The sequence below is a fragment of the Carassius carassius genome, chromosome 7 (assembly GCF_963082965.1).
Source record: "Carassius carassius chromosome 7, fCarCar2.1, whole genome shotgun sequence".
Classification (NCBI taxonomy): Eukaryota; Metazoa; Chordata; class Actinopteri; order Cypriniformes; family Cyprinidae; genus Carassius; species Carassius carassius.
Genome location: NC_081761.1, coordinates 29924405 through 29996493, shown reverse-complemented (window position 1 = coordinate 29996493; position 72089 = coordinate 29924405). Strand labels below are relative to the sequence as shown.

Here is a 72089-nt window from a genome sequence, read left to right as displayed (position 1 = left end):
GCATGCAATGTTTCACTTTACTTCACGCTCCAGCCATCCCCAGTTATTTGATAAAGTATAGGTAGGAGTGTAAATAACATATAATATTTTTGTCCTATAAATGATTTATGGTAGAACGCATGTGAGTTATAAGAAGTTATAGGAAAGAATCAGAATGATAACGTGTATTGAAGGTTGAGCTACACCCATGATTAGTTAAACCACTCTGTAGTGTATGCTGCAACTACTTTCTTCCTTTTGAGATTTTCTTTTACGTTGTGGACTTTTTTGGAATGTACAGTTAAAATAATAATAATAATAATCTGAGGACAGACCATCAAAACCAGTCAATGCTTTTGAAAGCGGGGTGCTTTCACCTTATTGATTAATTTATTTATTACTGTGTATGTGTGTGCATAGCGATTTATTACTGCCTTTGGCACCTCTGAAAGACATTTAGTTCTTTTTCTCAGGACTCATCTGACATCTCATAATGGGGACCCACCCCTAACCTGTTACACAGGATCATGTGAATGTCCACATTCACTACAGCTTCTCGGAATATGTCTCTGTGGAACTTAAACACCTCTATATGTTCAACAGAAATTTCTATGAAAAGCTATTATGCTCAACGCTTTAAAACATGTTTGTATTATGTATTGACTGTAGGCTACTTTTGTCCATATTATATGAGGAAATGGATGTTATATATAGGCTGGCTTCAGTGACGTGTTCACAGGGGCTCAACAAGGTCCCCTTTTTGCTGTTAACTAAAGGCCTTTTGAAGTAAAGCCTTTATCACCAAGAAAAGTTTATTTTAAAGGTATTACGTTTATTGTCTGCTAGTGGGTTATTACCAAAATTATTCATTATATAATTTTTTTTTTACCAAATTGCAGGGTGAAATCAACCCCAGACTGAATTCACTTAAAAACTTTTACAGCAGGTTTACAATTAAAGAATTTCCTTTATAACATCACAAAAGCTTTTATTTTATTTAATTTTTTTTTTTTTTTTTCAAAACTCAAATCCTGGCTAGGCTAAAACTAAATAAATAGACTATGTAGTACAGGTTTATTGAAAGTTGCTTTTTTCACAATGACTCAGATTTGACGCATTGATGTGGGTTGGGCTGTGGCACAACTGGGTTTACCAGTTCTGCTCTGTGACAGTTCATCAGATATGTGCAACTTCAAAACAAACAAGATAAAAAAAAAAAAATTCATCATGTTTACAAAGCACAAATCTCAATTTCTAAACCACATTTCTGATTACTTGTTTATCTTATGTTGCTTCTTGTTCACCTGCTAGACCTCCTATAAACATTTTATGAAATACATATGTTTTTTTCTGTCTCGGATGCATTCATACCACTAAAAACAGTGAAAGGGTCTGCCAACTTTTATCTCTTGTCTTTCTGATGCTTTATGGTTCTCACAAACCATGATGCATGTTTATTTTAAGATAATCCCCTTTGTTCTAATTGATCTTTGCAGCTGGTTATTGTTTGGAGCATGGTGAAAGAGATGAAAGGAAAGTAATAAGATATTGACAGTAATAGGCAGTGTGGTTGCCATTGAATATAGGATTCATGCATTAAATGTTAAAGTGACAGCAACAACAAAATAAATAGTATTATACAAAGATAGCCTCTCTTTTAATTATTTTTTTCTTCATTCAGCTCTAAATGCACTAATCAGGTATGCTGACACATCATTATATACAGGTACTGGTCATCTGATGATGATGATGATAGAATATCATCAAAAGTGTATTTATTTAACTAATTCCATTCAAAAAGTGAAACTTGTATATTATATTCATTCATTACACACAGACTGATATATTTCAAATGTTTATTTTAATTTTGATGTTTATAACTGACAACTAAGGAAAATATCAAATTCAGTATCTCAGAAAATTAGAATATTGTGAAAAGGTTCAATATTGAAGACACCTGGTGCCACAGTCTAATCAGTTAATTATTATTTCTGTAGGCTACACAATCATGGGGAAGACTGCTGACTTGACAGTTCTTCAAAAGACGACCATTGACACCTTGCACAAGGAGGGCAAGACACAAAAGGTCATTGCAAAAGAGGCTGGCTGTTCACAGAGCTCTGTGTCCAAGCACATTAATAGAGACGCGAAGGGAAGGAAAAGATGTGATAGAAAAAAAGTGTACAAGCAATCGGGATAACCGTACCCTGGAGAGGATTGTGAAACAAAACCCGTTCAAAAATGTATACTCGCCAAGTGTTACAAATCAAATTAAACCTCTGCTCAAAGAAAAAATTGAGCAAAGTTATTTGTAACCGGTGATAGGAATCCGCTTAAAAGGAGTCCCAGCTCTTCCTCCCAAGGAGGTTTACAACCACAAAACACATTTAAAGTGCAAGAAAAAGATATTTATTAAATAAAAATAAATAAAAAGCAACATAAACTTCAGGAGGGGTAAACGCCAAAGCAAATTACAATAAACAAAACTACCTATCGATTACAAACTAACCTAGACAACAGATTACAAATAGGGTGCAACAGGGCTTAAGGCACACCCTAAGAAAAAAAGTGCTTTTTACTGTGCCCAAGGTGTATTATTGCAGAATATATATATATATATATACGTTTGTATTAAACGTTTATGGAGCAACAGATTTTGTGTAAAAATGTCCTCAAAACCACCCAGACAATCTTGTAAAGAAATTTACACCTCTGGTTAAATCATTTGTCATTGTCATTTAACCAAAATTGGCATATTGTCAATTTGTGAAGTAAAATAGGTTGCTGAGCCAACTAAATTGACTTAAACATAATGAATTCAGATAAAATTTGTACACTTAACCAGAATTCACCCTATAACTGTAAACAAATCAAACATTTTTATTTAGGAGTTTAATTAGACTTTATTGTTAGAGATCAACATTTTAGACTGATTAAAGTGGCTGTACCTGGAATTGTAGAAGACATTTTGTTGCATCACTTTCAAATTGCTTTCTACTTTTTCATCATAGCAGGAATCCTTGTACTTTACATATTTCAGCTTATCCATATTTAAATCTTTGTGAAGCCAACACCTTTTTGGCCTTTGTCTCCTTCTCATTACACAAATGATTGAAATTATTCAAATTATTCAAATTATTTTGTTTTGTTACACATTCTGATTTAAATCCTGTTTTAGATAAATCTTCCATGTAACACATTTAAGTGAAGCAGGACTAATGTCATATGTCAAAAGGAATTCAGCTAAACTGGAAAAAAAGAGCATTATTCAGTGAACAAATTATATAGACCTACTTTATATGAGATATTTGGAAAAATAAAACTGTGTTGAAATAATAGCCTTTACTCTATGAAACCAATTATAATAGAAATATAATATAAATCCATATTATAATACAAATTACCTTGTTGTTAACCCACAATTACCACATATCAATTTGTTTAATTGCTTTTTACATACTTTTTTACATACTTATTTCTGGGTGAAATATTCCATTAATGTATTACCTGTAAAAGCCTTGCATCTAAAATTTTCTTAAAAAAACTAATAATAATAGAAAAATACCTACTGTATATGTGATATTCTTGCCTATATTAGGAACAGCACATACTTCAGTAATGAATGACTGGAAACTATGTTGTTCAAAAAGGATCCCGCCTTTCCCCTATTCTTTATATAATTATTGCCTTTAAGTGATTTGCTTGCAATGGCATTTCTAGTGTGTCACCTCTACTATCTCTTTACACATATACAATTTATTTATAGCCTGAAAATCTCAAGGAAATGACAATAAGAGAAAAGGTGAATCATATTATATTTTACCAAAGAACACAAATGTATTTTGACTCTTCACCTCAGTTAATCTATATAACAATGTCAAATTCCAGAAAAAGACAAAAAAAAAATGAAAATTACAAACTACTTAAAGGAGCATTGCGTAGGTTCTGAAATTTCTAACCATTACTGACACCAGGGGCCGTTAGAGGAACTGCAGCCAGTCTCATGCTCGTTCTCAGTGCGCACGCTCTTTTTTTTTTTTACTTACGAGGAGTGTCCGTGGGTGTCTGAAATGTGCTGGAGGCTGGCCGCTGCTTTCCATCCGAAGAGTCCATTTGAGAACACTATTGCCCCTGCTTACTATAATGGCTGGCGTGCCGTACGGTTGTAAGCCCAAGTAGACGAGAACGCGCATGACGTCACATTTTGTGAATTTTCGCGCCAATTCGGGCCAATTTTTTTAAGTAAAAAACTCCTTTAATAAGAAAATAAATACAACATATGGTAAAAGTGCAGTGCACACATGTGATTTAAGATAACCATAGGTGACATATCAGGTTAAATTAGGTCATTAAAAATGTCAGTGAACAAACTATAAAAATAAAAGGTGGGGCTTTAGCAGATTTCAACCATAAAGCTTTTAGATCAGGTATCATCCAAACATTCAGATGAATAGATGTGGTTTGGCAGGCCAATTAAAATCTGTTGTAATAACTCATCCATTTGTCATGCTTTTCAATATTCATACGTATATTTTCTCATATGCGCAGTCTGTATTTGCGTATATGAGAGTCTGAGTCATGGATCTGTTAGTGTTCTATGTCACACTAGAAATTTCACATATAAATCTTTTTCAAAAGCAGTATTTTCCGTATAGGCCTACCTTCTTGCATTAATACATAATTAGCAGCGTCCTAAACTAATGGTTCACTTAGACATTTCTAGTCAATTTCAGCAGAAAGAGTGTAGTACACAGAAAGGGTGTGTGAATGTAACATCTGTCAGTTTGCACTTCTGTGTGTCTAGATACATATTTTAAAAGGTGTGTCTGTGTGTACGTCTGTGTCCATCAATGTGTCAGAGATGTTGATGTGATAAGAGTTTGTGCGTGTTTGTGCTTGATTGTAACATTCCACACCCAAGAGGAAATTATTAAAAAACAATATGATTTTAAACATATGAGCGACAATATGTTTGTTCGTTAGATAACTTTGTGTGTGAGCATAACAGGTTCTGAATGTGCTCACACCCTGAAACAAATTGACTGAAAGAATGACAGAGAATAAAGAAATATATTTTAAACCAAAATAACTGAAGAGAGATATTTTTAGGTTTGTTTTAATAATAATAATAATAATAATAATAATAATAATTACATAACAATTATTGAGTACCCTGTTAAAAGAACAATAACATAGAATCTGCACACCAAATCAAATTGCACTTTTATAAATAAGCTGGTTTTATCATTGTGTCAAAAAAAAATCCTGTCTTTGGGACACCAAACATTTATGAAATTTATTAAGCGATTATGACTTGTGGTTAAACAGGTCTTTGGAATAAATTATAATTTTTTTCACATGAACACATCAAATATTATGTGTCATTATACCTTAGTGGTGTGTTTTTTCCCTTGTTAAACATATTTGGGCCAAGGTGTGCCATCTGTGACGTGTCTATTGAGAAATCTCTTCCTCTTTCTTTCACATATACTTCCAATTTTTTTTATTTATAATGATTCACAATTTTATGCACAAATTATTAAGTACATTTTTCTCAATACAGTATTTTTTGTTTTTAAACCAAATGCCTTTTACATAGATTTGAGAGAATAGACAATCACATTTGTCCTACCTCATGGCAGCTGCAATCAAAAATATTAACCTTATAAATATTAAAGATTTGTCTTAAAACGTTTAGAAACTCTGTTAGAAGACAGAATTCGCTTGAGCTGTTACAGATAATTAGCCCATGCAAATATAACAAGTCAACAGAGCTCTCACAAAAGCTATAGAGAAAGCTATTGAAAAGTTGATCACAGTGATATATCACTGGAATGTCTGATCCAAAAAAAGGCAAAGCTAGTGAGCAGGACATCATGGATTATTTGACGTATCAGGCTCTTTTGAAATGTGATACTGTTGGTACAAAGACAGAAGATGATGATCCGTGGACTTTCCTGTATGGACAATCATCCCAAAGTATACATTCAAATCTGCTTATGATTCTAAGCACCCTCAAGCAGTGTTTGGTGGTTTTAAACAATAAAAGACACTGCACGACTTTTGGGAGTTGGATCATTTTGAACATGAATGTTTAGAGCCAACTTGAAATTCTTTACCTTTAGGATTACTTACCTTTAGAACTTTACCTTTTTTAGAATTACTCAAATATGAATTAATAAACTTTCTCTAATGCCTTTGCTAAATAGTTTTCATAACATTTTATTTTGCTCTGCAGGAATGTCTTGCAGGTCAAGGGGGATGAATAATTTTGATTGCAACTGTAACATTGCGAATGTCCTTCAAAAATAAAATTTTCCATTTGCTTAAGCAAGTATCCTGCGGGCAGGTTTTCAGTCATTAGCTGCATTTGCATACTCACTGGATCACTTTGTAGGTATGAAACCCTCAGAGCCGTACCTGTGGTATGCGGGGCCCAGATGCAGGTTGTACCTAAGGGCCATGGTGAAAATTTCGTTCCAAGGGTGAGTCCCACAGTCGAAATCACGTATCACGAAATCACGAAATCACATTACCAGTTACTAATAATGCAATGCTTAATTTTGTTCTTACTGTCTTGTGAAAAGGTTGCTTTAGCAATTCAGAAAAAAAAACACATAAGCAATACATGGTGCTTTATAAGGTGCTGAATAATTTTAGGTCCCAATTATATATATATATATATATATATATATATATATATATATATATATATATATATATATATATATATAGATTATTAAAAGATTATTTGGTAATTTAGATTCCTAGTAAAAAAAAAAAAATTTTTTTGGTTTGACTATTAAAACTACAAATTAATTCAGTCAAGGGCAGTGAGTGATTTTCTTTCATTTTCTTGGATTAACGTTACAGCAGTTAGTAGCTAAATAAGGCGCGGTCACTTTAAGAGACGATGAACGCATCCAATATAATACACATCCCATTTTTTTCCTCAACTCTGTTTACTCTCACTTAAGAAATATCTGACAGTTTTTTCGAGCATAATTTCCAAGGCGGATATTTTGACATATTTTGTATGTATTTGTCGGCACAAGAGCAAAAAGAAGCAAATTCGGTGTTTTGAGACACCTTTCTCTGCGTGAGATCTGAACACCAGAACACCGCAAGTACTGAATTTGGCTCTTTCACATCTTTTTGTTTGTTCAAACTGAGATTTGTATTTGTTTGTTCGCGTGCAGGAGGGACTTCGAGGTGAACTTCGCAGAAGAGTCCTCGGTTCAGTGTCGCTGTCCATGATATGCGACCCTCTCTCTCTGCATGCGCATTGAGCACAGCGCGCGAGTTCTGTGTGTTTGTATGCTTTAATGTTTAAATTGACAAGCGGTAAGGTGTAAAAACACGTAAAAAAAGATAAGCATTCGTGACAATGCGCAGCAGTGGCCCGTCAACTGTCCTGAGTATCTTTTTAGGCTGGCCTCAGCCAGTCGGTTGAGATCGTTGGGGGCCCCCCCTCAGCCGTGGGCCCCTATAATCGTCACCACCTTTCCCCCCAGCAACGGCCCTGGGGACCACTCTTCTTCACTGCAGCTATGGTGGATTTCATTCATTCATAGCCACCTACAGTAGTTTCCATGACACAAGTGGCTGCATAAATTGGATCAAATTATTTTTTAAATGAATGAATGAATGAATGAATGAATGAATGAATGAATGAATGAATGAACGGATGAATGAATGAATGAATGAGGGATTTTACAATAACACTTTTATTGTATATCGCTGTACACCCAAAGTTCATTACAATAATACGAGGGGGTCTGTCCTCATCCATCATCAGTGTGCATTTGCATGATGTGACGGCAGCCATCGTACTATGGTTCCAGTGCGCTCACCACAGACCAGCTACAGGTGGAGTGGAGAGAGAGTGATAGAACCAGCTCAGAGTTTACTGATATTATACTCTTATAATCTGTACACTTGTTGGATTTTAATCTATATGTCATGTCTTGCAGTTCCATTCAGATAATTTTCTTTATTTCTAAAAAAAATAAAAAAACAGGGTTTGAGTTATCCAGTTTAAGGGTTTCTGAAAACAGACTTAATTTTCCACCAGTTGAAATGCATAAAGATGTCTGAAATGGCAGCCACTGCCATATACTGCTTCAAATGGAGGAGAGGAAGGTGAAAAGAGATGTTCATTTGGGCTTCTTCTTTAATGTTGTCTTTGGCTTAGCTCTCAAAAAGGAAGTACATATGCCACTATACTGCTGTACAGGGCCGTGCAGAGACCTTTGGAGGGGCAGGTGCTCAAAGTATAAAAGGGGCATATGGAACAAGGCTTTAAATGGCACTGTTCAAAATATCAATCCAGCAATATATTGTGATGCATTCCTTGCTGATTCGCGTATCGATATGGATGATTATGTATTGATACGGCAGCAAATGCTCTGATGCAGTTTTGAAAAAGAAAAAATAGAAAAGACAATTTTAAGTTTAAAAGTTAAAAAAATATTTTCTTTCCACCTAATAATAGCTCTGGGATCAGAAACTGAAATGTCATAAATTGTCCCAAACTGATGGCTTTTTCTTCTCTGTTCTACAGAATAATTAAGAACAGCTGTTATAGTAAAAACTATAGAAAACGCTTGTGCCTCTACATTTTCCTCTTTCTCACCAGCCTCTGTCTCCTGGCTTGCTGTTCCCTGCTCCTTTTCTGTCACTTGTGCCTCTACATTTCCCTTTTTTTTCTTCCTCTGTCTCCATCTCCTCATCTGGGGCCCATTTCACAAAGGAGGTTAAGTGAAAAATCTGAGTATGTTTACCCTGAAATGAGGGAAACTCTAGGTTTTCTGTTTCAGAATGGGAGGTTTGTCAAACCTGAGAAAGCAGGGTAAGTCAAGCCCGTTTCTGAAAGAGAGGTAACATACACTCAGAGTTAGTTACCATGGTAACTTACACTATGACCCTAACCTGGTTGGGAGCAGGTTTTCTTCGATAAACCCAGAGTTTAATTCGGTCTCCTCCCCCTTTTTAAACACTTAATTAATGCACGCTGGATTCATCGACACATAAGGTTAAATATGACATGTGAATAACAGTTTCAGTGGTGTAGGCACTAGGCAGTAATGTTTTTGGCACGGAAACTAGCTTGTAATGCAATTGATTGAGTTAGAGTCAGGCTTTTGCCGAGCACATTCTTCTCACTTTTCCCATCACATGTCACATTAGAATTTATATTCAATAAAATGAACAAAATGTTCTAAAGGTGGAAGTAAAGTGCCTAACGAGTGTTTAATAATGATACAACTATTTATAATTGTAATAAAAATAATTATTTACAATGTAATTATTGCATCCTGTTAATGTATAACAATACTGAGGTGCAAATGTATCTGCCAGTATAAAGTATAAATAGCATCTAATTATTATTTACACTTAGCCTGTTGCAAAGAACTTCTACTTTTACATGGTAAATAGAATATATCACGATTTTCACTGTACATTTTTTTCTGTAAATAGCATCTAGAGCTACTTGCACTTAGCCTACTGTAAATAGGATCTATAGCTAAGAAAGTATGTTAATTCCACTTAGTGTAAATAGCCACTGCCGTATTTTTCTTACTCTATTGGCAGATTATTTTTAAAATAAGAAAAATACACTTAAAATATTATTATTAATATGATTATCTTATATATATTTTTTGTCCATGAGATACCATAAAATGATTAGCTATTAATTCATTAATCTAATGTTCTGCCAGTTTTCACCTGTGATATTATAACACTGATAAGAATTACATTTGTATCGAGTCTGAAGTATGCAGATGGATTTTTGGCGGGAGCTGTTGCCATGGTGAATCGTAATATCGGCGCTTCATTGATACTGGCTTTTTATAGTAGTGGTGCACGTGCTTAACTCAGAGTCAGTCAATTTAGAGTTGTTTAAACCAACTCATTTCAGCTGTTCTGTAACCGAAAACTCAGAGTTTCCCATCTCAGGGTAAGTCAACTCAGAGTTCAAGTTTAAACTCAGAGTTGGTAGAACCTCCTTAGTGAAACGGGCCCCAGCTCTATTACTTTCAACTCTCTGTCCATTTAGAAACAAGGCATACTTTACTATTTCAGCATTAATCTATTATTTTAACCATCACTACTGTTTACTCTTGCACCTGTTACTTCTACACTACAGGCTACACACAGCAATATAAACAATATATCTGCATGTTCTCACATCACGTCGTTCTTGTAAAATAATAATAAGTAAATAAACATCAAAATCACTTCGCTGAGAATGAAACACCACTTACCAACTGCCGCGGTGTTAATAATATCCTCTAGCAATTAAAAAATGCGCTTGCAGCTTGAAAGGAATCGTCTCGCTCGGAGGAGGTCGTCGTCGTCAGGTGAAAGGTCATAATGTGGGTCATTTTATTTAGAGCTAAATTAATATTAATAAATTTTACTAATATTTAGATTGGGCATGGGTATGCATTCACAAAAGGACATGTTATTACAAAAGAATTTAGGAAAATTTGCTTTGACAAAAGGGCACTTTGGGCACCAAGGGGCAAAGGGGCAGGTGCTCAAGCACCCAATGCCCCCCCCCCCCCCCCCCCCCCCCTGCACGTGCCTGCTGCTGTAGGCCTTTTCTGTAAAGGAGAAGGTGTGTAAGTTTTAATTACTGAGGTGTGCTAGTTATAATTACAAGATCTGTAAGTTGTTCCAACAACTGAGATTTTCCAGCTTGGTAAGTTTTGTGTCATAGTAAGAGTGCATATCTAGGCTGCCATCAGGCTTTGTCGAAGGTCATCTCAATTGAAGGATCCTTGGAAGGCAGTCTTTGTTTTGCTTGCTTTCTTAAGTCTGTTTTGAAGAATGCATTAGGTGCATCCCTTGCATCCTCCAGTCACCCACAACCCTTTGCACATATTTCAAATTACGAAAAAGAATTAGCTGAAAATTAATCAGCACTGAGCTAATTCAATATCGTTTTGTCACACAAGACAAAAAAAAAATATTATGGAGATGAATGCATCACGCTTTCTTTTGTTTTGTTGTAAATGAATCACATAATACTAAAATGTACGTAATGTAAACCACTGGGAGATCACTGTTTGTCATTGCCTATATGGCATTTATAGGAAGTAAGTTTTTAATATAAAGTATTCAACAAATTATAATTTTTATATTATTATTGTGGAAATGTGTATGAAGTATCCATATGTGCTCACTAGACCATCTTTAATACTGGGCAGGACTCAGAAAGACTGGGTGAGGAAGGAAATTAAGATGAAGCTTTCCGTTTGAGAAGCACCCCTTGATTAGCTGCAGCCATGTTTGATTCCGGCTGCAGCTGAAATCTGGGTTGCCTGTCGACTGGAGGCTTTTCGAGCACTTTAAGAACTTAGAAGTCAAAAGTTGAATGTTTAAACTTGTATTAGAGACATCATGATCAACAGATTCAAATATTGCTCCAACAACTTCAACCCTGTCTAGTTTAAGTCTAAAGCCAAACTTCTTGGGGTGTGTCTAAAAGTGTTACTGTTAGAAAGGGAGGTAAGCTGTTTGGTCACATGCCTTTGGCATAAGAGGTGGGATAATATCTGGCCTATAATTGTTCAGTTCTAATGGATAGAAGATATTCTAAAGATATTTTGATTTGCATTAGAGAAACACTAAATATTTTTGGTAACTCTGTGGAGTTCTCTTTTACTGAGTGTTTATCAGATCTGCAATATGTGAGATTACAAATATACAACTGATTGTAAATTATGAGTTAAGTTAAACTGACATCCTTTCATGATATAAATTTGCTTTATACTGCAATTATGTTTTATGCAATTATCTGTTCCTTCACTCCAACAAGATCCTCAACAGCATCTAAAGACATCTGATGATGTTTGCCTGAAGCAAACTAATCTAGTTTATAACCTGCTTCACAACAGGCTATGTTCTTTGAGAAAGCTGCTATCGTTGCTAACATATCGTTAGAATTAACCCTCTGCAGTCGATTAACGCGGATACGCGTTATGAGCATAGACTGTATAAACATGAGTCATTTTCTCCTGATAACCCCGAAAAAAACTTAAATTACACTTTCAGTTTTAATCGTAGGGGAGAGTGGGGTGATTTGTGCCAGGGGGGGAAATAGTTCCACCCTTGTTTCTGGAAAACCATAGAAGAAATTGGTCATGTGACCACATAATTTTGAAAAGCAATCACTTTTACTCGTCCTCCAAAGAAGAGAGACACATGGCATGAGAGTTCAGTTTTTTCCCTTTCAAAGTAAAATTTCTATGATTAAGTTTATTTGATTGTAGTGTCTAAACAATTATAGACAAGTTTCAAAACATTTCACACATGTTTTAGTGATTTACTAGGCTACACAATGAGTCTATACAGTTAGCATGATGTTAGCTCTTAACTGCTGGATCATACTAGTTTTTCAAACTTGTGGGTCCGGGGTGATTTGTGCCAAAGGGCCTGGGTTAAGTTGTGCCAGATCCAGACCACCTAGACCTACATACTCACAGGGGATAATCTTGAGAAGTGAGGAGATGGGCATGCCTCATCATTGTTTTACTTGGGCCTGCCTGTTATTTGTTTAATTTAGCTAACACTGATTTCAGTTTTGAGTTTGCACTATGTTATTAAAGAGAAGTTTTATTCCGTTGTTAAGTGGCCTATGTCACAATAGGATGTTTAGAAATTAGCCTAGTCACTTTATTCTTATACGTTACATAATTGACAGACAGCGCTATGTCAACAGGCATCTATTGCTAAAGCCATTTTGTCTGAAATGATTCACAAATATCATATATTGTGTTGCTATGGTGCACTAAATGGTTGCTAGGGCGTAGCTTGATAGCTTCACAATGATCCTGAGAGACTGATTGGTCGTCTGAGTAAAATGAGCCCGCCCCCTTGTCTCTATGACACTGTGATCCAGAGTTATGTTCAATACAAAATCCCTATGCAATTGACCATAGTAGGAAAAACGCATGCTATGGTATTCCAGGGTGAGAATATTTTATTATATATTTTTTGGATACAGACATAATAACAACACTTTGTGCACTTATAAAATAAAGATGACAAACAAGGTGTGCTGCCTGCAGCCTTTGTCCCTGATCTTTATTTACAAACACGTCATTAAAATGAACTGTAACTCCGTGAATATTCAACGAAGAGACATGAGAGAGATATCTATAGAAAGCTTGACATGTCTACTTTTAAACTAAACAAGTGCCGCCGAAAACAGATATTCTGTGATAAAGTAATCCATATGAAAACAACGCGATGTCCGTTTTTCACGTCTCCCTTCATTATATCTAATGTGACCACGCCCCCGCACTGAACGCGCTATTCAGATTCAAACTGAAGCGCGCAGCCTTGAATACGCCCACACAGAAGAAAACACAGCGAGACTGTTCAAGTTTTTATTTTACTATTACGATTTATTTTACACTACCATAATAAGCTCCATCATGCCCAAGGCAAAAGAAAAGAAAAGAAAGAATAAAGAGGAGGTTGAGACCAAGTCAAGCTATAAATTGTGTGTTCCTCCCTTTTCCCACTACATCACCACCGGGGATACACACAGTCTATGCGTGGCTTGTTTTGGAGCAGAGCATGCACAGTTGGCTCTCGAGGGGGCTGACTGCCCGCATTGCGAGCATCTCCCACTGCGGATGCTTCATTCCCGGAAGGCTCTTTGAGCCTTCACCAGCGTTCCTCGCGGTGCTGGTCCTGTTTCCGTCGAGGTGAAGTGGTGGCTGCATTCGTGGGGTTCAGTTATATCTGCTGGAGGCAATGGAGACGGGCACGTCCCTATCTCCTTCCTCACCCACCAGATCTGCCCGATCTCTGGGGTTAGAAGCCCGCACTGTGGCTACTTCCTCCTGGGGTGAAGACTCGATGCTTCACCTGTCTTTCTCTGAGGAGGTTGACATGGAGAGCGTTGATGAGGTCTTTCCCCCTCTATCGCCCCAGTACGAGGAGCTGTTGGAGGTGCCGTTTTTCTATGACCTACACACAGAGATTGTGGGTTAAGCCTTTCTAGACCCACCTCTTTATCCCTGCTTCTGATAACTATGGAAATGTGGCAGGGTTGAGTGAGCGTGGTTACAGGGCGATGTCCCAGGTTGAACAGACGCTAGGCAGCTATCTGTCCCCAGGCGCTGCATCATCCCTGAAGGCTCTCGCACTGCCCTTCAAGCCGCTGCATGCAACCTCAGCGCTGGTGGGCAAGGGGTACTCAGCATCAGGTCAGGGCAAAATATCTGTGTTACAGGCGTACCAGGCAAACCTGCTTTAGGAGCTAGATGAGGGCAAGGAGCTTAACTCTGATAACATCGCAGAGTTGAGGAGATCTCGCTCTCTGCACCACAAACGGCGGTGTTTTAGCTGTTCCTCCCTCACCGCTCTCTAGCTCTGGGGCAGAGTTAACAACAATACCGTGATACTGTGAATCCATGATATTTTTGCTTTAGGTTATCACTGACTACTACTGACTACTGCCGTTCTCCGCCACACAAAAGCAGACTAAGGCCATCAAACACATCCTGCCCCGGCATGCAGCTGTTGCCTCCAAACAGCCATCAGTGGCAGTACCTCAGGACCCCCTGCCACAGGCCCCACTCCCGCGCAGCAAGTGCAGCAAACTTGCCAAACCTGGTGGCAAGCGGAAGTGCAAAAGGCCTTAACATAACATATGATACATTCTAGAGTTGTTCCGATTCCGATACTAGTATCGGAAATATCACAGATACCACAACAAATTCTGGCATCGGCATCGGCGAGTACATGAACCCATATACCGATCCGATACCATTTTCTTAAACAAGACCTAGTTATGACCGCTAGCTTTGCCTAACTGCTGCACGGCGCTTATTCGCTGCTCAGAATGCATTGCAAACACACTGTGCTGTGTTGCCACAAGCAACCCCTGTTTAGAGCAGTGAAGAAGAAATTAAAACGCGTTAGCAGCACTGATGTATATATGACTGGATCGCTCATCGCGTTCTAAACTGCCAACAGACAGTGAAGCCACTTCTATATTATAGATAGAGGGGTTAGCAGTATGTCTGCTGTTTAGCAGTATTTCAGACTGGACCAACCAGACTGTAAAACGGAGACTAGGGATGCCACAAGTACTGGCACTTCACTACCAAGTCGGTGCTGAAAATTAAAAAAATGTGATGATACCGGCGTCTCTGTAGTACCAGTAGTAAGTTACTGACTCCGGAGTATATTCGTTACCCACAGCTGCGTTCAGTCGATTCAGTGTTAGTCTAAGCGCAGGGCTCCAGACTGTAGCCGAATATATACAAGTGTCTGTGAATATTAAACTGCAAAATACTATTTAAATATTACTCCTGCAAATTCTACATCTCTGTGGGTGACGGGCACAGATGTGCGGGAGCTCGCTGTTTTGTAGTCTCTGCCGTGTGTCACTATATGAGGACACGAATGCAACTGTCACTTCATGAGAATTTACCTTTTCATTTGAGAAAATCATATCATATCATAAACACAGACACTCAAAGATCTTCATCGCAACCCATCAAAATAAATGTTCGGTTTAACGTGAATAAATTGACAATATATTAAGCTACTGTTGTAGCCTACAGTAGATTTAGCTAAGTCTCTATGTAGTAATAATAATATGACTCTATTAATAATAATTATGCCTAGACGGTTGCTTGTTTTTTACTTGTTTTGTTGTAAAGAGATTATCTGATTAATATATAATTTTTTATATTACTATACTTATTTCTTGCAGTTTTTTTTATACAGTTATATTGTAAAACTAAAATACCCTTTTTAGTTTGCGGTATTAGATTTTTGGCTGCATTTGAAGTTCTTTTTCACTTAAGAAAATTAATAATATTACTGTCAAATTCATGCCAGATAATAAAAATACTGTAATAAATACAGTAGTTCACCATGTATTTGTTCATGTTTTATTAAGTTTGAAGCACACCATAAAATAATTCTAGCAATTTACACAGGGCTAGTAGTATATACAGCTGTATATACAGATACACACCCAGGTATCGTATCAGTACTCGGTATTGGCCGATACCCTGAGCCCAGGTATCGGAATCGGTATCGGGAAGAGAAAAAGGGTATCGGGACATCTCTAATACATTCACAGAATACATTACATTCACAACAATGTATGTAGTTATATCATTTCATAGATAATCAGTATCACGTGCAGACAATTTTTTTCCACCAAAAAGCAGCATGATTACAAATGTGATTTTTATAAATTGATTTTATACAGCAGTTCAATAAACAATTTAATATTAAGACACTTACTTTTAGACACAATATTGACTGTTTTGCCAACAAATATAATTTCAATTTGCGTCTGAGCAACATACTGTAACAGTGTTTCATTCCTGAATGAATCAGCCGTTTAAATGATTTGGTTAAATCGCAGCGACTCACTTCTTAAACGAAAAGAACTTCTTTGTCACGAAAGTTGCAGAGGCAGCCCTCATTCCTCTGAGGGAATAGGATATTCGTGTTCTGATCTACCTTGACGACTGGGTCATACTAGCTCAGTGTCAGGATCAGTTGTTCTTGCACCTCAGCCAGTTGGGCTTTTGGGTCCTGGGGCATATGGCAGCTGTAGTGGCAGTCACGCTGCTGGGACTGCTTTATATGAGACTGCTTCAACACTGGCTCCATGGTCGAGTCCCGAGCGTGGCAACGTGGCACTCACCAGTTCCAAGTCACGATGTCCTGCCACCAAAAACTCTTACATTGTGGTCAAACCTTGCATTTCTCCAGGCAGGATTACCCCTAGAACAGGTTTGTGAAGAACCCAGTTCAAGTCGTGCAGATCCAAGATTGGTCTTAACCCACCACTTTTCTTGGGTACAATGAAGTAAGGGCTGATTTCTCACCACCTCCTCCAGTGGAGTCAGATGCATCTGAGGTTGCTTCATGCCATTCACATTCTGGGCTTGCTCAACCGGGCAGCCGATGAGCTGTGAGACTTCTCACTGCCAGTTGTTTTACTACCTGACCGAAGGAACACTCAGCACAGACGCATTGGAACCCAGCTGACCACGTGGACTTCGCAAGTTTGCCTTTCCCCGAACGAGACTTCTCACACAGACACTGTGCAAGATCAGGGAGAACGAGGAGCAGGTCCTGCTCCTGGCACCTTATTGGCCTACTCGGACATGGTTCTCAGAAATGATGCTCTTTGTGTCAGACCCTCCTTGACAGATTTCTCTGAGAAAGGATCTGCTGATTCAGAGACGGGCACCCTGTGGCACCCACGTCCGGACCTCTGGAAACTTAATGTCTGGACCCTGGACGGGTTGCGGTGGTTCTAAGGGACCTATTCCAGGAGGTAGTTGACACCATCACTTCGGCGAGAGCACTGACTACGAGACACACTTACCCTTGAAGTGGAACCTTTTCGTTGAGTAGTGTTCTTCTCACCGAGAAGACCCCCAGAAGTGCCCAATCAGAGTCATGCTGTCCTTTCTGGAGCAGGGTTTGAGCAAAGGCTGTCTCCCTCCACCTTTAAAGCCTATATTGCTGTGATTGCTGCTAACCACAACCCTGTGGAAGGGAAGTTGGTAGGGAAGCATGGCCTGGTCATCAGGTTCCTTAGGGGGGTGAGAAGGTTAAATACTCCACAGCCTCTCTCTATACCCTCTTGGGACCTGTCTCTAGTGATCAAAGCACTACAGCAGGGCCCATTTGCTCCTGGTGCCTTGCTGGCAGATATTTGTAGAGTTGTGGGCTGGGCAACCCCCAACATCTTTGCTAGATTCTATAGCCTTCGTGTGGAGCCTGTATCCTCTTGTGTTCTCACCTCAAATGGGTAGAAGCACTGAGAGGGCCCAGTTAGTGACAGCTTGCTATAACTGCTCCAGAGTGTCTATACTGTTGACCCTGTTGAGCTCCTCCATCCCCTCGGCAGCCAGACATGGTGAAACGTATGGCGCCAGGCTCTCACTCAAAGAATCTGTGAGAACGAGTAGAGGTCTGGGTACCATATGTCTAAAGTCCATGGTAGTTTCAGAGCCAATGGAACAGGTACATTTTCCCAGTGTTTTCCAATCTTACTGACTGGGTAGTGCTATGACAACAGTGACTGGCCTTCTTGTTGCAAACCCTAGCCTACGACTCAACGAACTTGCGTGAAACTTTTACTTTTGCTTTGCAATATGCATTATGTCTGGGAAATATATGCAAATATGCCCAGAGTATTTGCTAGTGGTCACACATAAAATACAAGAAAAAAACAACATAAGACATTGCCTAATAATTCAACAGCTTTAAACAGAACAGAGAGAAAATTAAGAAACAAAAATAAAACCTTGGGCCTATAAAAGTCCAAAAGAAAAACATTGTGGTAAGAGTGCTGTCTAATAAGGAGCACTTCAGTAAGAGTTGAAATGACATTTATCAAGACTCATAGGATCTTAAATAATCAAAATGGCAAACTAAATCCAACCCTGTGGATCAGGGCTGGCCCATGGCATAGGCGACATAAGCAGTTGCCTAAGGCGCAAAATGACTGGGGGGCACTGCAGGACAGCTTTTTCCTTACTTTCTTTTTTTTGTCAGACCCTCTTGTGACCATTGTGCGCTCCTACACCCACATATTACTGTAAGTAAAATAATTTCTGACAGTTAAAGGGTTAGTTCATCCAAAAAAGAAAATTATGTCATTAATGACTCACCCTCATGTCGTTCCAAACCCATAAGACCTCCGTTTATCTCTGGAACACAGTTTAAGATATTTAAGATGTAGTCTGAGAGCTTTCTGTCCCTCCATTGAAAATGTATGTACGATATACTGTCCATGTCCAGAAAGGTAATAAAAACATAATCAAAGCAGTCCATGTGACATCAGAGGGTCAGTTAGAATTTGTTTAAGCATCGAAAATACATTTTGGTCCAAAAATAACAAAAAATTACGACTTTATTCAATACTGCAGTGACACTGCTGACATATGACGCTGCTGACAAGTTATCTTTGTTATTGGGCGCACCAGAAAACACGTCAGCAGCATCGTGAATGCACTCACAACAGATCCGGAAGAGAAGACAATGTGGAATAAAGTCATAACTTTTGTTATTTTTGGACCAAAATGTATTTTAAAGTATAATTTCTAAAAAATTAGTAAAAAAAGAAAATGATCAGGGGCACAAGGCAGTAAGCGATGCAAAGAGGAGCAAAAAAATATCAATATAGAGATAAAAATCACAAGTTTGCGGCTGTGTATAGCCTGTGATGTTTATGTACTATTTTGAAATAGACTTTTTAGAAAATCTTAACTGCCAAGCTTGTGTAATGTTGTTTTGATATCAGTTACATAGCCTGCTGCTTGTTTTTAACTCACCAAAAATTGTCTAAAAGTCTTTTGAAAAATACCATGACTAGGATTATAATCTAGACTTCATAAAATTATATAATTAAGTTTAAGTATGTCATTTTCCACTGTGCCTATGCATACAATTTAAATGTAAGGGATGGATATGCTAATTAGAGTAACTAGCTGGCAAACGTGTACAAATAAATTACAATTACAAGTACTTATCACTGTAGGCATAGTTAAGTAGCTCATGGTCTCTTCAATAGGCTATTTTATCAGATTCAAATCTGCATTTAATGATTATCACAATTTGTTTACTACTTATTTTTGTTAATACTTATCAGTATTTATGTAATGCCATAGTAAATCTGCATTTTCAGAATTTGTTTAGTGGGATTATGGGGGGATCTAAAATCTCACCTAGGGCACCAACAAAACCTGGACCGCCCTGCTGTGGATATTTATATAATATTTATATAATTTTGAAATGTGTTCACGAACCCACAACCTCATTCCCAAGAGCAATCTAGCCACTAACTGGCAGTATACCGTCACTGGCCTTTGAATGGGTTATTTATATTATTATTATATATTTCTTAATTTACTACACAACCAGGGTTGATTGCTCAGCAGCAGCATCACATATTTGTGTAAATCACTAATTTCTCTCATTGGATGACCAACTCAATAAAAACACAACAGGAGAAACATGTGATTAACAGCATGCGGAGAAAAAGTTTTGCCCTAAATTTTTAGCACATTTTTTGGCTGCGCCAAGCACCCTCTTATATTCGTAGAATGAGAGAACTGGGAACTGTCAAAAGTTATAAGGTAGTATAACTAAGAGTGGTCCAGACCAAAAGCAGCCAATGACTTACAGGAGTAGACTACTTAACTAAGAATGTTTGGGGAAACACGTATTAACGATAAGGTACAGGTTAATGTGCAATTTAATAACGACGTAGCGTTAACATAGCTTTTGGGAAACGCAGCCCTGATAAGCTTGTCGGACAAGGGCAGGCTATGGACCTATATATTATTTATTTGTGTTACAACTTGGGTAAAACATAATCCTTATTAATTTTGTTTAGTTGATAAAAGTTCAAAGTAGGCTATATATTAATAATATATGTCATTGTACCTATATTTTATTGTAGGCTATTTATTTGTTTTTTTATTTTTTTATTTTTTTATATGAATAATAGCCTAATGAGCCACAAACTAATAATTCGTTTGAAAAATCCAAGAGCCATTTGTATTTATTTGTGTTACAACGCGGGTATAGTCTATCTTACTCGTTCTGCAGCCTACGTAAAAGTTCTGTGTTTAATATAAGCGACTTTGTCATCATAATAGGCTATTCCTGATAGCCTATTTGATGTGGGATTTCTTTTCATTAAGAGTAATCAACTTTAAGCATTAATTTCGTTAAACGAATAAGAAATATCTAACATTAAACGCCAAAATAAGCTGTACAGGTCCGAGAATGCGATATTGCTTGCTGCTGAAGACTGTCGCTCTTTATCTCCCGTCTCTTTGCAATGGTTGTAGAAACGGTTTTTAATTCTTATTATGGGTACGGCACATATGTTACAGGTAATGATTTAATTAGATATTCATGGTAGCTACCAAATGATGCTTAAGTCGGTTAATAAGCTGAAACTGAAACTTTAACAGTCACTATCATTAAACTTAACTCTTGCTTATAATGTCATTGTAGGCTACTTTTTCAATGAATTTTAATGAATATGGTATATATATGAATACTATAAATTTGTATTTATTTTTAGTTGCAAAATTGTAATTTATTTATTTTCAGCATCACAATCCCCAGCCCCCTATTTTTTTTCCTCGGGCTACTCGACAGGGGGTGCTACAGCACCCCTAATTCCCGCGGTACTGTAAGTGAGGATATTTTTCACATTTCTTTCTCCAATTCATTTTTTTCATGAAAGGTTTGTTTTTGAAAGTCATCTTTTCTATGTGGACTCATAGCCTACCTGAATAGCTGCAGATACAATTTTAAGTTACAAACAAAACAATTAGCCTACACCATTGCTCTGGCCAGCAAGCAGTCTGGGCATATTTTAATTAATGTAAATTATATAGATTTATAATAGGTACACTTGTTTAACAGAAGTTATTTTGGAGGGCTAGAACATTTTATTTATTTATTTATTTTTCCAATTCGATCTCGGTAACAGCCTAATATATTTGCCTTTTGTGATTTACATTCGAGGGTTCATTTTCTACTTTCAGATCTAAGTTTACTGTAATTACCCTGTGAGGTAAGTAAAACGTCACCACAATTCTTTCACGACATAAAGACATTTTTAACGTAACTTGCTGGGTACACCCATTATTGTTAGCAGAGTAAGACCGTAAATCTGATGCTGTAGTGAACGCTACAGAGATTCGTCACCAAAATTACACCTGTTAGACTACCACACCTTGCCTTACAAGCGTCAACACACCTTATATTTACTGGCCCAATTTTTGTCTTGTCAGTCTGTAAACTTTGAACGAAAAGGCATCACATAGAGCACTGAAAGGACTTTTGTAAGGAATATTGTTCGTTATTCACGGTTATGACTTTGAAGAGCGGGAGAAGGTAAGTCACTGAATTAATGAAATATTTATTTTAACAAAAAAAGAGCTTATATTGGATTTTGTGTCAAGAGTTGGCTAGTAGGCATAAGCATACACATTTATATGCTATACATTTTAATTTACATATATAGCCTATAGATATAGATAAAAAAATTGTTTTCTATTAGAAAACAAAAACAACATCAACAACTATTTTATGCAAATATAACTGAAAAATTAATCTGGTTTTGCGAAGTAATCTCTGCGCGCATAAAGTTCCTGGACAATGGACATAACTTAACGAGAGCCTCGAACATTCGCTAATCTATTTCATGCATCTATATAAATGAATTTCGTATTTAATTATAAACTTAAAAAATATTGGCTTTGCAATAATAATAATAATAATAATAATGATAATAATAATAAAACATTCATATATTTTATTTTGTACCATTGTTTTTGACAAATTGAGCAATGATGTAGCCTACTCTAAAGATGTAAATTATTCATGTAAAATGTTCTAATACTAATTGTGGGGTCACATTTTCTTGTAAATGTGAAATAAAATTAATTGTTTTTCTTCCTTTAAACCGATACACAGCAATCTGTTCGTGCCATCATTAAGATTACAAGGCATAACATTTTGGAGCCTATTTTAATAAATAATAATAATAAAAAAACTTTGGTACAGTAGTTAAGTACATATATAGTAATAATTATTTTAAATTTACAAGAGAATGTGACCCCATAAGTATTAGCACATTTATTGTCTATTAGCACATTTATTGTCTATTAAAGGGAGAATGAGCACTTTTGCTCTTAACTTAAACTTATAACTTAAAAAAAAATGTTAATTAAATTTTAATTCAATCAAAACAGCTGATTCTTGCATGAACAAAGCAAGTGACTGTTTTATGAATGGGTGACTGAAACATTGACTCACTAAATTATTTAAAAAACACATATTCATTTCTAAACAAAACACCGCTGTGTTTACTTTGACATTTGCAATGGCTCAGCTGAGACTTTGTTTGGAACTATTTCCATTGATAAAAAAGAACAAAATCAGACAAAAGTATTCCCAAAATGTAAGCCACTTAATATCAACTTCTTGTTTATCAAACTGTTGTATAAATCAATATCACATTTGCAAACTCTCTCATAAACATTGAAAAACTGTCCCTCATCTCAGTTCATCTCACAAACTTCTGTTACAGCACTCTATACTGCACAATGAATCTCTTACTGTAAAAAATGACTGTGATTTTAACGGTAAAAGGAAAAAATGCTACAGTGTAAACCTGTTAAATGGTTATTGGTACTTTCCTGTAAAATTTAACCATGAACTGACGTTCCAAGAATTCTCTGCGTTGCATTCCTTTATTTTTTTATTTTTTGAAATAACTGTTTCTTCTTATTTTTTTATCTGTTATGTTTATTAGGGTTGTATGTTACACATAATCATGTTGTTAAATTAATGTTTATTGCATATTTCAGTTTAATGAGTCTCACCATGATGGTGCTTAGTACTTGTGTGAATGACACTGTGCACCTTCTATGGGTCTTATTATTCTGCTTGTTATGGGCTTTGTTTCTTCATGTGACTTTCTCATCACCACCTGATTTTGGTGGTTTTCCAGTATATTACAAAGGTACAAAACACATTTCAGTACTTCAATAAGCTGACATATTAACATTATATCAGTTAACTTACGGTATTAAAATGTAAATTTAAGGAAAAAAAACTAAAACAGTGTTACTGTATTTTTTACGGTATAACAACAGCTGCCGTTTTTTTACCATATATTTTACAGTTTTTTTTTCAGTGTACATTGTGTCTACTGATTGATCCTCTCAGCAACTCAGCATTAAAAAAAACTGATTGATTCAAATGCCTCTGATTGGCCACACATTCAAGAAATAAACAAATATCTCTGTTATTGGTACACTGCTCAATGTTGCTAGAACACGTTGTAAATTGAAAACTTTGACGCTCTCCAGAGCGCAAACACACCAAAGACTCGCATGTATGTCTTGATAACTGTGTGCGTTTCTGGATCTGTTGTGTGCTTGCGCAAGTTTGGTCAGTTATATTATTTTCAATCTATATGCATCTCATTAATTGAAATTCAAGGTAATTTTGGGCTAGACTACATTATTTCCAGACAGAGTTCACATTAAAACTTGGAACATTTCAGGTATGCTAACAGCTTTATACATTTAACATTTTCTTTAATTGCATCTGTTAAAGTTACAGGAGATGTAAAAGTAAGGTGTTCAGATATTATCCTAGATAAATCCACCGAAAGCAGTCTGGTTTTACAGTCTTTTCTGTAAGGAATAGGATGCACACCTTCAGAGCAGCATTTTCATTGGCTGCAATCAAAAAAGTATTATGGCCAATCACAAAAGTCAACATTGCCCAGCTATAGATTCTGTACATTTTGCCTGCTATGTTTTTTGTTATTTATTGTGCCACATTATGTGTGTAACTCAAACTGCTTTTCAGAAAGTTTACTCATTTATAGATATTCTTTTATGAATGGTAAAATTATCGATTGTACAACAATTAAAATAATATCTAATGTCTTGTATCCTCTTTCAGCAGTTTTTTTCTTTCTAAGCAGCATGGAACAAGGAAAATTGTATTCACCCTGTGTAAGTATTGTATATGTAAAATGTGCATAATTTATCATATTACTGGAACATGCATTTGGAATATAAAATGTGTTCTACAGGTTGTTCTGGAATAATTTTTTGGCTAAACATTAACAAAAATTATTGAAAGATTTTACAGGAATTTGTTTCTCTTTACAGTGTGTATGTGGTGTGCTATTCATTCTACAACTAGAGTTGGGTAAGTGATTGTTTTAATTTCAATTATGTATAATTATTTTTTTTATCTAATACGAATATTTTTTTGTAAAAGTTAATATTTTAAAAGGCATAAAAGGTGTACTATTTTTCTTTTTTTTAAATCCAGCGCTTCAACAACGGAGTCTACAATTTCAGGATATACAGCTTCAGAAACAACAAATGTACTGGACACTTCAAGCTCAGCTCCAGCCTCATCTGATCCTACATCTTCAACAACCATATCAACAGCAACAAAAGATCCAACAACATCAACAGCTGTAACTTCTGAATCCACAACTCTTCCTTCAACCACTATGTCTACATCTTCTGAAACATCTGCACCTGTAACAACATCAATAACTACAGCATCCTCAACTACTGAAATTCCCACCACCACCAAAGATGTGAGTACAGAAACCACAACTACTGCTTCGACAATACTGCCTACAACTTCAGAAAGTACAACAACAGAAACCACAACTACAGCTTCATCAACCACATCTACAACAACAAACAGTCCAACAACATCAGCAGATGTAACTTCAGAATCCACGACTCTTACTTCAATAACAATGTCTACATCTTCAGAAACAACTGCACCTGTAACAACATCAGAAACTACAGCATCCTCAACTACTGAAATTCCAACCACTACAGTCGTGAGTACACAAACCACACCTATTACTTCATCAACACTGCCTACAACTTCAGAAAGTACAACAGCAGAAACCACAACTACAGCTTCATCAACCACATCTACAACAACAAACAGTCCAACAACATCAGCAGATGTAACTTCAGAATCCACGACTCTTACTTCAACAACAATGTCTACATCTTCAGAAACAACTGCACCTGTAACAACATCAGTAACTAAAGCATCCTCAACTACTGAAATTCCAACCACTACAGTCGTGAGTACACAAACCACACCTATTACTTCAACAACACTGCCTACAACTTCAGAAAGTACAACAGCAGAAACCACAACTACAGCTTCATCAACCACATCTACAACAACAAACAGTCCAACAACATCAGCAGATGTAACTTCAGAATCCACGACTCTTACTTCAACAACAATGTCTACATCGTCAGAAACAACTGCACCTATAACAACATCAGTAACTACAGCATCCTCAACTACTGAAATTCCAACGACTACAGTTGTGAATACACAAACCACACCTATTACTTCAACAACACTGCCTACAACTTCAGAAAGTACAACAGCAGAAACCACAACTACAGCTTCATCAACCACATCTACAACAACAAACAGTCCAACAACATCAGCAGATGTAACTTCAGAATCCACGACTCTTACTTCAACAACAATGTCTACATCGTCAGAAACAACTGCACCTATAACAACATCAGTAACTACAGCATCCTCAACTACTGAAATTCCAACGACTACAGTTGTGAATACACAAACCACACCTATTACTTCAACAACACTGCCTACAACTTCAGAAAGTACAACAGCAGAAACCACAACTACAGCTTCATCAACCACATCTACAACAACAAACAGTCCAACAACATCAGCAGATGTAACTTCAGAATCCACGACTCTTACTTCAACAACAATGTCTACATCTTTAGAAACAACTGCACCTGTAAAAACATCAGTAACTACAGCATCCTCAACTACTGAAATTCCAACCACTACAGTTGTGAATACACAAACCACACCTATTACTTCAACAACACTGCCTACAACTTCAGAAAGTACAACAGCAGAAACCACAACTACAGCTTCATCAACCACATCTACAACAACAAACAGTCCAACAACATCAGCAGATGTAACTTCAGAATCCACGACTCTTACTTCAACAACAATGTCTACATCGTCAGAAACAACTGCACCTATAACAACATCAGTAACTACAGCATCCTCAACTACTGAAATTCCAACGACTACAGTTGTGAATACACAAACCACACCTATTACTTCAACAACACTGCCTACAACTTCAGAAAGTACAACAGCAGAAACCACAACTACAGCTTCATCAACCACATCTACAACAACAAACAGTCCAACAACATCAGCAGATGTAACTTCAGAATCCACGACTCTTACTTCAACAACAATGTCTACATCTTCAGAAACAACTGCACCTGTAACAACATCAGTAGCTACAGCATCCTCAACTACTGAAATTCCAACCACTACAGTTGTGAATACACAAACCACACCTATTACTTCAACAACACTGTCTACAACTTTCGAAAGTACAACAGCAGATACCACAACTAAAGCTTCATCAACCACATCTACAACAACAAACAGTCCAACAACATCAGTAGATGTAACTTCAGAATCCACGACTCTTACTTCAACAACAATGTCTACATCTTTAGAAACAACTGCACCTGTAAAAACATCAGTAACTACAGCATCCTCAACTACTGAAATTCCAACCACTACAGTTGTGAATACACAAACCACACCTATTACTTCAACAACACTGCCTACAACTTCAGAAAGTACAACAGCAGAAACCACAACTACAGCTTCATCAACCACATCTACAACAACAAAAGATCCAACAACATCAACAGCTGTAACTTCTGAATCCACAACTCTTCCTTCAACCACTATGTCTACATCTTCTGAAACATCTGCACCTGTAACAACATCAATAACTACAGCATCCTCAACTACTGAAATTCCCACCACCACCAAAGATGTGAGTACAGAAACCACAACTACTGCTTCGACAATACTGCCTACAACTTCAGAAAGTACAACAACAGAAACCACAACTACAGCTTCATCAACCACATCTACAACAACAAACAGTCCAACAACATCAGCAGATGTAACTTCAGAATCCACGACTCTTACTTCAACAACAATGTCTACATCTTCAGAAACAACTGCACCTGTAACAACATCAGAAACTACAGCATCCTCAACTACTGAAATTCCAACCACTACAGTCGTGAGTACACAAACCACACCTATTACTTCATCAACACTGCCTACAACTTCAGAAAGTACAACAGCAGAAACCACAACTACAGCTTCATCAACCACATCTACAACAACAAACAGTCCAACAACATCAGTAGATGTAACTTCAGAATCCACGACTCTTACTTCAACAACAATGTCTACATCTTCAGAAACAACTGCACCTGTAACAACATCAGTAACTAAAGCATCCTCAACTACTGAAATTCCAACCACTACAGTCGTGAGTACACAAACCACACCTATTACTTCAACAACACTGCCTACAACTTCAGAAAGTACAACAGCAGAAACCACAACTACAGCTTCATCAACCACATCTACAACAACAAACAGTCCAACAACATCAGCAGATGTAACTTCAGAATCCACGACTCTTACTTCAACAACAATGTCTACATCTTCAGAAACAACTGCTCCTGTAACAACATCAGTAACTACAGCATCCTCAACTACTGAAATTCCAACCACTACAGTCGTGAATACACAAGCCACACCTATTACTTCAACAACACTGCCTACAATTTCAGAAAGTACAACAGCAGAAACCACAACTACAGCTTCATCAACCACATCTACAACAACAAACAGTCCAACAACATCAGCAGATGTAACTTCAGAATCCACGACTCTTACTTCAACAACAATGTCTACATCTTCAGAAACAACTGCACCTATAACAACATCAGTAACTACAGCATCCTCAACTACTGAAATTCCAACCACTACAGTTGTGAATACACAAACCACACCTATTACTTCAACAACACTGCCTACAACTTCAGAAAGTACAACAGCAGAAACCACAACTACAGCTTCATCAACCACATCTACAACAACAAACAGTCCAACAACATCAGCAGATGTAACTTCAGAATCCACGACTCTTACTTCAACAACAATGTCTACATCGTCAGAAACAACTGCACCTATAACAACATCAGTAACTACAGCATCCTCAACTACTGAAATTCCAACGACTACAGTTGTGAATACACAAACCACACCTATTACTTCAACAACACTGCCTACAACTTCAGAAAGTACAACAGCAGAAACCACAACTACAGCTTCATCAACCACATCTACAACAACAAACAGTCCAACAACATCAGCAGATGTAACTTCAGAATCCACGACTCTTACTTCAACAACAATGTCTACATCTTCAGAAACAACTGCACCTGTAAAAACATCAGTAGCTACAGCATCCTCAACTACTGAAATTCCAACCACTACAGTTGTGAATACACAAACCACACCTATTACTTCAACAACACTGTCTACAACTTTCGAAAGTACAACAGCAGATACCACAACTAAAGCTTCATCAACCACATCTACAACAACAAACAGTCCAACAACATCAGTAGATGTAACTTCAGAATCCACGACTCTTACTTCAACAACAATGTCTACATCTTTAGAAACAACTGCACCTGTAAAAACATCAGTAACTACAGCATCCTCAACTACTGATATTCCAACCACTACAGTTGTGGATACACAAACCACACCTATTACTTCAACAACACTGCCTACAACTTCAGAAAGTACAACAGCAGAAACCACAACTACAGCTTCATCAACCACATCTACAACAACAAACAGTCCAACAACATCAGCAGATGTAACTTCAGAATCCACGACTCTTACTTCAACAACAATGTCTACATCTTCAGAAACAACTGCACCTGTAACAACATCAGTAACTACAGCATCCTCAACTACTGAAATTCCAACCACTACAGTTGTGAATACACAAACAACACCTATTACTTCAACAACACTGCTTACAACTTCAGAAAGTACAACAGCAGAAACAACAACTACAGCTTCATCAACCACATCTACAACAACAAACAGTCCAACAACATCAGCAGATGTAACTTCAGAATCCACGACTCTTACTTCAACAACAATGTCTACATCTTCAGAAACAACTGCACCTGTAACAACATCAGTAGCTACAACATCCTCAACTACTGAAATTCCAACCACTACAGTTGTGAAAACACAAACCACACCTATTACTTCAACAACACTGCCTACAACTTCAGAAAGTACAACAGCAGAAACCACAACTACAGCTTCATCAACCACATCTACATCAACAAACAATCCAACCACATCAGCAGATGTAACTTCAGAATCCACGACTCTTACTTCAACAACAATGTCTACATCTTCAGAAACAACTGCACCTGTAACAACATCAGTAACTACAGCATCCTCAACTACTGAAATTCCAACCACTACAGTTGTGAATACACAAACAACACCTATTACTTCAACAACACTGCCTACAACTTCAGAAAGTACAACAGCAGAAACAACAACTACAGCTTCATCAACCACATCTACAACAACAAACAGTCCAACAACATCAGCAGATGTAACTTCAGAATCCACGACTCTTGCTTCAACAACAATGTCTACATCTTCAGAAACAACTGCACCTGTAACAACATCAGTAGCTACAACATCCTCAACTACTGAAATTCCAACCACTACAGTTGTGAAAACACAAACCACACCTATTACTTCAACAACACTGCCTACAACTTCAGAAAGTACAACAGCAGAAACCACAACTACAGCTTCATCAACCACATCTACAACAACAAACAGTCCAACAATATCAGCAGATGTAACTTCAGAATCCACGACTCTTACTTCAACAACAATGTCTACATCGTCAGAAACAACTGCACCTGTAACAACATCAGTAGCTACAGCATCCTCAACTACTGAAATTCCCACCACTACAGTCGTGAGTACACAAACCACACCTATTACTTCAACAACACTGCCTACAACTTCCGAAAGTACAACAGCAGATACCACAACTACAGCTTCATCAACCACATCTACAACAACAAACAGTCCAACAACATCAGCAGATGTAACTTCAGAATCCACGACTCTTACTTCAACAACAATGTCTACATCTTCAGAAACAACTGCACCTGTAACAACATCAGTAGCTACAGCATCCTCAACTACTGAAATTCCAACCACTACAGTCGTGAGTACACAAACCACACCTATTACTTCAACAACACTGCCTACAACTTCAGAAAGTACAACAGCAGAAACCACAACTACAGCTTCATCAACCACATCTACAACAACAAACAGTCCAACAATATCAGCAGATGTAACTTCAGAATCCACAACTCTTACTTCAACAACAATGTCTACATCTTCAGAAACAACTGCACCTATATCAACATCAGTAACTACAGCATCCTCAACTACTGAAATTCCAACCACTACCGTTGTGAATACACAAACCACAACTATTACTTCAACAACACTGCCTACAACTTCAGAAAGTACAACAGCAGATACCACAACTACAGCTTCATCAACCACATCTACAACAACAAACAGTCCAACAACATCAGCAGATGTAACTTCAGAATCCACGACTCTTACTTCAACAACAATGTCTACATCTTCAGAAACAACTGCACCTGTAACAACATCAGTAGCTACAGCATCCTCAACTACTGAAATTCCCACCACTACAGTCGTGAGTACACAAACCACACCTATTACTTCAACAACACTGTCTACAACTTCCGAAAGTACAACAGCAGATACCACAACTACAGCTTCATCAACCACATCTACAACAACAAACAGTCCAACATCATCAGCAGATGTAACTTCAGAATCCACGACTCTTACTTCAACAACAATGTCTACATCTTCAGAAACAACTGCACCTGTAACAACATCAGTAGCTACAGCATCCTCAACTACTGAAATTCCAACCACTACAGTTGTGAATACACAAACCACACCTATTACTTCAACAACATTGTCTACAACTTCCGAAAGTACAACAGCAGATACCACAACAACAGCTTCATCAACCACATCTACAACAACAAACAGTCCAACAACATCAGCAGATGTAACTTCAGAATCCACGACTCTTACTTCAACAACAATGTCTGCATCTTCAGAAACAACTGCACCTATAACAAAATCAGTAACTACAGCATCCTCAACTACTGTAATACCGACCAGCAAAGTTCTGAGTACAGAAATCACAACTATTACTTCAACAACACTGCCTACAACTTCCGAAAGTACAACATCAGGGTCCACAACAACAACTTCAACAACCACATCTACAACAACAAACAATCCAACATCAACAGCTGTAACTTCAGAATCCACAACTCTTTCTTCAACAACTATGCCTACATCTTCTGAAACAACTGCTCCTGTAAAAACATCAATAACTACAGCATCCTCAACTACTGAAATACCCACCACTACAGTCATGAGTACACAAACTACACCTATTGCTTCAACAACACTGCCTACAACTTCCGAAAGTACAACAGCAGAGACCACAACTACAGCTTCATCAACCACATCTACATCAACAAACAATCCAACAACATCAGCAGCTGGAACTTCAGAATCCACAACTCTTTCTTCAACAACAATACCTACATCTTCGGAAACAACTGCACCTGTATCAACATCAGTAACTACAGCATCTTCAACTACTGAAATTCCCACCACCAAAGATGTGAGTACAGAAACAACAACTATTACTTCAACATCACTGCCTACAACTTCAGAAAGTACAACAGCAGCGTCCACAACTACAGCTTCATCAACCACATCTACAGCAACAAGCAATCCAACAACATCAGCAGCTGGAACTTCAGAATCCACAACTATTACTTCAACAACAATGTCTACATCTTCAGAAACAACTGCACCTGTAACAACATCAATAACTACAGTATCCCCAACTACTGAAATTCCCACCACTACAGTCAAAAGTACACAAACCACACCTATTACTTCAACAACACTGCCTACAACTTCAGAAAGTATAACAGCAGACACCACAACTACAGCTTCATCAACCACATCTACATCAACAAACAACCCAACAACATCAGCAGCTGGAACTTCAGAATCCACAACTATTACTTCAACAACAATGTCTACATCTTCAGAAACAACTACACCTGTAACAACATCAGTAACTACAGCATCTTCAACTACTGAAATTCCCACCACCAAAGTTGTGAGTACTGAAACCACAACTATTACTTCAACATCACTGCCTACAACTTCAGAAAGTACAACAGCAGGGTCCACAACTACAGCCTCATCAACCACATCTACTACAACAAACAGTCCAACAACATCAGCAGCTGTAACTTCAGAATCCACAACTATTACTTCAACAACAATGTCTACATCTTCAGAAACAACTACACCTGTAACAACATCAGTAACTACAGCATCTTCAGCTACAGAAATTCCCACTACCAAAGCTGTGAGTACGCAAACCACACCTATTACTTCATCAACATTGCCTACAACTTCAGAAAGTACAACAGCAGAGACCACAACTACAGCCTCATTAACCACATCTACAACAACAAACATTCCAACATCAACAGCTGTAACTTCAGAATCCACAACTCTCACTTCAACAACAATGTCTACATCTTCAGAAACAACTGCGCCTGTTAAAACATCAATAACTACAGCATCCTCACCTGCTGATATTCCCACTACTACAGTCTTGAGTACTGAAACCGCAACTATTACTTCAACATCACTGCCTACAACTTCAGAAAGTACAACAGCAGGGTCCACAACTCCAGCCTCAACAACCCCATCTACGACAACAAACAGTCCAACAACATCAGCAGCTGTAACTTCAGAATCCACAACTCTTACTTCGACAACAATGTCTACATCTTCAGAAACAACTGCTCCTGTAAAAACATCAATAACTACAGCATCCTCAACTACTGAAATACCCACCACTACAGTCATGAGTACACAAACTACACCTATTGCTTCAACAACACTGCCTACAACTTCAGAAAGTACAACAGCAGGGACCACAACTGCAGCTTCATCAACCACATCTACATCAACAAACAATCCAACAACATCAGCAGCTGGAACTTCAGAATCCACAACTCTTTCTTCAACAACAATATCTACATCTTCAGAAACAACTGCACCTGTATCAACATCAGTAAGTACAGCATCTTCAACTACTGAAATTCCCACCACCAAAGCTGTGAGTACGCAAACCACACCTATTACTTCAACAACATTGCCTACAACTTCAGAAAGTACAACAGCAGAGACCACAACTACAGCCACATCAACTATATCTACGACAACAAACAATCCAACAACATCAGCAGCTGTAACTACAGAATCCACACCTCTTTCTTCGACAACAATGTCTACATCTTCAGAAACAACTGCACCTGTTAAAACATCAGTAACTACAGAATCTTCAGCTACAGAAATTCCCACCACCAAAGCTGTGAGTACGCAAACCACACCTATTACTTCAACAACATTGCCTACAACTTCAGAAAGTACAACAGCAGAGACCACAACTACAGCCACATCAACTACATCTACGACAACAAACAATCCAACAACATCAGCAGCTGTAACTTCAGAATCCACACCTCTTTCTTCGACAACAATATCTACATCTTTAGAAACAACTGCACCTGTTAAAACATCAATAACTACAGCATCCTCAACTACTGATATTCCCACTACTACAGTCTTGAGTACTGAAACCACAACTATTACTTCAACATCACTGCCTACAACTTCAGAAAGTACAACAGCAGGGTCCACAACTCCAGCCTCAACAACCACATCTACGACAACAAACAGTCCAACAACATCAGCAGCTGTAACTTCAGAATCCACAACTCTTACTTCGACAACAATGTCTACATCTTCAGAAACAACTACACCTGTAACAACATCAGTAACTACAGCATCTTCAGCTACAGAAATTCCCACTACCAAAGTTGTGAGTACGCAAACCACACCTATTACTTCATCAACATTGCCTACAACTTCAGAAAGTACAACAGCAGAGACCACAACTACAGCCTCATCAACCACATCTACAACAACAAACATTCCAACATCAACAGCTGTAACTTCAGAATCCACAACTCTTTCTTCAACAACTATGCCTACATCTTCAGAAACAACTGCTCCTGTAAAAACATCAATAACTACAGCATCCTCAACTACTGAAATACCCACCACTACAGTCATGAGTACACAAACTACACCTATTGCTTCAACAACACTGCCTACAACTTCAGAAAGTACAACAGCAGAGACCACAACTACAGCCACATCAACCACATCTACATCAACAAACAATCCAACAACATCAGCAGCTGGAACTTCAAAATCCACAACTCTTTCTTCAACAACAATATCTACATCTTCAGAAACAACTGCACCTGTATCAACATCAGTAACTACAGCATCTTCAACTACTGAAATTCCCACCACCAAGGATGTGAGTACAGAAACAACAACTATTACTTCAACATCACTGCCTACAACTTCAGAAAGTACAACAGCAGGGTCCACAACTACAGCTTCATCAACCACATCTACGACAACAAACAATCCAACAACATCAGCAGCTATAACTTCAGAATCCACAACTCTTACTTCAACAACAATGTCTACATCTTCAGAAACAACTGCACCTGTAACAACATCAATAACTACAGTATCCTCAACTACTGAAATTCCCCCCACTACAGTCATAAGTACACAAACCACACCTATTACTTCAACAACACTGCCTACAACTTCAGAAAGTATAATAGCAAAGACCACAACTACAGCTTCATCAACCACATCTACATCAACAAACAATCCAACAACATCAACAGCTATAACTTCAGAGTCCACAACTCTTTCTTCAACAACAGTGTCTACATCTTCAGAAACAACTGCACCTATTAAAACACCAATAACTACAGCATCCTCAACTACTGAAATTCCAACTACTACAGTCTTGAGTACACAAACCACACCTATTACTTCAACAACACTGCCTACAACTTCAGAAAGTACAACAGCAGGGTCCACAACTACAGCCTCATCAACCACATCTACGGCAACAAATAATCCAACAACATCAGCAGCTGTAACTTCAGAATCCACAACTCTTTCTTCAACAACAATATCTACATCTTCAGAAACAACTGCACCTGTTAAAACATCAATAACTACAGCATCCTCAACTACTTATATTCCCACTACTACAGTCTTGAGTACACAAACCAAACCTATTACTTCAACAACACTGCCTACTTCTTCAGAGAGTACAACAGCAGGGTCCACAACTACAGCCTCATCAACCACATCTACGACAACAAACAATCCAACAACATCAGCAGCTGTAACTTCAGAATCCACAACTATTACTTTAACAACAATGTCTACATCTTCAGAATCAACTGCACCTGTAACAACATCAGTAGCTACAGTATCTTCAGCTACAGAAATTCCCACCACCAAAGCTGTGAGTACGCAAACCACACCTATTACATCAACAACATTGCCTACAACTTCAGAAAGTACAACAGCAGAGACCACAACTACAGCCACATCAACCACATCTACGACAACAAACAATCCAACAACATCAGCAGCTGTAACGTCAGAATCCACAACTCTTTGTTCGACAACAATATCTACATCTTCAGAAACAACTGCACCTGTTAAAACATCAATAACTACAGCATCCTCAACTACTGATATTCCCACTACTACAGTCTTGAGTACACAAACCACAACTATTACTTCAACAACACTGCCTACAACTTCAAAAAGTACAACAGCAGGGTCCACAACTACAGGCTCATCAACCACATCTACGACAACAAACAATCCAACAACATCAGCAGCTGGAACTTCAGAATTCACAACTCTTTCTTCATCAACAATGTCTACATCTTCAGAAACAACTGCACCTGTATCAACATCAGTAACTACAGCATCTTCAACTACTGAAATTCCCACCACCAAAGTTGTGAGTACAGAAACCACACCTATTACTGCAACATCACTGCCTACAACTTCAGAAAGTACAACAGCAGGGTCCACAACTACAGCCTCATCAACCACATCTACAACAACAAACAATCCAACAACATCAGCAGCTGTAACTTCAGAATCCACAACTATTACTTCGACAACAATGTCTGCATCTTCGGAAACAACTGCACCTGTAACAACATCAATAACTACAGCATCCTCAACTACTGATATTCCCACTACTACAGTCTTGAGTACACAAACCACACCTATTAGTTCAACAACACTGCCTACAACTTCAAAAAGTACAACAGCAGGGTCCACAACTACAGGCTCATCAACCACATCTACGACAACAAACAATCCAACAACATCAGCAGTTGGAACTTCAGAATCCACAACTCTTTCTTCAACAACAATATCTACAGAAACAACTGCACCTGTATCACCATCTGTAACTACAGCATCTTCAACTACTGAAATTCCCACAACCAAAGTTGTGAGTACTGAAACCACAACTATTACTTCAACATCACTGCCTACAACTTCAGAAAGTACAACAGCAGGGTCCACAACTACAGCCTCATCAACCACATCTACTACAACAAACAGTCCAACAACATCAACAGCTGTAACTTCAGAATCCACAACTATTACTTCAACAACAATGTCTACATCTTCAGAAACAACTACACCTGTAACAACATCAGTTACTACAGCATCTTCACTTACAGAAATTCCCACGACCAAAACTGTGAGTACCCAAACCACACCTATTACTTCAACAAAATTGCCTACAACTTCAGAAAGTACAACAGCAGGGTCCACAACTACAGCCTCATCAACCACATCTACGACAACAAACAATCCAACAACATCAGCAGCTGTAACTTCAGAATCCACAACTATTACTTCGACAACAATGTCTACATCTTCAGAAACAACTGCACCTGTAACAACATCAGTAACTACAGCATCTTCAGCTACAGAAATTCCCACCACCAAAGCTGTGAGTACGCAAACCACACCTATTACTTTAACAACATTGCCTACAACTTCAGAAAGTACAACAGCAGAGACCACAACTACAGCCTCATCAACCACATCTACAACAGCAAACATTCCAACATCAACAGCTGTAACTTCAGAATCCACACCTCTTTCTTCGACAACAATATCTACATCTTCAGAAACAACTGCACCTGTTAAAACATCAATAACTACAGCATCCTCAACTACTGATATTCCCACTACTACAGTCTTGAGGACACAAACCACACCTATTACTTCAACAACACTGCCTACAACTTCAAAAAGTACAACAGCAGGGTCCACAACTACAGGCTCATCAACCACATCTACAACAACAAACAATCCAACAACATCAGCAGTTGGAACTTCAGAATCCACAACTCTTTCTTCAACAACAATATCTACATCTTCAGAAACAACTGCACCTGTATCACCATCTGTAACTACAGCATCTTCAACTACTGAAATTCCCACCACCAAAGTTGTGAGTACTGAAACCACAACTATTACTTCAACATCACTGCCTACAACTTCAGAAAGTACAACAGCAGGGTCCACAACTACAGCCTCATCAACCACATCTACGACAACAAACAGTCCAACAACATCAGCATCTGTAACATCAGAATCCACAACTATTACTTCAACAACAATGTCTACATCTTCAGAAACAACTGCACCTGTAACAACATCAGTAACTACAGCATCGTCAACTACTGAAATTCCCACCACCAAAGTTGTGAGTACAGAAACCACGACTATGACTTCAACATCACTGCCTACAACTTCAGAAAGTACAACAGCAGAGACCACAACTACGGCTTCATCAACCACATCTACAACAACAAACAAACCAACAACATCAGCAGCTGTAACTTCAGAATCCACAACTCTTACTTCAACAACAATGTCTACATCTCCAGAAACAACTGCACCTGTAAAAACATCAATAACTACAGCATCCTCACCTGCTGAAATTCCCACCACTACAGTCGTGAGTACACAGACCACACCTATTACTTTAACAACACTGCCTACAACTTCAGAAAGTACAACAGCAGAGACCACAACTACAGCTTCCTCAACCCCATCTACAACAACAAACAATCCAACATCAACAGCTGTATCTTCAGAATCCACAACTCTTACTTCAACAACTATACCTTCTTCAGAAACATCTGCACCTGTAAAAACATCAATAACTACAGCATCCTCAACAACTGAAATTCCCACCACCACAGTTGTGAGTAAAGAAAGCACACCTATTACTTCAACAACACTGCTTACAAATTCAGAAAGTACAACAGCAGAGACCCCATCTACAGCTTCATCAACCACATCTACAACATCAAACAATCCAATTTCAACAGCTGTAACTTTAGAATCCAAAACTCTTACCTCAACAACTATGCCTACATCTTCAGAAACAACTGCACCTGTAAGAACTTCAGTAACTACAGCATTGTCAGCTACTGAAATTCCCACCACCAAAGTTGTGAGTACAGAAACCACACATATTACTTCAACAACACTGCCTACATCTTCAGAAAGTACAACAGCTGAAACCACTACTATAGCTTCATCAACCACATCTACAGCAACAAATAATCCAACATCAACAGCTGTAACTTCAGAATCCACAACTCGTACTTCAACAACTATGCTTACATCTTCAGAAACAACTGCACCTGTAAAAACATCAATAACTACAGCATCCTCAACTACTGAAATTCCTACAACCACAGTTGTGCATACAGAAACCACACCTATTACATCAACAACAGTGCCTGCAATTTCAGAAAGTACAACAGCAGATACCACATCTACAACTTCATCAACCACATCTACAACAACAAGTAATCCAACAACATCTGCAGCTGTAACTTCAGAGTCCATAACTCTTACTTCAACATCTATGCCTACATCTTCAGAAACAACGGCACCTTTAAAAACAACAATAACTACAGCATCCTCAGCTACTGAAATTCCAATCACCAAAGTTTTGAGTACAGAAACCACAACTGTTACTTCAACAAAACTGCCTTCAACTTCAGAAAGTACAACAGCAGAAACCACATCTAAAACAACAGTCAATCCATCATCAACAGCTGTAACTTCAGAATCCACAACTCTTACTTCAACAGCTATGCCAACATCTTCATCAGCTACACCATCAGAAATTAAAACTATACCTACAGCAGGCACAACTGCAGCTTCCACAACCACAGTGGGGCCTTTCACTACTGTGGCTTCAACTTCCAAAACTACAACTGCATCCTCAACATCTAAGGCTTCCTCAGCTGTGATAGTGCCTTCTACTACTACTTCATCTCCAACCTCATCTGAATCTCCACTTCAATCCACATCAACAATTGTTAATCCGGTTCCAATAAGGCCTACAACTTCAGAAAGTACAGCTGCACATACAGCATCAGCCTCAACTACCACATTGGTACCTTCAACCATTACATCAGCTGCAACCTCATCTGAAGCTCCAAGTACAAAAACAAGTGAAACCACAATGACATTTGCAGCCACAACTACTAAAACCACAACTTCACCAACAATGCCTACAACTTCAGAAAGTACTCCTGCCCTGGTAACAACTATGCCTATCTCCTCATCACATGTAATTATATTACCAACTTTAACTCCAACAAAAACAACTGAACCTCCAAGAACCCCAACTGCACCCATTACAACCACAAGCACAACAACTGCCACCCCTCCAAGCTCAAGTGCAGCTCAAACAACAACTCCGTTTCAAGAAACATCAGGAGATCTTTTAAAAACAACTGTCGCTTTTACTAGTACATCTTCTGCTCCAGCCACACTTGCACTTTCAACCAAAACAACTTCAAGCCCAAACATGGATTCTGAAACTACAACTGCATTAACAACTACCACTGAAATTATTACAGGTTTCACTAATATACCAGAAATTCCACTAGTTAAACCAATAACATCAGGTCCAAACACAAATACGTCAACATCACCGGCATCTACAATTCCAGGTCACACATCCATAAAAACAACACCAGCTGAAACTCTTACTAGCAATACTACACCTCTGAACAATACAACAAAAGCATCAATTGTGTCCGGTGCAGCAACAGTCACAACCAGATTTATATTTTCATCCATTTCATCCCTGCCCACTGAAACTTTGGTCCTAGGTGCTGTTATTAATCTTCTTAAATCAAGAGAATCCCAGCTCAATGAATCACTGAAGATTTCCAATTTTACCTATCAGAGTAAGTTTCTTTATTATGAATGTAATTTCAATTATGAAATTTTCAACAAGTGAAAATTTTCAAATTTTAACTGATCAAAACTGGATGTTTCTTTCCAAACAGAAATATCTGAAACTTCTTATGCTGTCATTTTGAATATTATGTTGAATAATATCAGCATGCCTGAGGATCCTGAGCTAAGAAACAGCAGTTATGTGCAAGTGCAATATTTTGTCAATAATGCGGTAAGAAAACTAGCATTAACACATTAGTGAAGACTGTGACCAGTGTAAAACTTCACCGGAGGTTGATGAATGGCTTGATTTTTTATTTTATTTTTTTTCCTGCAGCTGAACACACTATTGAATGAACCTGGCAAGCAAGTTTTTGAACCCAAGTCCTCCAACTTCACGTAAGATGAAAACTCACTTCAAAATCTTTATTTCACGTGTTCTCTCATTTTAGCTGGGAAGCCATGGAAAATAAGAATTGCTGGAAAAAAAAACCTTTTTGAAGATATGAATTGAAGTCCCTTACAGATATCTTCTGCTTGTTCTGTAGAAGCACTTCAAACCAGATTGAAGGCTGGATGGACTACAGCTTCCAGGATGGAGATGCCATAAAACCAGTCAGCTTCCTAAAAGAGCTACTTCTACCAACCACTACAACAGTGCTTCCACAAACAACTTCCAGTTTCTCTGTGACCCCTCCAAATCTAGTGTAAGCTTTGCTTTTCCAGTTTTTAGAAAAATAAAAAATGGAAAAGTTATTTTATTCCAAATATTTGACGTACAATAAACCAAATGTGTTTTATTTACAGATCTGGTTCAGCAGTGGTCACAAGCAAGATGGTGTTCAACTCTTCATCTCCAGTCCCCAGTGAAGCTCTGGTCCTCAGCGCTATCAACACTCTCCGTAATACCAGAGAGTCACAGCTGAATGAATCAGTGAAGGTGGTGAATGTCAGCTATGAGAGTAAGTGTCATCCAATAAGGTTGTAAAGCAATTGATCAGATAAACAATTATGAATGGAAAGCTTTGAACAAAAAAAAAATATTATTCACATTTTCTTTCCACACAGAAATATCAGAAACCTCCTATGCTGTGGTCTTTACATTTAAACTGGCTAACATCAGCATTACAGAGGACCCTGCTGTCAGAAACAATACCTACCCGCAAGTGCAGGATGTCATCAATAAAGCGGTAACAATTTTAAAATGAATAGTATGAAAAAGGTTTTAGTCCATTGCTAGTGTTCAGCAGAAGTTTCTGAATGGTTTGACATTTTTTCTGCAGCTGAACACTCTTCTGAATGAACCTGGCAAGGAAGTTTTCAAACCAAACTCCTTCAACTTCACGTAAGATGCCAACTCACTTTACAGTCTTAATTTCATGTGTTCTCTCATTTAAGCCTGGAAAATAAGAATTGGCAAAAAAAGAAAACATGATGAAGATGTGGATTGAAGCCCCTTACAGATATCTTCTGCTTGTTCTGTAGGAGCTCTTCAAACCAGATTGATGGCAGGATGGACTACAGCTTCCAGGATGGAGATGCCATACAACCAGTCAGCTTCCTAAAAGAGCTACTTCTGCCAACCACTACAACAATGTTTCCAGAAACAACAATCAGTTTTTCCATGACTCCTTCAAACCTCATGTATGTGTTGGTTTTCAAATGTGAGAACAATCAAAAATGGAGAAGTAATTTTACTGCAAGTATTTGATGTAAATTAAACCAAATGTGTTTTACTTACAGATTTGGTTCAGCAGTGGTCACAAGCAAGCTGGTGTTCAACTCCTCATCTCCAGTCCCCAGTGAAGCTCTGGTCCTCAGCGCTATCAACACTCTCCGTAATACCAGAGAGTCACAGCTGAGTGAATCAGTGAAGGTGGTGAATGTCAGCTATGAGAGTAAGTGTCATCCTATAAGTTTGTAAAGCAATTGAATGGTAAATCAGATTAACAATTATGAATGGAAAGCTTTGAACAAAAAAAATAAAAAATATTCACATTTTCTTTCCACACAGAAATCTCAGAAACCTCCTATGCTGTGGTCTTTACATTTAAACTGGTTAACATCAGCATTACAGAGGACCCTGCTCTCAGAAACAATACCTACCCGCAAATGCAGGATGTCATCAATAAAGCGGTAACAATTTTAAAATGAATAGTATGAAAAAGGTTTTAGTCCATTGCTAGTGTTCAGCAGAAGTTTCTGAATGGTTTGACATTTTTTCTGCAGCTGAACACTCTTCTGAATGAACCTGGCAAGGAAGTTTTCAAACCAAACTCCTTCAACTTCATGTAAGATGCCAACTCACTTTACAGTCTTCATTTCATGTGTTCTCTCATTTAAGCCTGGAAAATAAGAATTGGCAAAAAAAGAAAACATGATGAAGATGTGGATTGAAGCCCCTTACAGATATCTTCTGCTTGTTCTGTAGGAGCTCTTCAAACCAGATTGATGGCAGGATGGACTACAGCTTCCAGGATGGAGATGCCATACAACCAGTCAGCTTGCTAAAAGAGCTACTTCTGCCAACCACTACAACAATGTTTCCAGAAACAACAATCAGTTTTTCCATGACTCCTTCAAACCTCATGTATGTGTTGGTTTTCAAATGTGAGAACAATCAAAAATGGACAAGTAATTATACTGCAAACATTTGATGTAAATTAAACCAAATGTGTTTTACTTACAGATTTGGTTCAGCAGTGGTCACAAGCAAGCTGGTATTCAACTCCTCATCTCCAGTCCCCAGTGAAGCTCTGGTCCTCAGCGCTATCAACACTCTCCGTAATACCAGAGAGTCACAGCTGAATGAATCAGTGAAGGTGGTGAATGTCAGCCATGAGAGTAAGTGTCATCCTATAAGTTTGTAAATCAATTGAATGGTAATCAGATTAACAATTATGAATAGAAAGCTTTGAACAAAAAAAAAAAATCACATTTTCTTTCCACACAGAAATCTCAGAAACCTCCTATGCTGTGGTCTTTACATTTAAACTGGTTAACATCAGCATTACAGAGGACCCTGCTCTCAGAAACAACACCTACCCGCAAGTGCAGGATGTCATCAATAAAGCGGTAACAATTTTAAAATAAACAATATGAAAAAGGTTTTAGTCCATTGCTAGTGTTCAGCAGAAGTTTCTGAATGGTTTGACATTTTTTCTGCAGCTGAACACTCTTCTGAATGAACCTGGCAAGGAAGTTTTCAAACCAAACTCCTTCAACTTCACGTAAGATGCTAACTCACTTCACAATCTTTATTGCACATGTTCTCTCATTTTAACTTGGAACTCATGGAAAATAAGAATTGGTGAAAAACAAAACAAACCAAAAAAAAAAAAACATTTTTAAGATGTGAATTGAAGTCCCTTACAGATATCTTCTGCTTGTCCTGTAGAAGCACTTCAAACCAGATTGATGGCAGGATGGACTACAGCTTCCAGGATGGAGATGCCATAAAACCAGTCAGCTTCCTAAAAGAGCTACTTCTGCCAACCACTACAACAGTGCTTCCACAAACAACTTCCAGTTTCTCTGTGACCCCTCCAAGTCTAGTGTAAGTTTTGCTTATCCAGTTTTTAGAAAAATAAAAAATGGAAAAGTTATTTTATTCCAAATATTTGACGTACAATAAACCAAAGGGGTTTTATTTACAGATCTGGTTCAGCAGTGGTCACAAGCAAGATGGTGTTCAACTCTTCATCTCCAGTCCCCAGTGAAGCTCTGGTCCTCAGCGCTATCAACACTCTCCGTAATTCCAGAGAGTCACAGCTGAATGAATCAGTGAAGGTGGCGAATGTCAGCTATGAGAGTAAGTGTAATCAGTTAAGGTCGTAAAGCTTTTGAATGGGAATCATAAACAATTACGAATGGAAATCTTTGAACAAAAAACAATGTATAAAAATTTTCTTTCCACACAGAAATCTCAGAAACCTCCTATGCTGTGGTCTTTACATTTAAACTGGTTAACATCAGCATTACAGAGGACCCTGCTCTCAGAAACAATACCTACCCGCAAGTGCAGGATGTCATCAATAAAGCGGTAACAATTTTAAAATAAACAGTATGAAAAAGGTTTTAGTCCATTGCTAGTGTTCAGCAGAAGTTTCTGAATGTTTTGACATTTTTTCTGCAGCTGAACACTCTTCTGAATGAACCTGGCAAGGAAGTTTTCAAACCAAACTCCTTCAACTTCACGTAAGATGCTAACTCACTTCACAATCTTTATTGCACATGTTCTCTCATTTTAACTTGGAACTCATGGAAAATAAGAATTGGTGAAAAACAAAACAAACCAAAAAAAAAAAAACATTTTTAAGATGTGAATTGAAGTCCCTTACAGATATCTTCTGCTTGTCCTGTAGAAGCACTTCAAACCAGATTGATGGCAGGATGGACTACAGCTTCCAGGATGGAGATGCCATAAAACCAGTCAGCTTCCTAAAAGAGCTACTTCTGCCAACCACTACAACAGTGCTTCCACAAACAACTTCCAGTTTCTCTGTGACCCCTCCAAGTCTAGTGTAAGTTTTGCTTATCCAGTTTTTAGAAAAATAAAAAATGGAAAAGTTATTTTATTCCAAATATTTGACGTACAATAAACCAAAGGGGTTTTATTTACAGATCTGGTTCAGCAGTGGTCACAAGCAAGCTGGTGTTCAACTCCTCATCTCCAGTCCCCAGTGAAGCTCTGGTCCTCAGCGCTATCAACACTCTCCGTAATTCCAGAGAGTCACAGCTGAGTGAATCAGTGAAGGTGGCGAATGTCAGCTATGAGAGTAAGTGTAATCAGTTAAGGTCGTAAAGCTTTTGAATGGGAATCATAAACAATTACGAATGGAAATCTTTGAACAAAAAACAATGTATAAAAATTTTCTTTCCACACAGAAATCTCAGAAACCTCCTATGCTGTGGTCTTTACATTTAAACTGGTTAACATCAGCATTACAGAGGACCCTGCTGTCAGAAACAATACCTACCCGCAAGTGCAGGATGTCATCAATAAAGCGGTAACAATTTTAAAATAAACAATATGAAAAAGGTTTTAGTCCATTGCTAGTGTTCAGCAGAAGTTTCTGAATGGTTTGACATTTTTTCTGCAGCTGAACACTCTTCTGAATGAACCTGGCAAGGAAGTTTTCAAACCAAACTCCTTCAACTTCATGTAAGATGCCAACTCACTTTACAGTCTTCATTTCATGTGTTCTCTCATTTAAGCCTGGAAAATAAGAATTGGCAAAAAAAGAAAACATGATGAAGATGTGGATTGAAGCCCCTTACAGATATCTTCTGCTTGTTCTGTAGGAGCTCTTCAAACCAGATTGATGGCAGGATGGACTACAGCTTCCAGGATGGAGATGCCATACAACCAGTCAGCTTCCTAAAAGACCTACTTCTGCCAACCACTACAACAATGTTTCCAGAAACAACAATCAGTTTTTCCATGACTCCTTCAAACCTCATGTATGTGTTGGTTTTCAAATGTGAGAACAATCAAAAATGGAGAAGTAATTATACTGCAAACATTTGATGTAAATTAAACCAAATGTGTTTTACTTACAGATTTGGTTCAGCAGTGGTCACAAGCAAGCTGGTGTTCAACTCCTCATCTCCAGTCCCCAGTGAAGCTCTGGTCCTCAGCGCTATCAACACTCTCCGTAATACCAGAGAGTCACAGCTGAGTGAATCAGTGAAGGTGGTGAATGTCAGCTATGAGAGTAAGTGTCATCCTATAAGTTTGTAAAGCAATTGAATGGTAAATCAGATTAACAATTATGAATGGAAAGCTTTGAACAAAAAAAATAAAAAATATTCACATTTTCTTTTCACACAGAAATCTCAGAAACCTCCTATGCTGTGGTCTTTACATTTAAACTGGTTAACATCAGCATTACAGAGGACCCTGCTCTCAGAAACAATACCTACCCGCAAGTGCAGGATGTCATCAATAAAGCGGTAACAATTTTAAAATAAACAATATGAAAAAGGTTTTAGTCCGTTGCTAGTGTTCAGCAGAAGTTTCTGAATGGTTTGACATTTTTTCTGCAGCTGAACACTCTTCTGAATGAACCTGGCAAGGAAGTTTTCAAACCAAACTCCTTCAACTTCACGTAAGATGCTAACTCACTTCACAATCTTTATTGCACATGTTCTCTCATTTTAACTTGGAACTCATGGAAAATAAGAATTGGTGAAAAACAAAACAAACCAAAAAAAAAAAACATTTTGAAGATGTGAATTGAAGTCCCTTACAGATATCTTCTGCTTGTCCTGTAGAAGCACTTCAAACCAGATTGATGGCAGGATGGACTACAGCTTCCAGGATGGAGATGCCATAAAACCAGTCAGCTTCCTAAATGAGCTACTTCTGCCAACCACTACAACAGTGCTTCCACAAACAACTTCCAGTTTCTCTGTGACCCCTCCAAGTCTAGTGTAAGTTTTGCTTTTCCAGTTTTTAGAAAAATAAAAAATGGAAAAGTTATTTTATTCCAAATATTTGACGTACAATAACCAAAGGGGTTTTATTTACAGATCTGGTTCAGCAGTGGTCACAAGCAAGCTGGTGTTCAACTCCTCATCTCCAGTCCCCAGTGAAGCTCTGGTCCTCAGCGCTATCAACACTCTCCGTAATTCCAGAGAGTCACAGCTGAATGAATCAGTGAAGGTGGTGAATGTCAGCTATGAGAGTAAGTGTCATAATTTTCACCTGAAAAGCTTTTGAAATATTAAAGTGTTACATTTTGACTAAATAAAAAAAATACAATATTAATATTTATATATATATATTTTATATCCAAATAGAAATCACAGCAACCTCCTATGCTGTCATCTTTAAGCTTAATTTGAGTAATATCAGCATGTCAAAAGATCCTGAGCTAAGAAATGGCACATACCTACATGCTCAGGATTTCGCTAATAATGCGGTAAGCATACATCATTAACTGAGTACAATTTTTAGGTCCAATGTAATTGTTGAGTTTCATGAATGTTTGATTTTTCTTCTGCAGTTGAACAGTCTTCTGAATGAACCTGGCAGAACAACTTTAAATCCCAAGTCGATCAACTTCATGTAAGATGCAAACAGAAATAATTAATATAATGTGTTCTCACGTTTTACATTTTTAAATGCATTTACTCAAAAAAACAAGACAAAAAAAAAAACTTTGCACATATTGATCTTTAACAGATATATTTTGTCTTTCCTGCAGAAGCACACCAAACCAAATTGAAGGCAGCATGGACTACAGCTTCCAGGATGGAGATGCTATACAACCAGTCAGCTTCCTAAATGAGCTTCGTTCACTGACAGGTTTGTCAAAACTGAAAATGGATTGCAAATGTTGTTACTGCAAGCTTCCTCCATTAATCATTACTTTCTTTTACAGTCTCAACAACAGCCAGTACTCTGACAACTACTCCACGGATAGTGTAAGAGCAGCGGTTTCAATCTGATAATTTATTTTACTTAAATTTTCCTTTCCTACATTAATGTATATTATTTATTGTCTTTGTAGGCTTGGCAGAGCACTTATATTCATTCGCCTCGTGTTTGTCACACTGGGCCCCCTGCCAAATCCAGATAAGGTTCTTGAGGTGGCCAACACTCTGCTGAAAACACGTATCACAACTAAACAAGACACCACAACACAAGACCTGAGTGATCCTGTGAGCTTTGTCAATGTCACATATACAAGTGAGTTTTTCTCTCCTGGTTTCTGAATGTTATTTAAAGTCTAATGTTGTAGATCTGTAGGTTTTAAGGTAAAATAAAAAATAAATAATATTAAGGAATGCATTAGTGAAATTTCACCACCCACATATAACCACACAACTAATTAATTTTATATTTTATATATTTTTAAGAAATAAACGAGACCGCCTATGCTCTCAGCTTTGGATTTGAAATCAGCAATATAACCATGAATGAGAAACTTGAACTCAGGAATGGTACCCACCTGTTAATACAAGACTCTGTAAACGCATTGGTGAGTTCAGTGCAGTAGTCTTTTACAAACACTTTTCTTCTTCTTCACCTTCTTCACCTTCTTCTTCGCCTTCTTCTTCTTCTTCTTCTTCTTCTTCTTCTTCTTCTCTCATATACAACATTAACCTCAACATATTTATAAACAAATTAATTTTTTTTTTTTCAGCTGAGCAAGATCCTCCTCAGTAACTCCTCAGCTCCTGTCATTAAGTTCCAAGCAGCTGATTTCACGTAAGTTTTGACTCACTTTTTTACTTTGATTTGAGCAAATATGTCCTGATGATTGGTGTTAGTTTTTATACATGAGTACATGGCTTGTGACTAAAAATAATGTTTAGTTATTGACTTTAGTTTCTCATTGCACATTTTAATCTCCCCACAGGGGTAATTCCACTGTTATTCAGGCCAAAGTAGAGTATGTTTTCTCACCAAGTGACATCACGCAACCAAGCGTCTTTGTTCAGGAACTTCTCCAACTCACCGAAGGTATTACCATGTCTACACCTGCTGTACTGTCAACCATCTGTTACCCCACAGTTTATATGTTCAAACTGACAATCAAATGTTAAACTTCCATTTCTTAAGTTATCATGTTCTATGCCTTGCCAGAGCCGATCCTCCCCACACACAAAATACGCAAACTGGGTAGGGCCCCTGAAACACCAGGGGCCCTCCTTGCTCTCAAAGATTATTTCATTTTAGTTTTTTTTTATTTGGCCAGCGTCTTTTAATGCGTTGCGTTGTCACCCTTTCTACGTAAAAATCAGTCATATCAAGTAATGTGAATGTCGTACAGTCGTGCTCGAGATGAGTAAAAAAACGTGTTGAAAGCTTACCGTGCCGCGGAAGAGACACTGTCAAGTGCTTTCTGCGAGTGTGATTTGAGACTGAGTGAAACACGGACACATGTGTTTTATTAATTCGTTCATAAAAACTCATATCCCCTTCCTCACCCCCCCCCCCCCCCCCCCCCAACACAATTTTACACAGGGCCCCCATAAGTCTAGGATCGGCACTGTGTATTGCTTTAAAAATACGAAATGCTGTGATTGAATGTCTGATTCTCCTTCATTAATTATTCATTTATTTTACAGCGATCACTCTGACAACAACTTCACCACCAATCTTGTAAGACCAATTATTGATTTCTTTTTAGATTTTTTTTTAAAGATAGTTGTTTTAATATTCCGGTAAATTATCATCTTTTTTTTTATACAGGAGTAGGAGGGCAATCATTAGGATTCGTCTCGAGTTTATCACACTGGGCCCAAGACCAAGTGAGAATAGTGTTCTAGAGGTGGTTAAATCAGTAGTGGCCACAAATCTCACAACTACACTAACTGCCAGAACAGTGAGCGTGAGTGAACCTGTGACCTTGGCGAATGTCAACTATTTGGGTGAGTTTTCCTCTAATTTCACGCTCCATTTTTGTTGTGAATATAACATATGTATGCAAATGGTGTATCTGTTGTAATCATGTAGTCCTTGTTCATGACTTTCTTTGAAGGAAAAAATTAATTAAAAAGCAATAATTATGCATAATGAAAATGGATAATAAAATACCATGACCCATACATAGTCACACAACTGATTATTTTTGTCTTATATTTTAAAGGAATTAATGACACTGCCTACGCACTCATCTTTGCTTTTGAAATCAGCAAAGTATCACTGACAGAGTCAAAAAGGAACGAAACCTATCAAGATATCCAAAAGAAGATAAATAACTTGGTGAGTTTGAGAGGCTTGGATATTGTTGTTCTGAAATTGCCCAATTTTAAGCATTAACCTATTGTTTTCTTTTTTAAATTGATGCACTCTACAGGTGATCCAGATCCTAAAGGACCCCTCAATTAATCTACTCATTCCAGCCAATTTCACGTGAGTTCTGATCCACTGCTTTGTACTTTGTCTTTAAAAGAAATGTCTAAATGAACTGAAGAAAACTGCTTTTATGATACATCGGTGAATGCATGTTAAGATCATTTTTAGATATTTACTTTTGTTTCTCATTGTACGTTTTAATCGTTTAACAGGGATGATTCCACCGTGATTGAGGCCGATGTTACGTATGTTTTCTCACAACGTGAAAGCAACACGGCTGCCGGTTTCTTGGTCGGTACCCTATTCACGGTTTTTACCACACCAGTTCCAACCACCATAAACACTACAATCTCAAACAATGCTACAAACGTAGCATGGATTGTGGCTATCATTGTCCCCTGCGCTATAATCATTGGCCTCGTACCTTGCTGGATTCTTCTTTGCGTAAGTATTATGAAGCCTGAATATCAAATATGCATGTTTGTAGTGAAGCGATTAAAGACAACAGACATGTGTTATTTCTTATGGTTGTTATATTTATATTTAAGTGTGGTATATAAGTGTGTATGTGCAGCTGTATAAAATTCCCTTCTGTGAGCCTAACTCTCACTTTGTCTATTTCTATGTTCAGTGTTTGCTGTGTGGTTGCTGTGCAGCAATCAGGAGACGTTGGCACAGAAGACGGTCGTACAATGTACAGTACACAACCCGAAACAGCCTCTTCTAGAGAGTTCAGAGATATTTGACAAAACAGGACTGAACACCAATGAAAACATAAAAATCATGAATTTGGATATTCAGTATGCAATTCAATACTGCATAATTAGTAATGAAAGTACTATGTTAATGCTTATTTTACAAATTATTTATTTTATAATTCTTGTTTTGCTAGACAAACAGATTCTCTATTAAATGTTCATAAATGTGATATTTTAATTCTTCCTAAAGCGTATAATAATAATCTGTTGCTATTATTTATTTGTATTTATTGTAATAGTCTGTTTACATTAGTCTGCTTGACATAACACAGTTTCAGTTAAAGGGACAAATGTTGAACTTTGGAATTACAGCTATTATTTATTCATGCTCTATGCACTTTATAATGTTAAGTAAAGGCAAAGCAAGCTCATGGTGTAAAGAAAATGTAAAGCAGATTTGTGCAATGTATGGATGTGTTAAACTGCAACAAAAAAACTGTAATAAAATAATAAAGAATACAGAACAATTACAGAAGATTGTTTTTCTCTTTTTAATGTAAATATAAAGGTTTCTCATTATTGGCCTTATGGATATCAAAGCTGTTTATATAGTAAATAATGTTTACCCTAACCTAATTCTGTGAATGTTTTTTTTTTTTATTAGGTGGAAATATATGCAAACATTTACAATTTATTCAAGATGTATTTAACTAATGAAAGTTCCACAACTAATGAATATCTTCTGAGCCACTGTTGATTTGTTGAGGTTATGCTTAATTTCATAGCTCAGATCAAGTCCAGGTTTAATCTCAGATGTGCAACAACATTGCAGACAGTAATCTTAACATAAAGTAAATAATAATAATAATAAAATTGGTTGCTTTGCAATAATAATCATTAAAAAAAACATAGCGGTAATGACACTGGAAAGAAAAAAAGCAACCATAAATGGATATTATAAGTTTTAATAAATCTTCAATGTAAATACAATTAAAATTAGCATACATTTCCAGATTATAAAACTGATCAGTGATAAAGCCAGTTCAAAAATCTTTTTTTAACATACTTGAAATAATTATTTATAATTATTAATTAATTAATAATTATTTATTAACTATTTATGATTAATAATTAGGTATTCAAAAATCAGAAAATCCTCTAAACAGACAGAAAAAAATACTTTTTTTTTTACTTTTCAGAAATAAATAATTAGAAATAAATAAATCCTTTTAAAACATTAATCATTTAGAGGGGGGGGGAGCATTTCAAAGTATTAGACAGAGTACAAACAGATAAACTGCAATGAAATAAAGACTTGTTATAACAGTGAATAAATTATGTTTTTCCTCTAGTGTCTTCATTTATTTAATTGGTTGGTTAGTAAGTAAGTCACTGTGTCTATTCCTCATTAACTTCTCAGTCGTACCAGTATTTAACATCCGAAATATTCCAAATGAATCGCTATGTTCACTATGGTCACTAGTTCGTGATACTTTGCTGAAGTAAACGGAACTAATGTTTATGGGAACGTGAAAATTGATTGGTAGCATGAGAGCTTTTATTTTAAAAAGTACAAGCGGATGTTGTCGACTCGTTGGCTAGCTTCGCGTTTGAAGAGAGCTCGAGACCCGTTACACCCGTATGTTTACTCTTTTGGAAGGGTTTATTGTTTATGGACTGATTCACTGCAATTAAAGGAGCTCAATTCCAACGCAATGGCAAATATAATAACGTTTCAGACGGAAATCGCTTCAGTTATGGAAGTGCTCGCAAACGCCGCTGTGGCAGAAATCTGCAAACTTGTTGAGGACAGCTATACCGAATTACAGCTTGAAATATCTCAAACACAGAAGGAGAATAACCTCCTTAAAAAGAAATTGAGAGTGCTAGAAATCCGAGATTCGTTTTACAGAAGAGCCCGCAAACAGAGAAACCAATCAACTGCCTTGACAAAAACAGGTGTTAACGAAAAAGCATCAGGTAAATATATGATCATGGTCATGCTCATTTACACAATAGGGATGTCGGACTGATAACATTATATTAAAAGTCACTATTAGAACTATATTTACTTATGGAGAAGATATATGCTTGTTTCCAGGGCGAATTAGTGTCAAAATTGCTTCCCTGTGTAACGAGGGAAGAGATGAAGATGAAACTCGATCCGGTCAGGTCTCGCATCTTCAACCCGAAAGACTAGACCAGGTTTGCATAAACAGTGAATTGGGTGTATCTTATACATCTTTACTTCTTTTTTTCTTGTCTTTTTGTTTTATACACTACAAACCGCAATCGTCTGTTATCTGTTCAGTTTGTTAGTTCCGCCTTTTTCTTTGTTCAGTATCTTGCAGCAATCAAAACGGACTTCCTTAATATTTTTTGTGGAAGGTTTACTGTATATGTCACTAATGTAATTTTTTATCAGTTCAATGCATATTTGCTCAATAAAAGTATTGATTTATTTGAAATTATTAATTATATGATTTAACATTATTGTATATGCCAACTCTAGGTATCTGGATATACAGTACTGGCATAGGCCATTGAAAAAAATCCATGTCAGCTGACCACTAATTGCTACTGGTCAGAAATAGATTTTTTCCATAAACGTATGCTCTCAGGAGTCATAACGACATTGTGCTTTTTATCAGTCTGTAGGGGATAACGAACCAGATGTTGTTCTTATTAAAGAAGAGAGACCTGGCAATGTGAGGTGTGAACACAGTGAAACAGAGACTACTGAAAACTGTGAGTATGGTGTATTCATTTTAGGGAATAAGTGCATTACCTAGTGGTCAGATCTGTGATTAGTTGATGTCAACAGAATGAGAAAAAAAAAGATAAAAAGATAAAAGGCTTTTAAGGAGAAATTATCCAATCAAGAGGTAACACTTTATTTTAAGTGTCCTTGTTACACGTTACATATACTTACTGTTAAAATAAAAATAAATTATGCAGAATTACATTCAAGTAACCCTAATCATAACCCTAACCTTATAGTAAATACATGTAGTTAATCAATATTACTCGGTACTTAAATATATGATTACACTGTAACAAGGACACCTTAAAATAAAGTGTAACTGAATGTAAAATTCACAAATAAACTAATGAGAATTATGCAGAGTGAAGCATTTTGTTACATATTATGTCTTTGTAATATAATGTAGCATTTTTTTGCATATGTATGTGTGTGTGTATGTATTGGTACATCCATGCTGCAGGTAAAGATGACAACCAGTACAGGAGTGCAAGAGTATTTGTAACAGTCCACCGAGAAAACGTCACAGACCAGAACACAGTCCAGCACTGCCATCAAGAGGTAATAAACTGTGTTTCTCAATCAGTGAGCTCAGTTAGCCGCTAATAGGCCAAGTTCACACAGCAGCAGAATACAGTTGTCTGTCCTGTTTTGGAGTCCTTAATACAGTTAAGTTCACACACTGTTCGGTTATTTACGGGCATGACACCCGCATTCTGTAACCGAACTCACACCCGCATTCTCGGAACACATGTGCTGTGTGAACGGAACAGAACTGGACAACTAGTTGTCTGTCACATCATACAGTTCGCAAGAGAGTCGCTCTGCCGCACAAACGTGTGTCTACCGTATGTTATGTGTTTTCATGTGTGTTTTCGGTAACTTAAAGTAACAGGAGAAATGAGCTGCGCACAGGCAGAGGGTGAACCAACTCCAGGGTAAGGCTAAAAGCAGCCAAATCTATCAACTATAAACATCATAAACCTGTCTTTTTTTTAGGCAAGAACCAGACATGTCATGTAGGTTAATAAATAAGTTTAAAGGAACTGAATTTGCATTTAATATAATATGATTATAATTGGATTAAAACATTAGAGATTGATAAATATATAGGCCTAACGTTTCCTTCCCACGATTATTCAAACGGCTAATAAATTAGGCCTATGTACAGAACTGACATTATCACTAAATTTGATCTATCTTAAAAAACACTTAAAAAAAACAAAAGTATCGTCATAATCACTGAAACTGTACACACTGCGAAATGAGTCCCTTACATTGTACGTTACTGGTAAGGAATACGGGCTTGACTTCTGTTCCACATTCAGTGAGTGAAAGTGAAAGTGAAGTGACATTCAGCCAAGTATGGTGACCCATACTCAGAATTTGTGCTCTGCATTTAACCCATCCGAAATGCACACACACAGAGCAGTGAACACACACACACACTGTGAGCACACACCCGGAGCAGTGGGCAGCCATTTATGGTGCGGCGCCCGGGGAGCAGTTGGGGGTTCGATGCCTTGCTCAAGGGCACCTAAGTCGTGGTATTGAAGGTGGAGAGAGAACTGTACATGCACTCCCCCACCCACAATTCCTGCCGGCCCGGGACTCGAACTCACAACCTTTCGATTGGGAGTCCAACTCTCTAACCATTAGGCCACGACTTCCCGTTCATACAGACAGTATTTTAAACACAACTGTAAGCTGCTGTGTGAACGGGACATTTCAAGACTCACACCTGTAAAGAAAATGTGTTTGTCAATCCCAAAAACTGACAGTGTGAACGTAGCCATAATTTATCAGGAATCATGGCAGCATTATGCTTTTTATCAGTCTGTAGAGGACGACGAACCAGATGTTCTCATTATTAAAGAGGAGAGACCTGACAGCATGAGGTGTGAACAATCAGAAAGAGAAACCGAGACTACTGAAAACTGTAAGTGTGTGTACAGTTTAATCCAGATAAGTGATTAGACATTAAATAATTTGTAATATATGCAATATTAATAATTCTTTGATTTCTAATTATCTGGTAACATATGGGGGAATAGATTCATAAATGCTCCGATATATGTTAAAATTATTAGTTATTACAATTAATAAGTGTTATTTATCTTATCTATTTTGTGTACATTTTATTTTATATTTATTTTCCAGAGAAAATATTTAAACATGACAAACTTTTGAGTGAATATTGAGATTACAATTTTAATTCATCCTTGTTTTCCATTTGTTATTTCTACACTTGCATTCCTGGTAAGATGACACTAAGTACAGGAATGCAGGAGTTTTCGCAACAGTCCACAGAGATAACTTCATAGACCAGGACACGGTCCAGCACTGCCATCAAGAGGTTAGTGTGAGACATGCATTTGCTCATACCTGTATTTGTTTACAAATCAGGCTCATGACAGACTCATACCACTTCCCTTTTCCCACCTGACACACTGCTTCTTTTTTTTGTTAACATCATTAATATTGTTACCTATTCCTAGTAAGAATTTTAGTTATTCCAATTTAACATGAGCTGACAATGATGATGATGAAAAAGAATGACTTCTGTTTTTAAATTATTTGTGAAATTTACTAGCATTTTCTGAGTGAAATTGGTTTTCAAAGCTATTTTTTTTAAGGGTATTCTGTTATTGCGTCTAATGGATCTAAGCTAACTTAAACAGTTGTATTTTTATTAAATAACATGTAACAGTTTTACTTGATGCATTTAACTAATATTGACTAATGGGACTTTGTTGTAAAAAGTATTTTCAACAAATCATATTCAATTAGTGTACTTCATGGTAAAGAGATAGTAAGTCTAGAATACAGAAACAATTGTTTTCAAAAAAATAAAATTAACCATCAGTGATCTGTTCTTCTGACAGTCCAGTGGAATGCAACCTGATCTCCTTGAGGACGAAAACCCAGAAATTAATGATATAGGTGAAGATGCACATTTACTAAGTTCTTGTTGTAATTAACATTATTACTAAATACAGTATTTTCTCTTTTTTGTAATTGCTTAGTTTCCATTTAAGCATATTGTATTTCTAAACAGGTGAAACCAGAATGGAAAGACATTGTGATGAAGATGCAGGGACTAACCTGCAGCCTGTCCCTTCCTATCCTTCATTGGTTTCCAGGAGATTTGACAGAACCACAAATCATGCCTCCTATACTGAATCTGAATTCAATGGAGGACCTTCTTTGAATCAGTTTTTGATGTATAGAGGGAGCGCAGATCCCACGTGTTCCTATGCAGCTCCAATGGACTCTAATGGCTTGTCTATGCCTGATATGGAAGGGCATTTAGCACATGGCGATAAAGTTAACATCATTTCTCAATCTGAACGGTCTCCTTTCATCCCGTGCTTTTCTTTCAAACAGTCCGATTCATCTCAGATGCAAAGGAAAGACAAGTTTTTGTGTAAACATTGTGGAAAAGCATTCTCTCGACCCAGCACTCTCCTCTTGCATCAAAAACTTCATAACAGGGAGAGGCTTCACCACTGTACACTCTGTGGTAAGCGATTTAGTCAAGCGTCTAGTCTTAAAAGACACCAGAGCATCCACAGAGGTGAAAAACCATTCAGGTGTGTGCACTGTGGCAAGCAGTTCGCAGATCAAAGTAACCTCAAAAAACACGTGACTGTTCACACAGGTGAAAAGCCTTATGGCTGTAACCTTTGTGGGAAAATGTTCAACCAGTCTTCAAACCTCAAAACACACATGAGGATCCACACACGTGAGAAGCCTTTTGGTTGTGATCGATGTGGACAGATGTTTGCACACAAGTACATTTTGGTGAAACACCAACAGAGAATGTGTGTGTCTACTGGACAATTATAGACTCCACAAGGTAGAGAATGCTCACTTTGGTAACTATCATTAATTGAAACATTCATTTACATAGATTTTAATACTACTGTGCTCATGTGGCTGATTACACTGGAATGGAAGATGTATTGGTGCACAAAGTTTTTTTTTCAAGTGATACAATGGAAACGGTTTCGTTTTTGGTGTTTAAGATTTAGTTCCTGCAAACCACCTGGTTCCTTTCTGAAACGCCCACTTTTGATGATCCAAGCAATTCCTAATACAGGTGCTGGTCATATAATAATTTCACTAATTACATTCAAAAAGTTAAACTTGTATATTATATTCATTCTTTACACACAGACTGATAAGATTTCAAATGTTTATTTCTTTTAATTTTGATGATTATAACTGACAACTAAGGAAAATCCCAAATTCAGTATCTCAGAAAATTAGAATATTGTGAAAAGGTTCAATATTGAAGACACCTGGTGCCACAGTCTAATCAGTTAATTAACTTAAAACACCTGCAAAGGCCTTTAAATGGGTTCTCAGTCTAGTTCTGTAGGCTACACAATCATGGGGAAGACTGCTGACTTCACGGTTGTCTAAAAAGCGACCATTGACATCTTGCACAAGGAGGGCAAGACACAAAAGGTCATTGCAAAAGAGGCTGGCTGTTCACAGAGCTCTGTGTCCAAGCACATTAATAGAGAGGCGAAGGGAAGGAAAAGATGTGGTAGAAAAAAAGTGTACAAGCAATCGGGATAACCGCACCCTGGAGAGGATTGTGAAACAAAACGCATTAAAAAATGTGGGGGAGATTCACAAAGAGTGGACTGCAGCTGGAGTCAGTGCTTCAAGAACCACTACGCAAAGATGTATGCAAGACATGGGTTTCAGCTGTCGGATTCCTTGTGTCAAGCCACTCTTGAACAACAGACAGCGTCAGAAGTGTCTCGCCCGGGCTAAAGACAAAAAGGACTAATCTGCTGCTGAGTGGTCCAAAGTTATGTTCTCTGATGAAAGTAAATTTTGCATTTCCTTCAGGGTCCCAGAGTCTGGAGGAAGAGAGGAGAGGCACACAATCCATGTTGCTTGAGGTCCAGTATAAAGTTTCCACAGTCAGTGATGGTTTGGGGTGCCATGTCTTCTGCTGATGTTGGTCAACTGTGTTTTCTGAAGTCCAGGGTCAACACAGCCATATACCAGGAAGTTTTAGAGCACTTCATGCTTCCTGCTGCTGACCAACTTTATGGAGATGCAGATTTCATTTTCCAACAGGACTTGACACCTGCACACAGTGCCAAAGCTACCAGTTCCTGATTTAAGGACCATGGTATCCCTGTCCTTACTTGGCCAGCAAACTCGCCTGACCTTAACCCCATAGAAAATCTATGTGGTATTGTGAAGAGGAAGATGCGATATGCCAGACCCAAGAATGCAGAAGAGCTGAAGGCCACTATCAGAGCAACCTGGGCTCTCATAATACCTGAGCAATGTAACAGACTGATCGACTCCATGCCACGCTGCATTGCTGCAGTAATTCAGGTAAAAGGAGCCCCAACTAAGTATTGAGTGCTGTACATGCTCATACTTTTCAGTTTGCCAAGATTTCTAAAAATCCTTTCTCTGTATTGGTCTTCAGTAATGTTCTAATTTTCTGAGATACTGAATTTGGGATTTTCCTTAGTTGTCAGTTATAATCATCAAAATTAAAAGAAATAAACATTTGAAATATATCAGTCTGTGTGTAATGAATGAATACAACATACAAGTTTGACTTTTTGAATGGAATTAGTGAAATCAACTTTTTGATGATATTCTAGTTATATGACCAGCACCTTATTCTGTTTCGCTGGGAAATGCATCAGATTGAAGAACAATGGGTTGCAATTAATTTTGTTGCAGTTTTTTCTTAGCTATGTTGCAATGTAGCCTACAGTAGATGACACATAAGATGAATGTAATGAATTACCCTTAATATTCATCCGGAAGAAGGAGGCGGGAACCGGCGGACAATCAAACAACATTTTAATACAAAATAAACACAAAACAGCGCACCAACCCCTCACGGACGACTGGTGCGCATAAAATGAAACCGAAACACAACTAAAAGCCCAGGCCTGGTCCTCTCTCGTCCTTCACTGTCGTGGCTCCAGTTTTATATCCTTCCATCTCCTACGTGGGACTCGAGACCGGCGGTGGGCCGCAGGTGCCACTGATTTGCCCAATCACTGCCGGCCTCACTCGTGTTCCCACGTCCCTCGGCCCCGCCCCACTCGCCACAATGAAATATAAGCGTTTAAAAAATGATATGTTAATTGGAAGAAATGTGAAAGAATTTTGTACATATTTAACTTAAAAACACTGATAAATTCACCATGTAACAGCAGTAACATTAATGTTAATAAATTCATGCACCTTCAGCAAAGGATCATTACCTAGAAAATGACAAGTGGTTCTCAAGTATTATTCTAGCATAGGTTGCTTTATCTGCATTAAAACTCCTATTTACTTTCTGATTTAAAGTTGTTTATTTATGGTGAATAATAGTTTTTAAATTCTATTATTCTATTCTGTTATTTATAGAAACTGTGATTGCTTAAGGTTGGTTATAGTTTTTGTTCTATGGAGTTTGAAAAGACATGTTCAACCCACATGTCAGCATGAGAAATTAATGACTTTGTTCTTTAGCATTAGTAAAGTTATAACCAGGTGCTTTTTTTTTAAGGTTCACTACAACAATAATTCAAAACCCATTATAAGCAATAATGAATATAGTAAATTTAAAATAATTGTCATTGTGAATTTATAAATCACAAGAAAACTGCCCCTTTTCATAAATATAATTGATTATGAATGCCCCTTTTCAGCTGTATTAAAAATTTCAGTAAGTTCTAACACTATCGCCATTTGTTTGTTCAAAAAAAACAATCTATTTAATCCGGCCACCTAAATTCAGATCTGAAATTTAGATTATTTTAGGTATACATACAAAAACATCAAGTACTCATAAAAATTTAATCAAACCACAGACTCTGTTGCTCATTTCAAATATGTTTGGCAGGGGTGATAGAATGTTAGTATAAAGTTAATAATAAAACGTTTAAAACCATAATACATGGAAAAGCAATATGCTCCCACACTAACCCCAAAACTGATAGATGGATAAAAAGGGTGTCCAGCACTGTAAGTTGTGGCATTAGTGGAGAGAGAGGAAGTCATTGTTGTTTTTGCCATTAATGTTGTCTTTGCTGTTGTTGCTGCCAATCATTACTTAACATGCATATTAGGTGAGATAGTGTCAAGAAATTATAAGATGATACTCTTTTGAGATGCGGGAATTCAGTTTGTTTAATTGGCAAAATATATATCCATGGCCATAAATTCAGAATAGATTATGTCCATATATATTTTTTTTTTTACATACCACAGATTTTGTGCCTTACACAGATGAGTTAAACAACACTTTGTTAGCACTGATTGAAAGCACAAAATGTCACTTTCACTTTTCACTTTCAAATGCTCACATTCGATGGCATATGGCACTTTGGAGAGGTGTTCTCTTCACGGATGGATCCCGGTTTTCACTGTACAGTGTACAGAGCAGATGGCAGACAGCGTATGGCGCCGTGTGGGTGAGCTTTGTGGATTGAGTGGTCCATGGTGGCGTTGGGTTTATGGTATGGGCAGGCGTATGTTATCGACAATGAACACAATTGCATTAAATTGGTGGCATTTTGAATGCACAGAGATACCGTGATGTAGGCGTCTGCAGCAAAAGAATGCCGCTGAAGGACTTTTATTTTGAATAACAGTGAACATGAATCCATAGACATGTATAGAAAGGCTAGATAGCTTACCGGCGCTGAGAGCCAATGGGACCCGACGACGTCACACGGCGGCCATCTTAGGACAGGACCGCTCGTCCAGTTATAACATTAAAGTCTATTGTGCATGTAGTGCTGAAATAACTATATTTTGCTCAATTTTCAACCGATTTTCAAACGGCTTGGTGTGTCATAAACTTCAGGGATGCGGCTATTTAACTGCATACTTGTGAAAAATTATAGCCACGGAGTTTATTAAGAAAATAGTATATTACGTAGACTAGACAGGTAAAGTACTAGGTATACCCATACACACACACAGTAATGATGTCAATATTTATAAGGTACATGAAACATGAAATAGTGCAATTTAGTTTATTACTAATATTTACATTATTAAATACATGTGTAAATTTATGTATAATATAAATCTGTCTCAAGTTGCCATTCTGTAAAATAAAGAGAAAAGAGATGGGTCTTTGTTTTTTGTTTTTTTACTTAGGTCCAAAGGCACACAATTAGAAAAAACTTACAAAAAAAATATACAAAATATACAAAAAAAAAACAAAAAACATTAAGACACAATTGGACACAAAACTCTTTCCATCAATACAATATAATCAATACAGCTCCCTCCCTCTCCTCCTCTCATTTTCCACAAGCGTAATCAGAAGTTCTGTAAACAAAAAACCAACAAAGTAATCCAAATGTAAAGAGGTTTTTAAGAAACCAAACCACTTGGAAATCATGTGTAACTCAAAGCTATGTTGAAACGAAAGACTAACCCTGCCTCTCCCACCAATTTACAATTGCTTGGTGACTCACTTACGACCTCTTCACTGCTAGCCAGCAAATAAATACAACCACATCCACAAAATGACATTTAGACAAAAGATTAGGTTGTCAAGAAACGTTGTTGGTCTCAGGAAACCTGTTAATAATTGAAAATGTCGACTGTGGTATCACTTTAGAGTAGAGGGCAGCCATGAAACACACAGCTACGCTGCAATGTTAAGCGTTTCTCAAAACGTGAAGCTACAATTTAAACATCGGCATCAGCACAAATCATAGCCACGTTAATAAGGTTTGTAATAAACCAAACCGTTTGTAAATCCGTCAAGAATTCAGCAAGTTACGAGCATTTTAGTTGGCGTATGTCACTCACCTTCCGTCCACAGCAGCAGGGAGCAGCAGCGCAGTCTCCTGACCTAAGATGGCCGCCAAGTGACGACACAGCTGACTCCGCCTTGAGCCATCTAGCCTTTCTATACATGTCTATGCATGAATCTACTATTGTCGTCAGCTTCGCAAAGAAATGCGGAAGTGCCCTTGCTGCTGATTAAGTTCAGTAGAGTACTGACACGTACGTACATAAGGTAACATACGGTAAAATATAAATCATGCGCGACTTGTTTTATTTGATTTGTCCATTGTATCGTTCACATTTATTAGAGAAATAATGCTAACTGCAGACGTGGTAAATAGACGTTGACGAGCTGAATCTCATTCATTCATTCATTCATCAGTTATTTCGCCCGCTCGTTCATTCATTTCCTCATTCTTTTGTTCAGCTAGCCAGCTGTTTATGCAGTTTGCAGCATCTTGTACACAGACAGTGTAACCCTGTAGTCCTGTTGTAGGGGGATATATTCCCGTTAATGCATTATTATAGGACAAAGAGCTTCTTATGCTGCAATCAGTGTGCTAACTGTCGTCAAAACCTCTTGACTTGTGGTGATTTGCAGGTGCATTTGAATGACTGTTGTCTCTAGACCAGCTTGCTTAGGTCCAAAGAAAGATGGGTAGGCGAAGGAAGAGGGTTGCAACAGGTGATGGTTTACCAAACCCAAGAAAGGAGGAAAAAACACCAACTCCCCCACACAAGGAGAAGAAGAAGAAAACTGACATTGGGAAGGTGTTTATCAATATATCTATCGGTTTGTGTATCTTCAGTCTTATCTGGTTCTTCTATGCCCTTTATATGCGCTCATCCTTGGCCAGGAGGGTTGTGACCATGCACCCCTCTCCACGGGTCTTGGATGCTAATAGTTCAAGTCCTGCTGTGTCTCCTGAAAGATATTGGGGTACCTATCGGCCCCAGGTGTACTTTGGGATGAAAACAAGAAGTCCCAGATCTGTTGTGACAGGTGGGGTGATTCCGATGCACACTTTATGCACCATTTCTATATATTTACTTGCCTTTGTGATGATTTGAGGTTATTAAGCCTGCATTTTTTTTCATTGATTTGATTAGGTTTAATGTGGATGCGTCAGTTTGCTGAAATGGATGGAAATCTTAGGCACACTTGTGAACAAGGGGACCATTTGCTGGGCTACGGCTGGCTTATGCATGACGGAGTCTCTTTTGGAGTCCAGGAGGTCCACGACCGCGAATTCACCCTGACCACAGAGTTTGTGAAGCGTATGGGTGGAGATCATGGTGGAGACTGGACTTGGAGGATTACTGCAAAACAACATGTAAGCAAAAAGTAATCCTCTAAGAGTTTGTGTTTAACAGCCAGCACTAACTGATTTATTATTTTAATATTGTCAAATACAAGGATATTTAAATTCTAATATAATAGGAGTAAAATAGCACAAAGGTATTAGTTGTTTTCAATGCACTTAGCCAGGGGATGTCAGGGTTGTCACAGTACTGAAAAACCCGGAAATATCAGTGAATTTAAAAAGATTTTAACAAATAAAAAAAATGTAATGGAGCTCTATATATATATATATATATATATATATATATATATATATATATATATATATACAGAGCTGGGTAGATCACTTATGAATTGTAATCAGTTACTGATTACAGATTACATGAAAAAAAATTGTAGTCAGTAATATAATCTCTTAGATGACATATTTTTGGTAACGTAATCTGATTACTTTTGGATTACATTTAGATTACATTTGTGCTAACCCTTATTTGATATCACATATATTCAGTTAGCTTAATCTTGTACTTTTAAAAAAAATATATTTAAATATATATATATTTAAATCACCAAAAAAAAGCCACAATAGCTTTTTGTCTTTACACATACTTGTGTCTTTAATCTAAAAAAAAAAAACACTAGAAGTGATTATGACTGTATCAATGAAAAACATCAAACAATATAGCTACATTGCAAACATGAATTTTGAAAAAGACTAAACTCACACAGCGATGACATTTCTGTCCATCTCAAACCATTTTAAATGCATAGTAACAATGAGAAAAAAGACAAACAATAACAACATTACAAAAATGAATATTAAAGAGGATGAAACTCACAACAATAACAGAGCTTGTCATGTAAAAAGTAAATAAATAATTCACTTGTCCGGGTAAAAAAAGTTACTAATCTGGGGAAAAAAAGTGTTTTTTGGCACAAATGTAATATATTCTGAAACAGTCTCATCAGTATTCTATCAGGTATTTTAATCAACATTTTTTTTATATTTGCCTTAAATTTATTGCTGTTACACTTTTTAACTTTATAAAGGAAAATATTTTCCTAAACTGATTAAAGATGTCTACATTTATGTTGAATTCTTACATGTGATCAATAGGCTACATTAAATTAGAATAATAAGACATTACGGTTGTTATTATTAAAATGAAAATAGTATCAACAAACTCCATCTGTCCAAATGCATAAATAATGTTATTAAATTCATGTTTTACTTTTTTGACATACAAAATATGAAATGTTAGAAAAATGCAATGATACTTTTAAATATGATATTAAACCACAAGGAGGTGGTGGCAAGTCACTGTCTTAATGAGTGAATCATTGATTCAACCAGTTCGTTCAAATGGCTGATTCATTTAACAAATATAGCAAGTAACTGTTTTTTTAAATGGCTCACTGAATCAATGACTCGTTTAACAATAAATAATTTAGTAACGAAAGACTTGTGTGTTGCTTGGGGATGCGGGACTGTTCTGCTGTGGCTTTGCTTTTAATTATTTTTGTTTGAAATGAAGTAAAAACGATCCACAATGTCTCTAAAATGTAAGTCAGTTAACATTACTTGTCTATTTAACTGAAGATGTATAAAATCAATATCACATTTGCATTAGAGCTGAAAGTCGGGAAAACATCACTCCTGGTCATGTGATGTTGCACATATTATACAGAATATTTCGATTTTTTTTCTACCGCAGTATGTTTGTTCATGCTGTTGCGCTTATAGTGTTGATTTCTCCGCGAGTCAAAAAGACTGCACGAGCCTCAACTGACTCGACCTTGATACTGTCAATACATTATTCATTATTAATCATCGTTTATACTGAAAGTAATAAAATCAGAATCATTCTCGACAAATTGTGCTTGCCTTAGTTATTGTTTGTTGAACACTTGAAGTGCACTTAAAGTGCACTTAACACTTGAAGTGCATAAGGTAGTAAAAATGAAGAAAAATCAACATTACAAAATATATATTAATGAACATGAAATTCCCAGCATTAACTTTGCTAGGTCAAAGATTTCCATAGACAGCAAATTGGTGGTCAGAGTTTACACTAAATAGTGAAACTTTTTTCTGTGTCTTTCTTTAAAAAGGCTGCATTCCCCTCATAGACTGTATAAAAACAAGTTCCCCTCCATTTTCCATTATCTTGTTGCTGATTTCTTCTGAGCGCAATTCTGACACCCCCCTCAGCCGGTAAAACTCGATGAATCACAAAGGTAGCCTATATAAGTGGCAGGTTTAATTAGGAAAATATATAAACATAAAAAAAAGAAATTTACGAGAATCAGTGAATTGTGAACGACTTATTACCATTGTGCAAATAATATGTAATCATGTAATCCATAAAAGAGTAACTGTAGTCTGATTACGAGTATTTTAAAAAGTAGTTTACTCTAATTACAAGTATTTGAGTTTTGGAATCTGATTACGTAATCTGGATTACATGTAATCCGTTACTACCCAGCTCTGTGTGTATATATATATATATATGTGTGTGTGTGTGTGTGTGTTTGTGTATATATGTGTTTATATATGTGTTACTGTCAAATATTCCATTGCAAGAAATTGCTAGTTATTAGGACAATCTCTAATATATTTATCCATTAAGCTGAAATGACTTCAAACGTCATGAAAATTAATTAAAACATTGTGGCAACATTGATATGTGAACAGGTTTAGGTATTTAAGAGGGTCACATATCAAAGGCCAATCGACTACAAAATTAATTCAATTAAATTTAGAAAATATACAATCTGCATGATTTTCTAAAGGTCAGACACTGTGTAAAGTATGATAGAAGATGTAGTTTATCAGATCCACATAACATCACTGCTTTCTGCTAATACCATTAATATGATATAAAGTGGTTAGTTCTGATAAACAAAAAATCATACAAATGTTTAGAATTATAGTTTATCTTAGTATCGCAATTGCTTCATCACATCAAGCATGTCTTTGCTTCTTATTCGGTAGAGTACTGCTTCCTCAGCTCCTGTGATCTCGCTGATGTTCTACGCTGCTACAGATGTTCAAGGTTCCTTGCAGGCCCATGTAGAAGAGAAAAATCGCTTGAGTTCTGTGACTGGAACATCTGAGGATCTTGGCAACTTCAAGATTACGTTTGGCAAACCCACTGCAGGGGAAGGTGCTAGTGGCAAATATGCCAGGTATCTTACATTTCTTTTGCACTACAAGCTTTTTGTAGTAAGAAGGATTGTTAACAATAAGACATAGAGAAGACTGTAGGTTTTTAGCAGTAGTTTACTGCAAAGGAATAAATAATATAACAGTTACAAAAAATGTAAGCAATATTTACTATAGCATTTTATTATTAATAGTTGCTGATATTCGTTAATAATATATATTATTTACTGATTTATTTATTTATCTATTTACTGATTCTCAGATGAGGAAAAACAATTATAATAAAATAAGGGTTTCTGCCATATTATTTAACGAGTTACTGAATTTTTACTAATTTTCTTTCCAGATATAATTACTTGCAAACTAAGAGCCCTGGTCTTGATAAGCTAACCGATATAGTGAAGAACAGCCTAAATCACAAGTTTACTTTCAGTCCTTCCAAAGGTGAAAAAAGATCATATTTTGCCGTGGATTCTTACAAAGTCACTAACCACCAGAACCAACAGAAAGATCCCAAGATGGAGAGTGATTTTGTGGTGCATCAAGTAACTGTACAAACCCCTATCCAGATTGAAGTTTTGTTTGAATCCGGGAGCTTCCGGGAACGACCGAATCAGCTTGTTGGCTCAGTTCTCACAGACGAGCTGGAGAAGTGTAAGGTGGCATTTGATGAGAAGTTTGAGAGGTCATTTGGTCTCCAAGCTAAAGGGTTCACATCTTCACAGATCAAATTTGCTAAGGCAGCTTTAAGCAACATGCTTGGTGGCATGGGATATTTCTTGGGACAGTCGGTTGTCCAGTCAGCTTACAACGAGCACCCTGTGCTTTACCCTGAGGGTCCGCTGTTTACAGCAGTACCATCTCGCTCTTTCTTTCCAAGGGGCTTTCTTTGGGACGAAGGATTTCATCAGCTTCTCGTCAGCAAATGGGACACTTCGTTAACACAGGAGGTCATTGCGCACTGGCTTGATCTTATCAATGTAGAGGGCTGGATTCCACGCGAACAAATCTTGGATGATGAAGCTCGTAGCAAAGTACCATCTGAGTTTATCGTGCAGCACAACGAAAATGCTAACCCACCCACGCTCTTCCTGGCCTTACAGGAGTTACTGGAACAGCTGGATGCTCAACCAGGGTTGTCGTCCTCTCAAACCATGGTTCCTTTCCTGAGAAGGTTGTACCCAAGACTGCAGATTTGGTTTGAGTGGTTTAACAGCACACAAGCTGGACCAATTGCCAACTCCTACCGCTGGCGAGGCCGGGACAAAGACACCAACCTTTTCCTAAATCCCAAGACCTTGACCTCTGGCCTGGACGACTACCCACGGGCTTCCCACCCATCTGCTGATGAGAGGCATGTGGACTTGTATTGCTGGATGACCCTGGCCTCTGGCATCATGGCAAATGTGGCACGAATACTTGGGGAACCCCACCAGGTGTATGAAAACAACCATCGTGCTCTCAGCAATAATGATCTATTAAACAAACTGCATTGGTCTGATAATCTGCATGCATTCAGTGATTATGGAAATCACACTCAGGCGGTCTCACTTCAGCAGGAAAAAGTGTTCGTGCCTCCTGGACAACCACGGAACCAGTTCCCAGTCGCACGGTTGGTTCGCTCTGTTCGTAAAGCCCCTAAGCTGCAGTATGTGAATGCATTAGGCTATGTTAGCCTTTTTCCGTTCTTGCTACATATTCTGACACCAGACTCGCCAAAAATTGATCATATTTTGCGGGACATTCAAGATCCTGATCGCCTTTGGACACCCTATGGCCTGCGCTCACTCGCACGCTCAGATCCCCTCTACATGAAGAGGAACACAGAACATGATGCCCCCTACTGGCGAGGAGCAATCTGGATCAACATCAACTACCTGGCAGTTAGAGCACTGCATCACTATGGCAGCACAGAAGGGCCATACAAAGAGAAGGCAGCTACCCTATATCAAGAGCTCAGGACTAACCTCATCAATAATGTTTACAAGCAGTATGTGGACACTGGATACATCTGGGAACAGTACAGCGATAGCACTGGAAGGGGGCAGGGTAGCCACCCCTTTACTGGCTGGTCGGCTCTGACAGTACTGATAATGGCTGAAAAGTATTGAAAATCAGTAGCAGGTCAGAATCAGAATGCTTAAGATGCTCAACTGGTGCCATATGTTTGTTAAAACAAAGTGTAATTCATTTTTACATAATTTATACAACTGGTGGACTTTGTATTCGTTCATTTAAATAATATTGAAGAGTCCTGATAAAATATTTCAGTTTTACGTCCAGTTTAATGTGATTTATATCCTCAGGTTTGAATCAGACATAACAATATCTTCTCTGTGAACCAGGAGCAGACAGTGCACTTATTCTGGTCCATTGCTGTTTGGCTTCAATTAACAGAATAAATTAAAAACTTCTTATAAAATCGTTGTTCAGTTGAATTGAATCCTATACTTTATATTCAATATCTATTTATGGATTTTTATTTTTAAGTGTTATGTAATTTACTCTGATTATAAACTAGGATTAGAGATTTATTCTCTGTTCTGCATGTAATTCATGTGTTAGAATTTGAATGGAATTGGACACGCTTCAAAGGAAGATGAATTACAATGACAGAAAAAGTAATGTACTGAATTGCAATCTATGTATCATTCTTTCTGTTTGTAACGTCTAAACATTTTTTTTTCTTTTTTTTTCTTTTCAAGGGATAGACTAGTTCACCCAAAAATGAAAATTATGTTATTAATTACTCAACCTCAAGTCGTTCCAAACCCGTAAGACCTCCGATCATCTTTAGAACACAAATTAAGATATTTTTTATGAATTCTGAGAGCTCTATGACTCTCCCATAGACAGCAATGTTAAAAAAAAAATATAGCTGCAAGCAGCAATTACGGGGCCAAGCACTCCAGCGGCAAATTTAGGAGCTAAGCATGGCAGGGAGGACCACAAATTCATTTGTAATTGAAATGGCTGAAAAATAATAAATACAACCACTAGTAATATGATTAAATGGCGTATAACTTTTGACCAATATGTGGCGCTGTTATCAAATCATTTTGATGTACTCTGTGTGACTTGTCAATGACACACACAAAGTTTGGTGTCAATATGCCAAAGCATTGCAGAGATACAGCCTCAAGTGTCATTTTGTCATTGTGCCTCAAATTCGTCGCTGTTATGCAAAAACAGTTTTGTCTGTCGACACAAAATCCATAACATGTTATCAGCACAGTCTGAAGATCATTTGATTCAAATTTGTTGAAAATTGGACCTACGGTTGATGAGGAGTTTGAAAAAGTAGGTTTCAAAATGGTAGGTTTCAAAATTTTCCAAATAAATCAAAATGGCGGACCGGAAGTTCAGCTTAATCTGGCATATATGGTATCTATGTTGTCGGCATAAGCCAGGGAATATTTTGAGACCAGTTTCATTGCAATAATGCATTAAAAAGTTATTAGCATTTTTATAAGTGTAATTATTCATGGTTAATGAATGGTTTATTACTCTTGACCAATAGGTGGCGCTGCTACCAAATATATGTGGCATGGTCAGTGTAAGGTGACGATGACACATACAAAGTTTGGTGCAAATATGTCAAAGCTTTCCAGAGATACAGCCTCAAATGCATTTTAGCACCCTTCCAGCAAATTCGTTGATGCGCTAAATGAGAACCGTTTCGTATATATCGACACAAAATCCATAACTTTTTGCAAGCATGGTCTGAAGATGATCCAGGTCAAATTTGGTGAAAATCGGACTTACGGTCAAGGAGGAGTTCGAAAAAGTAGGTTTTCAACATTAATCAAAATGGCGGACAGGAAGTATGGCCAATTTTCACATAATTGGTATCGATGCTCTCGGCATGACCCACAGAATATAGTGAGACAATTTTCATTACAATAGTCTAATTTATTCAAAAGTAATAAGCATTTTTGTGATTGTGTCATTATAACTCTTGACCACAAGGGTCAAGATAATATTTTTTTTTCAATATTAGTTAGATGTGTAAAACATTTGAAGATATGTTCATACAGCAAAACAAAATAAAAATAAATAAATATAATGATTGCTTTGATATTGTTTTGCACTATATTCTCTGTCTGTATATGTAATTTGTCAAATGAAGACAAGTGGCTGTTCTGTGCATAGTTTACATTGAGAGTGAGCTTCTTGCTTGTACTTTAACGCTTACACTGAAGAATACCTTGTATTTTGACAGTGAGTAGAAGTGCCATATTTAACGGGTTTCATCAAGATGGTCAACTGACTCTTTGCCAGTGTGAGAGCGTTTCTGGCCAGTTGAAAGAACACTTGACCTTTCCAGCCAGTTCTGTTGCCACTGAAAACTTTGCATTCATTAATCTTGTACATACATTTTTTATGGCTTAAATTATAGGAATGTATGGTTTATATTGTCAAAAATGACCTGTGGTAGCCATTGAAGTATTAGCAAGAAGATGCCAAATTACAAACCCTTCTGTTATTATTTTTTCTTTTTTTTTTAGCAGGTTTAGCTTGTAATTGTAATCTTTTTAAGTGTGGTGTTGATGATGATCGGAGGGAAAGTTCAAAAGAGTTGACATCCCTCTGTTTACACACTACTGGTTGCGTCAGCAATGTTTTGGAGACTTAAGCCTGTTGATGAGTCATGCTGT

At 37.4% G+C, this 72089-nt stretch overlaps 4 protein-coding genes across 11 annotated transcripts; all 4 read left to right on the top strand.

Annotated features, from left to right (window-relative positions):
- The first annotated feature begins 27100 nt into the window (after window positions 1-27100).
- Window positions 27101-28191, top strand: LOC132144239 (uncharacterized). The gene is made up of 3 exons (XM_059555022.1): window positions 27101-27704; window positions 27765-27870; window positions 27954-28191. The coding sequence occupies exons 1-3, from the start codon at window positions 27101-27103 to the stop codon at window positions 28189-28191; spliced, it is 948 nt and encodes a 315-aa protein (XP_059411005.1).
- Window positions 28192-40174: 11983 nt separating this feature from the next.
- Window positions 40175-51937, top strand: LOC132144238 (mucin-5AC-like). The gene is made up of 44 exons (XM_059555021.1): window positions 40175-40238; window positions 40668-40907; window positions 41010-41131; window positions 41237-41298; window positions 41448-41606; window positions 41707-41861; window positions 41968-42089; window positions 42183-42244; window positions 42385-42543; window positions 42643-42797; window positions 42914-43035; window positions 43129-43190; window positions 43331-43489; window positions 43589-43743; window positions 43853-43974; window positions 44068-44129; window positions 44297-44455; window positions 44556-44710; window positions 44820-44941; window positions 45035-45096; window positions 45264-45422; window positions 45523-45677; window positions 45787-45908; window positions 46002-46063; window positions 46204-46362; window positions 46462-46616; window positions 46733-46854; window positions 46948-47009; window positions 47176-47334; window positions 47434-47588; window positions 47704-47825; window positions 47910-47971; window positions 48111-48211; window positions 48288-48330; window positions 48417-48595; window positions 48766-48887; window positions 49053-49117; window positions 49269-49372; window positions 49981-50014; window positions 50105-50283; window positions 50502-50617; window positions 50712-50767; window positions 50923-51154; window positions 51342-51937. The coding sequence occupies exons 1-44, from the start codon at window positions 40175-40177 to the stop codon at window positions 51435-51437; spliced, it is 5301 nt and encodes a 1766-aa protein (XP_059411004.1). The 3' UTR covers window positions 51438-51937.
- Window positions 51938-53011: 1074 nt separating this feature from the next.
- Window positions 53012-58281, top strand: si:dkey-56e3.3 (zinc finger protein 184). Of its 2 annotated transcripts, none has more exons than XM_059554488.1 (8): window positions 53012-53388; window positions 53510-53613; window positions 54060-54156; window positions 54633-54730; window positions 56006-56108; window positions 56434-56525; window positions 57055-57112; window positions 57228-58281. In XM_059554488.1, the coding sequence occupies exons 1-8, from the start codon at window positions 53124-53126 to the stop codon at window positions 58016-58018; spliced, it is 1608 nt and encodes a 535-aa protein (XP_059410471.1). In that variant the 5' UTR covers window positions 53012-53123; the 3' UTR covers window positions 58019-58281. The 2 variants fall into 2 exon arrangements, with proteins under 2 accessions (XP_059410471.1, XP_059410472.1); XM_059554489.1 differs by having other exon boundaries at window positions 57055-57123; window positions 57266-58281.
- A 4829-nt stretch (window positions 58282-63110) lies between these two features.
- Window positions 63111-69853, top strand: mogs (mannosyl-oligosaccharide glucosidase). Of its 7 annotated transcripts, none has more exons than XM_059554485.1 (6): window positions 63111-63181; window positions 63564-63733; window positions 63820-63965; window positions 64073-64296; window positions 67261-67454; window positions 67778-69853. In XM_059554485.1, exons 2-6 carry the CDS (start codon window positions 63651-63653, stop codon window positions 69540-69542), a joined length of 2412 nt encoding a protein of 803 aa, XP_059410468.1. In that variant the 5' UTR covers window positions 63111-63181; window positions 63564-63650; the 3' UTR covers window positions 69543-69853. The 7 variants fall into 7 exon arrangements, with proteins under 7 accessions (XP_059410468.1, XP_059410467.1, XP_059410466.1 ...); XM_059554484.1 differs by having other exon boundaries at window positions 63111-63194; XM_059554487.1 differs by lacking the exon at window positions 63111-63181 and adding an exon at window positions 63277-63295.
- The last annotated feature ends 2236 nt before the right edge of the window (window positions 69854-72089 follow it).

Excerpts from the sequence above, each read along its gene's own strand:
- LOC132144239 (XM_059555022.1), top strand. The coding sequence starts at position 27,101 with ATGTCTACATCTTTAGAAACAACTGCACCTGTAAAAACATCAGTAACT. Across the intron at positions 27,705-27,764 it reads TCCAACCACTACAGTCGTGA|CAGAAACCACAACTACAGCT; the intron begins GTACACAAACCA and ends AAAGTACAACAG. Across the intron at positions 27,871-27,953 it reads ACTCTTACTTCAACAACAAT|TCGTGAGTACACAAACCACA; the intron begins GTCTACATCTTC and ends CAACCACTACAG.
- LOC132144238 (XM_059555021.1), top strand. The coding sequence starts at position 40,175 with ATGACATTTGCAGCCACAACTACTAAAACCACAACTTCACCAACAATG. Across the intron at positions 43,975-44,067 it reads AGGATGTCATCAATAAAGCG|CTGAACACTCTTCTGAATGA; the intron begins GTAACAATTTTA and ends TTTTTTCTGCAG. Across the intron at positions 49,373-49,980 it reads ACTTCTCCAACTCACCGAAG|CGATCACTCTGACAACAACT; the intron begins GTATTACCATGT and ends TTTATTTTACAG.
- si:dkey-56e3.3 (XM_059554488.1), top strand. The coding sequence starts at position 53,124 with ATGGCAAATATAATAACGTTTCAGACGGAAATCGCTTCAGTTATGGAA. Across the intron at positions 53,389-53,509 it reads TGTTAACGAAAAAGCATCAG|GGCGAATTAGTGTCAAAATT; the intron begins GTAAATATATGA and ends GCTTGTTTCCAG. Across the intron at positions 54,731-56,005 it reads TCCAGCACTGCCATCAAGAG|TCTGTAGAGGACGACGAACC; the intron begins GTAATAAACTGT and ends GCTTTTTATCAG.
- mogs (XM_059554483.1), top strand. The coding sequence starts at position 63,617 with ATGGGTAGGCGAAGGAAGAGGGTTGCAACAGGTGATGGTTTACCAAAC. Across the intron at positions 63,966-64,072 it reads TCCCAGATCTGTTGTGACAG|GTTTAATGTGGATGCGTCAG; the intron begins GTGGGGTGATTC and ends TGATTTGATTAG. Across the intron at positions 64,297-67,260 it reads GGATTACTGCAAAACAACAT|AGTACTGCTTCCTCAGCTCC; the intron begins GTAAGCAAAAAG and ends CTTATTCGGTAG.